The following is a 62,053-nucleotide window of genomic DNA, read 5'->3' as shown; positions in this document are numbered from 1 at the left end:
CACAAGAAGTATGTTCCTTCCAAATACAAGATATTGGTGAAAAAATAAAGGTTGTATAAGAACAAGTGTAAAAAATCTATTGTTAGCACCGGTGACATTCACATTGTGACCTTATCTTCCTTCCGAATTCAAAAAACGTCAGTCAATAAATAAAAGCTGTAAACGCATATGTGTTGGAATCGTTCTTAGGCACCCTTGATCACCAATGACCTATTACTAAATCCAAAGGAAGCATACCAAAATATGAAAGATGTCTGTTAAGAAATAAAGAATATATGACCAAATATGTAAAAATCAATTTTTAGCACTGGTGACACAACCCAAATGACCCCTAACTCCGTTCAAAGGTAGAAGACTTTGTCTTATTACTTTTATGTGTCGTCAAAATATAAAAGACATCTGTCGATAAAAAAAGAGAAAAAATATGTTTTTGGCATTGGCGATCTTGGCTATGATCATAACCCTAATGGCCCCTAACTAAACCCGAAAGAACAAAAACTCCATTACCATGTCAGAAATACATCAATTTAAAAATAAAGATTGTGTGAGGAAAAAAAACAACATTTTGTACACCAGTTACCTTGACCTTGACCGCAACGACCTCTTACTCCACAAAAAGTTTGAGGACCACTAAAAGTAATAAAGAGAATTTTAAGATAAATCCAACTTGCCTGAATAGGTTTATCATATCAAGCTACATTTTCAAAGGGACAAAAAAGTAAATAACTAAGAAAATGGAGGCACAGTTAACTTGGCAATATCATGCACTTTGTATCGATAAGAAAATGTGATATTTATGAATCCATTAGAACAGACAGAACAATATATATCCAACTTGCAGGTTTAGGTTAACCATATTCATTTTGAAAGATAACTTAGAAAAAAACATAGTTATGTAACTTGCCAAAATCATATACATTGTATTGCTTAGTAAATATGTAAATTATGGTGCCATTGGTACAGGTAGAACTAAAGGTAAATTCAACTTGCTGTTGTAGGTTAACTTGATATGGACAGACGGACGGACGGTTCAATTATTATATGCCCGGGAAATAATGAGAATGACATATTACGAGAAAAAGATATTTAAATCATAAACGTTTGAAAGTTTTAGGGAAATATTTAAATTATTGCATCAAAAAGCCTTTTGTATATTTCTGTCATTAAAATGAAAATAGCATTTTCATTTACTAGACTAAGTATTACATAAAATTAAAAAAAAACTTATGACTTTACAGATAATGATTAACAAATGACATTAAGATACTTATTATCTGTATCTCATTTAAAGTGTGCGGTTACAAGAAAGCCTAAAATACTCACTTATTAAACCCGTTATATCATACCTTTCTGTCGAACTTTAGTCTGAAGAGCCTTTATCTTTTCCAACATTTTCTCTGACATTACTGACGCTGTGCTTCCATCTATTATGAAGCAAACACAATGAATTTTATGGTTCAATGTCGGTGAGGCGACAAATCCAGTTGTGTCGGGAGAAATCGGGGTTGATGGGTTAAACTAAAATAAATACATATTCATTTGATAAATGTTTTAATTTAACAAAAATCAACAACAAATACTACAAACACCCTTGTATACTCGTATAAAAAGGTATCCTGAAAGTAAATACACGTGATCTTTTGCATAAATAAAATGTGTTCTTTGAGATCTAAAATGAAAGCAAAATGTAATTGTAATGTTATGTACACGATATTTATATGTTAAGACATCAAAGATGAATTTACCATTACCAAATTATTACACAACGAGTGCAGTTTTATAATCGTAGATTATCTGAACTTAAACTTATCAAACCTGGTATCCATTTGGAACATTTCCCTCCAGAAGGTAATTGAGCTCCGTACCATCCATACCTTGATTTTCTTCAATCCCTCTCGTGTCACACAGTCTAAATTTCATTGGCTTTGTCAGAGCGGACCCCCGCACACGATACATGCGGTACTGTAAATAAATAAATAGTAAGGATAATTAATGTTGTAATATAAAATTATTGCACACGCACATTACACCATATAATGAATAAATCTTTCTTTTTGCAAAACTTTATAATGAAGTAAAGATGGATTAGAACACAACAGATGCTTAAAACATGAAGAACAAAACGCTGAATGTGAAATTGTTAAAAGGGTAGTGTGGGTAAACAATGTGATATTTTGATTTTCAAAATACTAAGTGACTAAATCCATACACATTACCAAAATGCAAAAGAACTAAAATATGGCTTAGCTATTTTGCCACTGAGTAACCTTTTGAAAACTATATCAAATTAAGGTACCCAAAATAAGAAGTTGTTTCATAATTAAAGCATTTTGAGGCTTGATTTACCTTTAACCAACAACATAACCCACACATTACCTCTCTGTATGGCACTGTCAGTGTTCCTTTCCTTAACCCTTAACAAGAGCACTGTCGAGACGGTACGCCTGCAAATTGTTTTTATTAATCAAGAATAACCTTAAAATTAGAAAGCAGACTCATTCATTACACCTCTCCGGAACATGTTTATATTTAAGACCCATTATGTCCATGAAACGCTTATATCTTTATTTCCAAAACAATTATTGTTTTGGTCTTATGTTACAGTTTCAAAAGATTACTAATTGGCCAATTACCTGAACCACCTGTTTCCTTTTGTTACATTTTGGCAAATAGTAAAGTTGTAGTAATTTAGTATTTTGAATGGAAGTCAAAATGCTACTTTGTTTACATTTCGCTACTTTTATGACAAATAAATTCAAATTAAGCGCTACCTACTTCAGGGGAAAAGCATCTTACATCCTATGAAACGATTATTCAAACCTTATAAATTTCATATTTTCCTTTTTTTAGGAAATAAATATTGTTTCGTTTCTGAGGCATAACGTGCCTTTAATTACTTTTATAATGATTGTAAGTGACCCTCGGGGCAGGCATTTTATAACCATAAGTGCATGACAATTCCACGTAACCTTCGCTGAGTTTTATATTGATACATGTAAAGTTACTAAGTTTTTGCCAACAAGACGACTAAATATAGATAATAATAAAACACAGTGCAGTCTATATCACGTAATTCTTAGTATTATGTGTGGAGCCGAACCCCAATAAAAAAGACGGTCCCGGGTTTATTTTCTGCCATAACATTTTAAAAGTTCATTTTTTTTATTTATTTATTTTTTTTTTTTGGGGGGGGGGGGGGGTATTCTGATTTTTGCCCAAGGAATCACTTTTCTATGCATGGCATGCATTCTTCTATTCTTCACTAGAATTAGCGGGCTGTACACTTTATCCCATAGAAAAATTAATGAAGTATTTAAAAGGTTATTATGGCAGAAAATAAAATCTTGACCGGCTTTTGTATTTGTTTTCTGTCAGAACGTCACGTGATACATTTGTCGAACAAGTACAGTGTATATGCTTCGGGTGGTGAAAAAATTGTATACATGTATTTACTGACTTTTAAAAATTACCATGCTTGTTTTCTAAATGATAGAAATTAACACACAACAAACCGACACAAAATATTAGTTGCCAGTACTTCAAAAATACAGAATAATACCCACCAAAAATGATCAAAAATCGAAATGCTATTCTTTTTCAAATCTTCTTTATTACCTCCCTGTTCGTTAATTACACTGACAATTCAATTAATGTTTATATTTTGTATATTAAACGAGATAATTCTACTTTTATAAGGGTGAAAAGACTTTTAAGCCTTGTTTACTCTATAAGTGCAAATTGTACACCAGGGTAATGGTTTTGTAACTATTTAGGGTTTTTCAAGGCAATGATACATGTCAAATATCTAAGCTCTTACCATTGTAATTTTCAGATATTTTGAAAATAATTTCGGTTTACCTTCGATGTGATACTCTGTTCTGCACTACCGCAAACAGCCTGTCCAGTCACATGACCTCGAAATATTGAAGAAATTGTATTAAAGAAACTTGATTTCCCAGCACCAACCGGACCAAGGAAGAGAATGTTTGAAGTTTTCAGTTTAATTCCATGTGGTGGTGTCCAGGCATCAATTTCGTTCTCCAAAACTTCTAAATCCTAAAATATACATTAAAGCATATATCAAAAACAAATAAATTAATTAATACATAAAGAAGTACTAATTGCACACATTTACATCAACTATTTACCAAACACAGGCAAATGTTACTTTTATTTATTGTATTTGAATACGTCAAACAGTTTAAGCATATCTCGTCAAATGTTTGCTAAGAAATTCAGGAAAGAATATGAATGTTAAAAGAAATACATGAGCAAACCAACTTAGTTTTTCTTACCTGATGTTCCCAACCTCCAATCTCTCTCCAGGGTGGTAATAACGATGTATCTGCCCAATTAAAATCCGACATCAGTTTTTTTTTATCAAATAGACAATCAACTTAATAATATATATTTATATAAAAAGGTAACATAATACTTATTTACATAATTCGTAAGCATATCTTCTACTGCCATGTTTTCTTCAAATAATGTTATATATAGATACAAAACTTTAATAAATCATTTGGTTAAAATTGCCGTTATTGAAAACGATACATGTATTTATAAATCGAAAGAAAGACGTTTATTTTAAGTAGATTCTCTGGATGGTTTGACAAGGTATTTACCAGACACGCTGTAAACCTCTAAGTCTGTGACTGTTTTGATGTTGTTACAAAACTGCTCTATAGAACATGAACCCATGTCATAGGCACTGCCAAAATTAAATCCTCCGTTTAAAGTGAACTGATTGTTTTGAATGGGAAGGGTTGAATTAAAGGTGTTCACGTCATACCCTGCTCCAAATATCGGTCCATTGGTGTTAACGCAGTAAATGGCATTATCTGGCTTTTTCACTGGAAATTTCATCGGATTATTTTTGCCATTTTGATAAAGACGAAATAAAAAAGCATGATCATCTTTATAGTATTTCCCACTTGAAGTCCAACTTAGCTCGGTGTACCCTCCGTACACTGTACCTTGAGTGTTATAAATGACAGTTACTGTTGGGCCTTGATTGTCGCAAAGTCGATGGAAAACGGATGCATCTGCACCATCCCTAGTAAAGCTGTATAACAAACCAAACTGTTTTGGACCCGCTTGTATATAACGTTCTAGTTGCTTTTTGTCAGCAATTGAAAGTTTTCCTACCATTTTACCTGTTGATTACAAAAATAAATTTTGCTTAAACGGTTGATAATGAAGTAAACGTAAACAAAAATGGAAATCCTTCAGTCAACTGAAATAGCAAAATTGCTCCAAATATATAATACATCATTGAAAGCTATATAAGTAATTTAAACAGACACTGGTATAATAAAAGATACTCGGTCGCGGTTAACCTTTACATTTTTACCGTTGCCATGTAACGGAATGTGTTTTAATAATGTGCCTTAGCAGTTATAGAGAATAAATTTCTTAATATAATTGTACAAGTCTTTATTTGTGGTTGAAAACTCTTGGGAGTTAAGAAAATGGTCTCGAAATGTCCAAAGGGTTTGTGTTTTGTGTATAATATTATGTAATATTTGTGCTCGATGTACATGTACAAGAGAATAAGTATTTGGTTCTGTTCTATCTTTTCATGAAGCAGACGACCAATGTAACTTAAAACAAGGGGCCATGATACCCCTGAGTCGCTCACCAGAAACAACTGCTTTTCAGTGTTAGAAATTATCCATTGTCAATATTTTCTAATAGTAAATTTAAGTATAGAATATCTTTAAACAATAATTTGAAGAAATGCCATGATTTGGGGCATTTAAGCTTTAGCTTAAACGATGCCAATCAAATTAATATGACAAACTTGATAAAAGACTACCTTAGATTAGTAAGAATGCTAAAGACAAAGTTTGGTGATCATCCATCAATTATTTCAGTAGGAAATGATGTTAAAAGGTTTTTCTATTTTTAGCTTTAGTGGCCCCTAAAAGGAACCAATCAAATTAATATGAGCAAAACTTGATAAAAGACTACCTAAGAATGCTACAAACAAAGTTTGGTGATCATCCATCCATCAGTTCTGTAGAAGGAGACGTTTAAAGAGGTATTTCTATTTTTAGCTTTAGCAGCCCCTAAAAGGTGCCAATCAAATTAATATAAGCAAACTTGATAAAAGACTACCTGAGAATGCTACAGACAAAGTTTGGTGATCATCTACCAATTATTTCAGTAGGAAATGATGTTAAAAGGTTTTTCTATTTTTAGCTTTCGTAGCCCCTAAGAGGGTCCAATCAAATAAATCTGAGCAAACTTGATAAAAGACTACTTAAGAATGCTACAAACAAAATTTGGTGATAATCTATACATTAGTTCTGTAGAAGGAGACGTTTAAAGGTTTTCTATATTTAGCTAAAGCGGTCCCTAAAAGGTGCCAATCAAATTAATATGAGCAAACATAATAAAAGACTACCCAAGAATGCTACAGACAAAGTTTGGTGATCATCCATCAATTATTTCTGTAGGAAATGATGTTCAAAGGTGTTGTTTTCTATTTTTAGCTTAAGCGGAACCTAAAAGTGGCTAATCAAATTATTATGAGCAAACTTGATAAAAGACTAAAAGGAGATGTTTAAATGTATTTCTGTTTTTAGCTTTAGCACCCATATAAAGGGACCAATCAAACAAGATATGTTTGTAAAACACGTATGCCCCTTATGGGCAGCCAATTAGTCATGTGATCAGGTTATTATGCATGACTTCTGACCCAGTGAACAAAAGATTATTAAGGGTTATCTACTGGTCATGACGAGTCACAAGGTAATAATTATTGTGACCCCATAGGTTGTGTGCAGCTATTTAAGTTATTACAAAACTTAACAAATAAAATATGCATAAATTTTATGAATCATGTAGGCCTCATTAATAACAGCCAAGTTGTTATATTACATAAAACCTTCAAATGTGTATACCAAAAGCATTTTTAGTTTAACATAAAAATATCAACCAAGGCAACTTGACTTATTGAGTTATTGGTCAGAAACTATCTTAAAGTACAAGGTCAATTTGACACTGACCTCTTGACCCCAAAATCAACAGGGGTCATCTACTGGTCATGACCAATCATCATAATTTTAAGTATGAAGTTTCTAGGTCTAAGTGTTCTTTAGTTATTGATCGGAAACCGTTTTTACCTACAAGGTCAATGTGACCTTGACCTTTGGCACCTTGACCCCAAAATCAATAGGGGTCATCTACTGGTCTTGACCAATCACCATACCATGTCTGAAGTTCAAAGGCCTAAGCGTTCTTAAGTTATTGATTGGAAACCGTTTTTAACTACAAGATCAATGTGACCTTGACCTTTCGTCCCCTGACCCCAAAATCTATAGGGGTCATCTACTGGTCATGACCAATCACCATACCAAGTTTGAAGTTCCTAGGCCTAAGCGTTCTTTAGTTATTGATCGGAAACCGTTTTTACCTACAAGATCAATGTGACCTTGACCTTTCACCCCTTGACCCCAAAATCAACAGGGGTCATCTACTGTTCATGACCAATCACCATACAAAGTTTGAAGTTCTTAGGCCTTAGCGTTCTTTAGTTATTGATCGGTAACCGTTTTTACCTACAAGGTCAATGTGACCTTGACCTTTGACCGCTTGACCCCAAAATCAATAGGGGTCATCTACTGGTCATGGCCAATCACCATACCAAGTTTAAAGTTCCTAGGCCTAAGCGTTCTTTAGTTATTGATCGGAAACCGTTTTTACTTACAAGGTCAATGTGACCTTGACCTTTAATCTATTGACCCCAAAATCAAAAGGGGTCATCTACTGGTCATGACCAATCACCATACCAAGTTTGATGTTCCTCGGACTAAGCGTTCTTTAGTTATTGATCGGAAACCGTTTTTACTTACAAGGTCAATGTGACCTTGACCTTTGACCTTTTGACCCCAAAATCAGTTGGGGTCATCTACTGGTCATGACCAATCACCATACCAAGTTTTAAGTTCCTAGGCTTAAGGGTTCTTTAGTTATCACTCGGAAACCATTTTGTCTACGGACCGACGGACCGACAGACAGACAAATGCAAAGCAATATACCCCCTCTTCTTTGTAGTGGGGGCATAATTTATAGAGCACACTTGATCTTGATAAAATACTGCCTAAGAATGCTGCAGACAAAGTTTGGTGACTATCCATTAATAAGTTCTGTAGAAGCAGACGTTTAAAGGTATTTATATTTTTAACCTTAGCGGCCCGTAAAAGGGGCCAATCAAATTAATATGAGCAAACTTTATAAAATATTACCCAAAAATGCTACAGACAAAGTTTGGTGACTATCCATTAATAAGTACTGTAGAAGCAGACGTTTAAAGGTATTTATATTTTTAACCTTAGCGGCCCGTTAAAGGGGCCAATCAAATTAAAATGAGCAAACTTTATAAAATATTACCCAAAAATGCTACAGACAAAGTTTGGTGATAATCCATCCATTAGTTCTGCAGAAGAAGTTGTCTTTAGTTTTTTTCTCTATTTTTAGCCCTAGAGACCCCTTAAAGGGGCCAATCAAATTAATATGAGCAAAACTTGATGAAAGACTACCTAAGAATGCTACAGAGAAAGTTTGGTGATCATCCATCCATTAGTTCTGTGGAAATAGACGTTTAAAGCTATTTCTATTTTTAGCTTTAGCGGCCCCTACAAGGGGCCAATCAAATTAATATGAGCAAACTTGATAAAAGACTTTCTAAGAATGCTACAGACAAAGTTTGGTGATCGTCCATCCATTTGTTCTGTAGTAAAAAATGTTTAAAAGTTTACTATTTTTATCTCTGTTGACCCCTAAAAGGGGCAAATTGTAATGACATGAGCAAATTTAAGTGTGACTGTCACAAGGATGCTATAGACAAATTTGAAGCAAATCTGCCCAGCAGTCTCAGAGAAGAAGACAATTGTTAACGCATGACGACGGACGACGCACTGACGGACGACGGAGAATCCCCCTTTGATACTAATAGCCCACCCTGAATCTTTGGTTCTGGTGAGCTAAAAATCAAAGCGATTTTAAGAACAGCATATTATGTAAACCTCATAATTACGTGGTTTCGGATTTTTAGTCAGAAAATATGTAAGCAAAATGCCTTAAATTTATCGTGGGCTGATTTCCGCAACGAAACGAAAAGAACCTTTTTCTCATTGTGTCGCGTTGTCGCATCTGTGGGATGCATGGGTGATAGTACAATAAAGCGCCAAATATAACACGACAATACGCCAAAACGAATTATTATATGATCTGAATATAGCTGCAAATGTCTTCAATATCATTGGTTCAAACAGTACTCAGCAGACCTTTTTATAAAATTATATTCACTGGGTTTAGTATCATATTCACTGGCTGCATTTGATTTTCCCTGTCTAAAAATAGATTGAGACGCATATTCAATGACCATACATCGTAGACTGTTCATTAAGCCTTAAAAAATAATTGTTGCCTTTTGTTCTTTATGGCATGTTTCTCGATTAAAATAGCATTACTTAACTATAATACTTAAAGGCTATACCGCAATGATGAGTATAAACTTGAATTACTTTTGTATGCGCAGCGTTGCACACCTGACTCTGCGTCTTTTTTCCCGCGCTTCAACGAATCAGAAAAAAAGTTTTTGTATTTTTTTTTATTATATGCCTATTGGTATAATAAAACAATTATTGACTAGTGAGCCATTGAATATGACGTGATATTCACCGGCAGAAAGGCAAATTGACATCGGCTATCACCTCGTTCAATTTGTCATCTGCCGATGAATATCGCATCATATTCAATGGCACAGTAGTCAGTAATTGTAAAATAATGTTTAAAATAATGTTTATAGGAAAATTATCCGCGCTCTAATTTATTTTTCATTTCGCGTTGTTGCGGTTAAATACCGCTTACATGAAATAACCAGAAAAAAATTAATGCTCATTTACGTTGTCGCCCAACAACCGCGAGAAAACGAAATAACGATATTGCATACATCAGGTACCAAATAAATTATGAAAAGTGACAATATTCTGGAGAAACTGATGACACCATCTTATAATTTATGTACTTTATAAATAAATATTTTCAGAAAAGTTAGCATGATTACTATCAGGCATATTAATATATCTTACATTTTTTTTCACGCTGACAACTTCAAGTGTAATTACACTGCTTTAATCACACGGTATAATTTCAATTTTAGGTAGGCAAATTACATTTACTAAACTTCTGGTGATATAGAAAATTGAAATAAGCTGATAAAATGGGATTCCAGTCGTTTTTACGAGGTAACGCCGATGTACATGAATAGTGCTTCGCGGTAACGCCGGAAATGCGATTTTTTTCATATATGGTACTGAACTGTTACACAGGTTTAACGCCATTAATCGGCGAGTATCAGCACTTTTCAAATATATTTTTGTGGGAAACCTTTTTTTATACAGAATTTATTTTAGTTTGATTGCGTAGAAAAAAGACACAGTCTCGAAGAACAGAGCTATGTAATATAAGTCTTTGTTGAAGTGAGTACGAAGCAAAGCGTGAAAAATTTCATACTCAAAGAAACAAAGGGGTAGCGTAGCAACGTGGTAGCAATTTCTCAATACCTATTGAGATGGTAGATATGAAAATGGGTTTTGTTATATTGTATAATTTTTCATTGTTCTCACTCTTCATTAAATATTTGACCTTTTAATATGAGACCTTTTACCTGGTAAATTTATGAAATGGTTTTGCTCAGCTGTGAACTTGGAACAGTTCATTCAAAGTCTTAGAGATTGGTATTACATATTTTAATGTATTTGTACAAATGAGCTACCTGAGTAAGCAAATGGTCACTCTGTATGGATGTTACCTGGCTCTGTACTGGTGGCCCTTTTAGGGTCATTAGTCCTGTTAGTTTTGTAAACGTCTACAGTAATGCCTAGCATAAACCCTTACGGTAGATTCATATGTTTTTCCATACAAGTTAACATATAATTAAGAAACCATAAGAGTAGGGTAAATCTTTACCCCAATAGTTATAACTTATTTAACTTTAACAGAGTACAATTAGGTTATGCTTTCACAAATCTGTCCAAATAATAAAACTTAATATATACATTATTTTGAAGAATCAATAGCAGTGAGGGGCAAGTGAATTGAAGTCGGCGATCTTAACCGTTCGGTCAACGCGTCGGAGTATCTAAGGATTGCTAAACATGAAGGAGCAAACTCCAGTGGCCATCAATAAATTCCTTGTGCAAAAACTAAACTCTCAGTGCTTAGAAATGATTGATTCAGGGAAGGGCTTCGAGAGTTTCTCTATATAAGGTTAAAGATTTCAACTCAATCGAACTAAAACATGGAGGGGGGACTGTTACACGAAAGATGGAGTTCTTATGATAACTTGACAGGAGTTCTTGATATAACTGTAATGGAGTTCGTCGGAAAACGTTTGTATATACTACAGAAACACTCATCAAAAATGGTAATGTTCATCTTTAAGAAGTGAGTTTTAGGTGCTTAATTAAACTTGCCTTACATCTTGTATAATGTGTCAAAAACTAATTCATAGACATTTTCATCGTCTCTTTCTTAGAATCTGGTAGTTTTGAGTAAAATTTCCACATTATTTGCTAATTCGCAAGTATTGACCTGTTTATTTCTGGTTCTGGTTATTTGCTGTTCAACAATTAATTTTGGAAGGATTATATTTTTATGCATTTATTATTCAAGTGAAATGACTCATTTCTTAACAATTTAAAAAACACCGACAATAGTTACATGTAGTGGTACAATGTCTTTAATTTGAGAATTCAAACCACATTTTTGTTATATTATATGGACGTGAAATAGTATAATCGAATCATCCTGAAAAAAAATTGCCCGTGCACCCCTTTGACCTCTTGTGCGTTAGTTTGTGCGTACATTAAGAAATTTCCCAGCTACGCCCCTGACAGCGTATTGTTAAACATAATTCTGACCTAGATATCTGTTCACTTATCCACATGTGTTAATTTATTTATCTTTAATAGAGAGTTATTAAAAAGAACTCTTAAATGGGAGTTGAAATTGAATTAAAATTTGTAGAATGCATTAATAAAACATACCTTTTGTGCAGTTTTTCAAACTCGTCTAAAGGTCTGTAATTAATTATTGTGAAAACGAAAGTAGTTTTCCGAAAATTATGTGGTACCCGTATTTTTCGAATACTGTGAAAATCACTGGTATACGTGATAGAACGACACTAAATTGAGTTGTGAAATAAATTTAAGTACATGTACTTGTAATTGAAACAGGCAAGATAAGGATGATTTATTGAAACTAGAAACTTTTGCGAATAAAAGAAATAAAAGATATATGAACTAAAGGAAAAAATGTAAACGTATATTTCGGCGAAATGGAAGAGATCGTATCACTAAATTATCTTAATAATAATTATTGCAACAAAAAAATGAAAAAATTCAAAAGAACAAATACGAAAATTAAAAAGAACATATACGGATGACTCGCTGTTAAAACATTTCAATAATATTTACTGTATTGACAGCGACCAGCACTCATTTTCACAGTTAGTGAAAACCAACTCAATTATTCCAAATTAAACGTGGGATTTCATTTTTTTTTTTTTTTTTTTTTTTTTTTTGGACACACCGACACAGTATAGGTCATTTGGCGACGTTCCACGACTGGTGGAGGAAGACCACAGGTGCCCTCCTGTGAATTATTTCAGACACGAACGGGCACCTGAGTAGAACCACCGACGTTCCGTACGCTAGCTGGATAGCTTCCTCACATGAAAGAATCTAAAGGTCGGTCGGTCAGTTGAGTTTAATTTTCAAATTAAGACAGTACTTAACTTTACTCGATTTAATTCATTGGCTAGAAAATTATTTAATGGCTAGAAACTGGTACCTCCTCTCTTAATTACGTTACTTTTTTGGCTGCGTTCCTTAAGGTAATTGGGCCTCCTTTATTTTTAATTTACGTTGACGATATTTCACTGTTCTGAATGGAGTTGTTATTTCCTTTTACTATAACCAGACTTTTTGCAGATGACAGGTCTTAACCTTTTACCACACGAGGATATTGTGAAAAATGGCCGTTTTCATTGAAAAGCCTCCTGTAACAAGTTCAAACTGCTATAAAACTACGTAAAATGCTTCAATACTGATGACACTTGGCACAAATGTTGACTGTACTATATTCTCTGCAACATCATGCTCAATCCTAAATTTCATGTTACCATGGCAACGGGGAGACGTCTCAAAATTGCGAAAAAATCTTTATTTTGCTTTCTTTTTCATCAAAACTGATTTCAAAGTGCTGCAACTTCTCAATGCATTAAGACAGAGTAAAGGGCTTATCAGCGTTGGTTACACGTTACCTTTAGAGCGACCTGAGGTCATTTTTTGCCTGTCACATGTCCATAATTTTCTTTGCGATGAGAGGGACTGCCGCCCCCTTCAAACCCCAAAACAGAAGGGGGCACATCCCCCTTCTGGCAACCCCCTGATGTATCATTTTGATGGGGGCGGCGCCGAAAAAGTGATCACTTTCTTAACAACATTTCTCAAACGAAATACAGTGTTTTAGGGCATAAATATGGCATTTTTTCACTGTTTTGGGCCTCAAAAAGGGGGGACAAAAAGGCGTAAAACACACGTCTATATGAGGGAAAAGGTTAAGCTGTGCCTACAAATGATATCAGTATCATTAACACAGTGATGATCTCACCATAATAAATATATATGGTCGAAACAATGGTTATTTAATTTTAATCCTTCTACATGGGAGGTTATGTTCACCTGTAGGAGACCGCCTACAATAATATTTTGATAATTTCCACTTAAATTGTGTAAAACACTATAAACACCTAGGCGTGGCATTGAGTTAGGACGGGACATGCCTCCTATTTTTACAACTCTACTATAGTTTCTTCGGCATTCAAAATTTACGGTTTCATGAAAATGTTAAAATTTCAAGTGTAAAGGAGTGCGCTCAATAATATTTCACATCTACATCCGCGTTTAGAATACGCTTCACATTTATAGAATAACTACCTACTCAGTAGTAGAAGAAATATTTTATAAAAAATTCACATAGCAATTTTACCTCCCCTGGCCACCATTTTGAGGGTCATTTGCTTAAGATCAGATAAAAATCTCTCACAATTCTATCATCTTCATGAAAACTGATAAAATTATTTAACATATTGGTGCTATAATAATAATTTGCTACATACATTAAAAAGGAATGTGAAAATTCGCGTTAATCGGCTGTTTAAATTGATTTGGCTGCCACTTTAGGCAAGGGAAGTAAATACGTAAAAAAATAGGAATTATCTATATGAAGCCGCTAGAATTGTTACGTTTTAACAAAATCAGTGTCAATGCAAGCATTATTTAAACAAATATAGTGGGTAACTTTGGCGGTAAAGACTCATTGCAGAGTAAAGACTACTTGTCTATTAAAGCAATGTATAGTCTTTCTTTTGGATGGCCTTTATGCAGAGGTTTGAAATAGTTCGTGTTTGTCTTTGTTCACGAGGATTTATATGTTTTGTTATTATTTATTTACCTGTTGAGGTAAATGTGTGTTTTCTTTTGTCTGCTAAGAAAAAATAGCATGCTTGGTCATTAAAATGTACAGCTTTAATGTGTTGGGTATTGAAAAGGAGAAAACTTCAGTTGGCTAATAAATATTTGCCGTGGAAGAAGGGGTGAAGCGGCTGAAGAAGTGTAAAGAAGTTACAGGTTAATTGAGTATCGCAATGGCTTTTGCATCTGCACATACTTTCACATGAAGCTGTCCGTATTAACTACAAAAATTGGGAAGTATAATTAGGAAAGAGACTAAATAACATATTAGATGAACCTTTCTATCAAAATGGACGCTATTTTCAGTAGACTGGTTTGAAGAGTTTTGTACTTTACGCTGTTCAAATTTTACCATATCCTTATAAATACGTACGTCATAATATTAGCGAAGTAAAACTGCCCTTCTCATTTTTGAAACAATTTGATAACAAATTTCGAAATTACCATAAATTAAAACCATTCAAATTTCCTAGGTATGTGCCTGGTGAACTAGTAGAACCGGAAATCTCACATCTGATTTTAAGCGATGCGTCGATGGTGCTTAAGATGTGCTTTAAGTAGGCGTGCTTCCCATACAAGATCAGTATTGGTAAGATGTAAAGCACAAGATAAAAGGATAAAAAAAAACGCATTGGTAAGACCTATAGCGCCTGGTCAGGATAAAAAGGATAAAAAATGACAAAGAAACTCTTATACATAAATTTGTAATTTAATCAATTAATCTATTTCTAAAAATTTGGAAAAAAGAAAGATTTTAATGCATAATGTTTATACAAATGTATATGTTTCATTGTATTTTAAATATCAACGCGACTTTGTCATAGAGGTTCATTACATGGTTTTTTTTTCAAAATGGTTGATAACACTTATATTAGAAAATTTTGATCTATAACATTCAAAATATCACGATTCTACTATTATAAAAGTTTTACATCTGCTTCATTAATTGATATGACGTAATAGTTACGACTGTAAAACGTGTACATGCTATAAGTCAAGAGAATTTTTTTCGAGAGCACTTCAATGAAATGCGGTCTATAATACTCTGTGCGTGGTCCATAGAATTCAAACAAAATGAACCTAGTATGAAAATATTCTAAGACATTCCATTACATACAAATAGTCATTTTCCTGAACATAAACCCAAAATAGAAAGCAATAAAAATAGAATTTATCGTTAATAAATATAGATCCTGCGTTCTTATCATAATCATTTATCACAAGTCAGTATACATAATTTAATATTTCAAAACAAAACACCGTCTGTACAAGTGTCGCGACTGTTACACTTCATGCATAGGCACTCGGTTACGGGATAAAAAAAAACACTCTTTTTGAGAGGTGTGTAGAACTCAAATTTTAATTGAATATAATTTAATAGTCGCCGACGTTTCCACGGTCTACCTTGATGTTTTCTTTTACTAACATCGGAAAAAAATGACAATTTTAGAAAAGGGACATCTACGTTAAAGAATCGTTACATTCAATTAAATTTGAGTTCTACAAACCACTCAAAATGTTGTTTTTTTATCCCGAAACAAAGTGCCTATGACTTCATGTTATAGATCATTCCGTCGAATCAGAGCCTTTCGTTTCCCTTTCGTCGTCCAGCATATCAAGAAGGTTAAACATAAAATCTTCAGATGCCCGGAGAATCTGTCGCAGTGAATGAAGTGCTAGTAAACTTACATCATCCCTCACGTTGATTTCCTTTTCATAATTTTTGACTGGTAACACATGACTCCTCGGTACGCCAAAGATATTAGAAACCGTATCAACAAGCTCTTGTATTGCAACGCTCTGAAATACTGTTGACACATCTTCCTCTACATTAGAACAGACTTTGTCGATTTTAGTAATAAGGACTACTTGTGACAGGCCTAGAAATGCAATAACAAAATTATTGTTGTTTTTTAATAAATTCCAATACATGCAATAAATAATCCGAAGAATTTTATCAAAATATTTTTTTACAACCGTGATGAATTCCGTGAAAAGCAATAATGTACTCTTTAAAAAGTGATTATGCGCGGCACAGGGTTTTAAAAATTATATCTTATGAACAGTGAAAGAACAAGAAAATCGAGGATCAATTGCAGGGCATGGGAGATATGCAATTTTTAAACACAGGCTTATGATTAGATAGAGAACATGTTATATGTCTTCATTATTCTGCAATCAAATACCCAGTGCTTCTAACAATTAGCAATACATATAGCAGATCATGCCTCGGTATAATGAATTATTTATGCATTCTGTAGACCGGGAAATTATGTAATAAATAATATTGTTATAATGATTCAGAACATGCGACATGTTCATCACCTAAATGAAATAATGTTGAATGTGAAAAAAATTGTGACAATAAGGTAGAGAAATGTAAACAAAGTGGTATTTTGACTTCCATACGAAACACTAATTCACTATAACTGTCCTAATTACCGAAAAAGGAAAATAAGCAAAAAACTAGAACAACGCCAGTCGGATGTGTCGCCTTGTGAACAATATAGTTTAGGAGAAAATGAAATTTGAAAATCAACAAAGGGCAATAACTCAAAAAATAAGAAATGCAGAGCAGCAGTTTCTGTGCACTGCACTTCTTATCAATAACATCTATCATCCTATTAAGTTTCAAGTCTAAAGCTTCTATAATTTATGAGAAATGGCCCGGACAAAAATAAAGTATGAAAATTAACAAAGGGCAATAACTCAAAAAATAAGAAATGCAGAGTACCAGTTCTTGGGCATTACACTTTTTCTTAATGAGATCTATCATCCTATGAAGTTTCATGTCCATAGCTTTTATACTTTAGGAGAAATGGCCCGGACAAAAATAAAGTATGAAAATTACCAAAGGGCAATAACTCAAAAAATAAGAAGTGCAGAGTACCGGTTCTTGTGCACTGCACTTTGGGTCATTATAAAAATCATGCATACCAAGTTTGAAGTCAATCCAACTTATAATAACTGACTTATGCTCCGGACAAGCTTTAGGGGACGCCGACGCCGACAACGACGCCGACGACGACATCGACGCCGACACCGCCGACAAAAGTAACCCCTATATGTCGCCTTTTTCAAGGCAATAACTCAAAAAGTAAGAAATGCAGAGCAGCAGTTTCTGTGCACTGCACTTCCTATCAATAACATCCATCATCCTATTAAGTTTCAATTCTAAAGCTTTTTATAATTTATGGGAAATGGCCTGTACAAAAATAAAGTATGAAAATTAACAAAGGGCAATAACTCAAAAAATAAGAAATGCAGAGTACCAGTTCTTGGGCACTGCACTTCTGCTTAATGAGATCTATCATCCTATGAAGGTTCATGTCCATAGCTTTTATACTTAAGGAGAAATGGCCCGGACAAAAATAAAGTATGAAAATTAACAAAGGGCAATAACTCAAAAAATAAGAAATGCAGAGTACCAGGTCTTGTGCACTGCACTTCTTCTTAATGAGATCTATCATCCTATGAAGTTTTAAGTCCATACCTTTTATACTTTAGGAGAAATGGCCCGGACAAAAATAAAGTATGAAAATTAACAAAGGGCACAAACTCAAAAAATAAGAAATGCAGAGTACCAGTTCTTGGGCACTGCACTTCTTCTTAATGAGATCTATCATCCTATGAAGTTTCAAGTCCATAGATTTTATACTTTAGGAGAAATGGCTCGGACAAAAATAAAGTACGAAAATTAACAAAGGGCAGTCACTCAAAAAGTGAGAAGTGCAAAGTACCGGTTCTTGTGCACTGCACTTTGGGTCATTATAAGAAGCATGCATACCAAGTTTGAAGTCAATCCAACTTATAATGACTGACTTATGCTCCGGACAAGCTTTAGGGGACGCCGACGCCGACACCGACAACGACGCCGACGACAACAACGACGCCGAATCCGCCGACAAAAGTAACCCCTATATGTCGCCTTTTTCAAGGCGACACAAAAATTGCTCAGAAATATGAACAATGAGTAACCTTTTGAAAAGTGTAGCAGGACTACAAAAATAAATAAGTTTTTGAAACATTAAAATGATATCATTTATGAGGCTGAATGGGCCTTAAATGTTTAGAATCTTACACAACTTGGTTTGTATAATAATATAAGGTTGGCAGAATACAGCATACATATCATTGAAAAATGTTCTTTAAATTTAACTTCCGACCGGCACATTCAAAACATCTACATACTAATGCATTCGTTTTGCCTTTATTAGCCTATCAGATTTGTTAAAATAGTCAAAATATTTAAGGAATTTGTTTTTGTAGATCGCAGAGACTTATATTATTTTAAATATACGATCTGCGTAGATAGTTTAATCACTCGTATTGAATTATCTATTTTTTTCTTCATAAGAATATCACAGATTTTACGAAATATCAAAATTGTGATCTAACTGCTTATCACTAAACACTTGATGGTTACTCATGAAATGAATCAGAACAAACAGTACATTTCGTGCATATCAGACTGGTGTTTCCATTAGTTTTAACCCATGCCGAACATTCCATCTGGCATGGGGGTGGGGGCAGATGAGTTGCGTGCTATACAACGGCATGCTTTGGATGACGAAATTGCACTGTCCTGAATGAAGTTGTAATTTCATACGTTGTTGTAAGAAAATAGTTTTGGGTGTTATGACATAATTTTCCATAGAAAATTGTTTTATTATGGTAAAAAAAGAATTTAAATTTATGATGGAATATGGTAGAATATGCAAGAAAAAATATCTGACATATGTTTGCGGTTCGGATCGGAATATCCATCCCTCGGGAACCCGCCCATGGGCGATAACTAGGCAACCCTCGTTACCGCCTTAAGTAGGCAAGCCTCGTTACGGCCCAATAGGCGGGTCCCTTGCGAAGGTTATTCTGATCTGAGCCTCAACATATGACAGATATCATTAATAATGAACTCGTTATATCATACCTTTTTGTCGAACTTTACTCTGGAGGGCCTTAATCTTTTCTAACATTTTCTCTGACATTACCGACACTGTGGTTCCATCCATTATAAAGCAAACACAATGAATTTTGTGGTTCAATGTCGGTGAGGCAACAAATCCAGTTGTGTCGGGAGAAATCGGAGTTGATGGATTAAACTGATAAAAGAATGCATACCAGTATGTGGATGTTTTGTAAAGTTTGAAATGTATATCACAAACAAACAGTTCTGTAAACACGTTATCCTAAAGTAAGTACAAATGATTTGATGCTGAAATATTTTCATAAAACAGTCTTTTTCATGTAAAATAAAGGCAGACATATAAGCCGCGTCACGACAAAATCAACGTTATGCGTTTGCGACCAGCATGGATCCAGACCAGCCTGCGCATACGCGCAGTCTGATCAGGATCCGTGCTGTTCGCTATCAGTTTCTCTACTTGTAATAGGGTTTGTAAGCGAACAGCATGGATCCTGATCAGACTGCGCGGATGCGCAGGCTGGTCTCGATCCATGCTGGTCGCAAACACATTATGTTGGTTTTGTCGTGACACGGCTCATATATAGTTGTTATAAAGAAGCATCGAGTAGGAATTTACAAGAGTAAAATCACATACAGAACAATGACACTTTTATACTTGTATGTATTTGAATTAGAGATTTTCAAACCTGGTATCCGTTTGGAACATTTCCCGCCAAAAGGTAATTGAGCTCCGTGCCATCCATACCTTGATTTTCTTCAATCCCTCTTGTGTCACACAACCTAAATTTCAATGGCTCTGTCAGAGCGGACCCCCGCACACGATACATGCGGTACTGTAAATAGACAAAAAGGCTGTACATTATTGATATATAATCTCATTACCCGTAACGTTTTTGCAATGGCCAATGGGAGTTATTCGTACTGTTTCTGCAAGTTGTGCCACGTGACTAAAAAATTTGTGCTTTTACATAGGTAACGCATGTGTAACGGTGCTTTTTAACAGTATATTTTTTATATAATGTACTTGTGATTTATAGTCACGTGGTTTATTTTCTAAAAAAAAAGGGAAGGAAATAAAAATAAAAGGTCTTCATTTTTCTCTCGATTCAGTCTCTTATTTGTTGAAGTTTACCATGATGAGTCATCACCAGGGTGAGTATGACAGCCTGAAAATTAAATTACTCAATAGTTCTTTTTGCGTCTTAAATATCTTTTGGTCAAATTGTAAATAGTAAACATCCGTTATTGCTTGGGAATAAAGTTTTATGTGTCAAAATGGAACGAGCAGGCGATGAAACCTTGCAACAAATGATTATATAACGAATTTAATCAGTTAAACATGAAAGGTGTTGTAGGCAAAAGTGGGATTTCGTAAATGCACCTTTTTGGATGTATACCTTTGATGTAATACTCTGCTCCGCACTACCACACACAGCCTGTCCAGTCACATGACCTCAAAAGTTTGGGGAAATTTTTTTGAAAAAACTTAAATTTTCCGGGCCCAACCCGGCCCAAGGGAAGAGAACTTTTTTCTTTTTTCCCAACCCAAAGGCCCGTGGTGTGGGGCCCACGCATCGTTTTTCTTTTCTTCAATTTTTTAAAATTCTTTTACAAAAAATGAAATTTTAAAACCCATTAATTTTTATAAAAAGAATGCATTTATTTTTTTACTTTTACAGGGAGGAATAAAAAATTTATTTTTGATTGGAAAAAAACACATGCATGCTTTAAATAAAGAAAGAAGATATCTTAACAGTGTTTTTCATCTAACATCACCAAACGGAACAAAATAGTGGATGGTATATGGTTAATTTGCAACATGTCATTATGGTTCATCGTTTGCTTTTCTTGCTCGCTATTGATTCACATTTTGAATGACAAAGTCGTCAAGTATACCGACTTAACAGATATTGTAACTCAAATTTTCTTTTATATCATAAATATGATGCTCAAATGAAGATTGTTTTCAATATTGTAAGTTCCAAAAAGCTTTATTTGTTAAGATATTACCGAATTTTAATTTCATGTAAATAAAGGGAGGTAATTTGAAATTTATTTTTGATAAAGTCTATGTCAATTTGTTTCAATAAGAAATGAATGCATACATTTTAATGATTACTTATAATGTGTATACACATTTGCAGTAGTTTACTTTTTAAAATTTTTGGATGTTTGGAAATTTTTTTTAGAAAATAATTATTTTTAAATAAAAAAATTTACTTATGAGGGTTTTAAACCCTTAAATAAAAACATACAGGACCCTTTAAATTCCCCGGCCTGCTTAGCTCAAGGAAAAAGTACCCGACTAAATTCACTGGCTCGCCCTCGGGGAAGGTTAAAAATTATTTTTTTTAAATTTTTTGATTTTTGCCCTTTTGAATTTTTCCGGTTTCATTTTTTCTTGAGCCGTTTTAAAAATTTAATTAAAAATTTTTCTGGTTTTTTTAAACCCGGGGAACCCGAAGAGTTGGCCCGGTAAGATAAAAATGTTTTAAAAATTGGGGTTTGGAAAAAAAAAACCCAAAGAGCACGAAACAAAAAAAGCTGGGGTGTGTTTTTAAAGTTAAACCGGGTTTTCATTAAATTCTTCACAGGAAAAACCCTCCTTTTGTGGTCCCCTCGGTTTTCAAAACCCTGTCTTAATAATCCCCAAGATGTTTTCCCCCCTTTAAATAAAAATCTTTTTAAAGTAAAATATGATTACGTCATTCCCAATTTAATTTGTAAGAAAAACCCCCAGTCAAAAATAAAGGTTACGTTTTATTTGCGACCCCCCGGGGCGATTTAAAAAAATTTGACGTTTTATCAGCGTTGTCTGCAAAAAACCTTTTGAAGGAAAAATTTTGGGTTTTTTCGACTATAAAAAGCCAGTATCAATTGAAAAATCCCCAGACAGGTCTAAACAAACGTTTTTTGGGTCTCAAGATTGTGTTGTTTATTTTAGATCCCCGTCCCTGTCATGGTTTCCCCTAAAACGTTTTGTGCGAAACCCAAACCCTTATTAAGATCACTAGCAACCCTTGTTTGATCGCAGGGAGGTTTTTGTGCAAGCTCAAAAACCTCTCTACGACTGAAATTGGTCGTGGGATCTAAATAAGATAACCTGCGACTGTCAAAGATCACCGATGACCGTCATAAGACGTTTTAAAGATTGTCCGCGACCAAAGGTCTCTGGTGATCGTGAACTGGTCTTCACTGGTCGTAAGCTCTAATGTGACTGGGGCTTTACCTGTTTCTTCCAACCTCCTATCTGTCTCCAAGCTGGTAAGGGTACTGTATCTGTGTTCACAAAACATACATTCTTTGTTAATATACATGTATATATTTGCTACACGTAAATGGGTATTCATACCTATATACTTCGCATTAATTCCTGTTATTTAATAATATATATTTTATATTTGTGTTACTGACCACTTGACTGTATGAAATGCAAACACGGATTATAGATACGCCCTGTTGGATATTTCTTTAATGATTTAAACTATTATTATTGTTTTCGTCCGATAATACACTTATTATTTTGCTTGTGATTATTGTAAATAGTCGGGTTTTTATATTTAAATTTATTTATTTATTTATTCATTTATTGCTAAAAGAATCAAGCTCAAGTCTTTAATATCATTGCTATCTTTACAACTTTCTTGTGGAGGAAATGTGTGACAATCTGTTTTTTTATCTTTCTGACCTTAATTATGTTTATTTACACAATGTGAACTTGTGAAGTGATCAATGATTTATGACAAATACTGATATGGATTTTATTTTGAGACGTCCATAGCCATTTTGTATGTCTTCGACTTCGTACTTTTATCAAACAATAGCGAAAACAAAAATGAAAATGACGTAGAATATTTTTTTCCCTTTTCAAGTTTTTGGACATTTTTTTAATCATTACAAAATGCAGTATATATTTTATACAATATGTTTAAATGTACGTGATTAACAGAAAAGAAATTAAAAAAAATGGCACATCTTTTTAACTAAATGTGTTTCCCAGTTTCCAAAATGACTTCATATCATACACTACTAGTTTTTCTCCTTTTTTTTTTTCATTTTTTTTTTGCTAGGAGTGTTTTGAGGGGATACTTACCAGATACACTGTATACCTCCAAATCTGTGATAGTTAATAAATCGTTAGAAAACTGTCCGATTGAACATGCCCCCATGTCATAAGAATTATGGTATGTAAATCCGCCATTTAAAGTGAACTGACTGTCCTTCTTAGTCAGTGCTCCCTCGAACGTGATAATGTCTGCTCCAAATATTGGCCCATGTGTGTTTTTGCAGCGAATGGCATATTCGGGCTTTCTCACGGGGAACTTCGCCGGGTTACGGTCTCCATTGTGTTGTAATCGAAAAAGGAAGGCATGATCATCCCTTACATATACCCCACTTTCAGAGGCCCAACTATTCTCAGTGAAGCCCCCGTACACTGTACCTCGAGTGTTATAAATAACAGTCACTGTCGGGCCTTTCTTGTCACAAAGTTGATGAAATGTTGACGCATCTGCACCATCTGTAGTAAAGCTATACAACAAATTAAATTGCTTTTGGTCCGCCTGTATAAAGCATTCTAGTTGTTTCTTGTCAACAACTGACAGTTTCCCTGCCATTTTTTTCTGCAAAAAATATAAATCCCATTTTAACGAACACATTTTGTCAAACAAAAAATAAATAATTCTAACAGTTTACAAACAAGATGAGCCAAGATGAGCCTAGATCGCTCTCCTAACCCATCGAACTCAACCGAGCAATTACCTAGACAAGCATCCTGACTAAGTTTGATGACAAATGAGTCAAACATGTGACCACTAGAGTGTTAAAAAGGTTTGTCCATATTTGGGCGGTGTGACCTAGTTTTTGACAATAGGTGACCTATATTCGAACTTGACCTAGATATCACCAAAACAAACTTTTAGACCAATTTCCAGGATATTCGGATCAAAACAGTAGCCACTAGAGTGTAAACAAGATTTTTCTACTTATAGCTCCTGAGATTCAAATACTGATTAATGATAAATACAAGATTTGAATTAATGTAAGTTTAATATTGAAATTATTGCACGAGTTGAATGAAATGGTCCTGCATAGCAGACAGGATTATCTACTGTTTACATCGGTGCTAGAAAAACCTATCTTACACTCCATGTAAGACAAGTCGCGTGTGTGGCTTCGTTATATGTCGCAACGCCGCTAAATGTCGCACTTGTCGCTAAATGTCGCACCATTGCCGCTAAATGTCGCAACCGCTGCTTAATGTCGCAAAATTGACTACCATTAAATGTCGCAACTGTAACGTTAAATGTCGCACGATTTTCCCTTACCGTTAATGTCGCAACACTGCCGTTAGATTTTATGTTGCAAGATGTATATTCATGATAAAATTAGGCTTGCTAATTGTCCAATATTACATTTATCGCAGAGTAAATAGCTGTACGTATAATTAGTCAATTTGGAACGTAAAGGAATGTCTCCAATCTGCTGACTCAAAACGAAATATGCGTTTTAAATGTCCTTTTGGATTGAAATTAAACTGTAAAAGAGAGTAATTAAAGTATAGTATGCAAACACGCTACATGTAAGGTACATGTAATAATCATCTGTTAAGTATATTACTTTGCGTACTTGTGTCCATCTACTTTGAATCCCGCAAGAGATTAGGTTATACGAATTTACTTTAGTTCTATTTTGTTGGAATCTCTAAGCATATTAACCCTTTCCCTCATGAGCATATTGTGAAAAATGGCCGTTTTCACTGAAAAGCCTCCTGTTACAAGTTCAAACTGCTATGAAACTATGAAAAATGCTTCAATACTACTCAAACTTGGCACAAATGTTGACTGGACCATTGCCTTTGCAACGACATGCTCAGTCTTAAATTTCCTGTTACCATGGCAACGAGGGGACATCTCAAAATTGACAAATATCACTATTTTGCCTCGATTTTTTCCATCAAAATTTATTTCAAAGTGCTGCAACTTCTCAAGGGATTGAGACAGAGTCAAAGGCTTTTTAGCGTTGGTTACACGTAACCTTATGATCGCCCTGGGGTCATTTTTAGCCTCTCACAAGTCCAAAATTTTCTTGGCGATAAGGGGGAGTGCCGCCCCCCTTCAAACCCCCCCCCCAAACAGAAGGTGGCACATCCCACTTCTGGCCACCCCCTGATGTATCTTTTGGATGGGGGGCGGCGCCGAAAAAGTGCTCACTTTTTTAGCAACATTTCTCAAACGACAACATGTGTTTTGGGCCCAAATAGGACACTTTTCACTAAATCAGGCGTAAAAAGGGGGGGGTGTCGAAAGTGCGTTGTTTCGCGTATATATGAGGTAAAGGGTTAAAACACTGGAACTGGAACCAAAAAAAAGTGTAGAGTTTTTTTGCTAACGGTAAAAACGCCCTGCCCCTGACTGGGTTTGAACCCACGCGGCCAGCAATCTTTAGATTACTAGTCTGACGTGTTAATCACTCGGCATCTTACTTAATTATTTCTAACAGAAGTCTCATTAATAATCTTTTTACACACATTCAGTATGTTCGATGAGTTCAAGACCCAATAAAACAATTAATAATTAATTATGATTCGGTCTTCTATGGTACTTGTGCGCGCGCTTGTGTGTGTGCGTGTGTGCGTGCGTGTGTGTGTATCTAAAGTCACGTGGTATAATTACTTTAAAACCGTATTAAGTCCGAGGTTATTATAAATAATAGCCGAGGAGTTCCGATTGTTATTTTCCCGGCCATTAACTTCATGCATATAGCTTGTCCAATTCTAACTATGAGATGACTGGATATATTTAAAATTTCACCACAATATATTTGTAAAAAAATGAGCAAAGTTATGTTAATTGTTTGCTGTTACCTCTAGTATTTTTATTCAAATAAAAGGTCAGAATAGCGATCTACAGCTCGAATTCCCTATTCCTTTCATTATATGTTTACATCAATATTGACAAATAGGGATGATGAAAACATACTATTTATCGTCTAACTCTTTTACCACCTAATCAATCACTCATTCTAAATGCGTTAAGCATAATGGCGTAGTGCTCTATCAGTGTAGAGACCCTGGTTCGAATCCTGAAAAAGGCATTCATTTTTTTATGGTTTTTTTTTTACATCGAACTAGATTTTAGTTCCCCGTAATTTTCATTTACACATTGCTATTTCAGCACTGTTAAGAACACTTAGTTATACACACATTCGCATTCAACAAGTTAAGTATAACACAACACAGTCGTGATTGGGGTAATTAATGAGCAATGAAAGAATATATATACAGTATATACAAATGACCTTTTCTCAACCAAGACATTGATGTTGTGCCATGCATATCATAAGCACATAGTCTCACGATGGTGATTATTTGTGTCAAGTTATTTAAAACCTTCAATAAGTCAATAGTTATGGAAAACATATTACCTTGACCTGGGGGTAGCAACCAGAATTTTGAGCTCTGTAGATTATGTCAGGGTGGGGATCATTTTTGCCAAGTAATTTTAAAACCTTTGAATTGTCAATAAGTTATAGAGCGGACATGAAAAATAGATGCTTTTACATTGGATTTTCGAGTGTGACCCTGACCTTCAGGGTTGTGACTTGATAATTGTGCTCTGCCAATGGTGTCATAATGGGGATCATTTCTGCCAAGATATCTTAAAAACATTGTTATGTAGCGGACACGAAATGTAGACTTTCTAACATTTGATCTGTAAGTGTGACCTTGACCTTGGGAGAATCAATTGCACTTTTGCACATCGTCTCATAATGGTGATAACTTGAGCCAAGTTATTAAAAAACTTTTCAGGGGTTTAAAAGTTATGGAGCGACACAAAATGTAGCCTTTCAGTACTTGGCCTTTAAGTTTTACCTTGAATTTGGGGGTAGCAACCCAATTATTGCGCTCTGCATATCGACTCATTATGGTGATCACTTGTGCCAACTTTCAGCGGTTTAAAAGTTATGGAGCGGACACGAAATATAGACTTTTTAACACTTGACTTTTAAGTGTGACATTGACCTTGGAGGTAGCAACCAAATTATTGCGTTCTGCATATCGTATCATTATGGTGATCACTTGTGCAAAGTTATTTAAAAAACAAACTTTCAGCGGTTTAAAAGTTATGAAGCGGACACGAAATGTAGACTTTTTATTATGAGATGAAGACTTTTAAACATTTGACCTTTACGTGTGACCTTGACCTTGAGGGTAGCAACCCAAATATTGCGCTCTGCACATCGTCTCATTATGGTGATCACTTGTGCACAGTTATTTAAACAAGAGGGCCATGATGGCCCTGGATCGCTCCCCTGACCCATCAACCGCATCCAAGCAATGTCTTAGACAAGCATCCTGGCAAAGTTTGATGACAATTGAGTTAAAAAATGTGACCTTTAGTGTGTTAAAAAGGTTTTCCATATTTGGGCAATGCGACCTAATTTTTGACTGGAGACGACCCATATTCAAACTTGACCTAGAAATCATCAAAACAACCTTTCTGACAAATTTGAAGAATATTTGAATCAAAACTGCAGCCAGTAGAGTGTTAACAGCTTTATCTATTTTTAGCTCATGTGACCTAGTTTTTGACCGGAGATAACCCATCTTGGAACTTGACCTAGAAATCATCAAAACAACTTTCCAGAATATTTGGATCAAAACTACAGCCACTAGAGTGTTAACAAGCTTTTTTCTATTTTTAGCTCCTGTGACCTAGTTTTTGACCGCAGATGACCCATCTTCAAACTTGACCTAGAAATTATCGAAACAACCTTCCTGACAAATTTACAGAATATTTGGATTAAAACTGCAGCCAGTAGAGTGTTATCAAGCCTTTTCTATTTTTAGCTCCTGTGACCTAGTTTTTGACCGGAGATGACCCATCTTCGAACTTTACCTAGAAATCATCAAAACAACCTTCCTGACAAATTTCCAGAATATTTGGATCAAAACTGCAGCCATTTGAGTGTTAACAAGATTTTTCTATTTTTAGCTCCTGTGACCTAATTTTTGACCGGAGATGACCCATCTTCGAACTCGATCTGTATTTCATTGAGACAAACATTCTGACAAAGCTTGACAACGATCCAATCAAAACTGTGACTGCTAGACTGTTAACAACCCAATTGTTGACGACGCACAATGCACGACGCACGACGACGGACGCCGGACATAGCCCCATCACTATACCTCACCTTGACCACTTCGTGGTCAGGTGAGCTAAAAAATAAGCGGTTTAAAAGTTGTGGAGCGGACACGACAGTGCTATGGACGGACAGACGGACTGACAGACGGAGGCCATTCCTATAATCCCCTTTCCGCTACGGGGGGGGGGATAAAAATGTGGCGAATGGAATTGAGAGTTTCAAACAGAATAAAATTGATAATACTGTTTAATCTGTTTAATGACAATTAAAAATCAAATACATTCAATTTTGCTTAACCGTCATAAGTTTAAATGTAAATTGTGCAAAACATTATAAAAGAGAAAATAAAAAGTTACGTACGTGACACACTATCAAAATATTCTGAAAGTAAAAACCAGTATTACTCAAAAAATGTAGACCATTAGATGTAACCTAACCTAATATCTTCATAATCTGAACTCTTAAATTACGAAGCTACTCGGATTTACGTGTCTATCTTCTATATTGCAATAAAAATGCAAAACATAATAATTGAAGAACTTGAACAACCCATTTTATCATAATGGTAAGACCGATTAATGTAAACGTTATCGTGTTCGACTTAATCAATAGCTACAGATAAGACTACATTTACCTTGTTTAATAAAGGCTATTTATTTGATTTCGTGTTGAACAAAAATCTTAAAAGTGGAATAAAAAGAGAAATTATGGACATGTTATATTTCATTCGTGGTCACAGAAATAAGACATTCAGTTGTTCCAAAACCACCATTACTAGCTGGCGCAAACTGCTTCCTTAGGGGCAAATTATGTATCAGAAACGAATAAATACTTCTTTTTGGGCAAATAAAGATTTTATATCATTTCGGTAACTTTTTAAGAGCATGCTAGATGCCTATCACCTAAGAAAGAATCGCTGAATGTGAATTTTTTGGTCATAAAAGTAGCAAAATGTAAACAAAGTATTGTATCACAATTACTGGACTTATTGGCAAAAAGCAACATAAAAGATAGTTCAGATTATTGGCTAGACCTTATTATAAGACCTATAATGTAACCTATATCATGTTTTTCCCCATTTATCTGATATTTTGCATTTTTCATTTTCCATGGTACGTTAGGTCTTAACAGATCACTGCAAAAACGTGTAGCAAACAATTTGACATTACACATCGATTAAGATCTAATGCATTTAAACGATTTAATTAGTTATGATTTGAAAGAAATTGAACTTCCTATGAAAGATTAAGGAAAAATGAACATGCTAAAGCAAACTGAAATTAAATTTGTCACCTGGGAGATTTGTCCATTCAAATGTCACCACTGCCATGTAATCCAACTAGGAAGCAATGGCTGTGCGATATTCACCAAGGATATCCAAATGTGATACGGTTGCTCTTGAGTAGTAAAATCAGTTTAAACGGATGTTTTCTAGTTTTATTTTGATTAATGACACTCACGAGTACATTTTGTATAGGTTAAAGTTCATAAGTGTTTGAAATTATTTTTTGTCCAATGAGATGGCAGTTATTTTCAAATTTTGAAAACAACCAGTGCTACTAACCAGGTAAATCGACCGACGCTATTTCAGAGGCGGAGCTACAGGGATATTGGTTTTTTGTTTACATTCGTGCGATGCACAAGCGAACAGCTGTTACTGTCCTAGGATGATAACTTGAGCCTTTGTTAACATAATACCCACATTCATAATAGTCATGTATTCACGGAATACGCCCACGGAAGAGCCACGGATTAATTCCGACATCGTCCGTAGCTACCCGTACTGGTCAGTAGCTTTCCTTATTGTAACCGTAATCAATGGTAGTAGTCCTTGTATATCCGTAGCGATCCTTGACAATTTTTAAACATGCACAAAAATTTGCTACGGAAAAGTAGCGTATCCCTACTAGTCCGTATTAAACCGTACTGATACGCACTGGTCCGTACAAAAACCGTACTAGTCCGTACTGATTCGTAGGCCTCAACCTGTCAAGGATTTCCACGGTTTGGTACGGAGAAATACGTATTTGTACGGCTACCCAACGTATAAGCTACTGTTTTAATACGGATTAATACGGCATTGTCACGGAAAGCTACGATCGTAATACGTTGTACTACGGAGAGGCAGGGATTAGCACGGTCTTATACGGTTTATTGCATTGCAACACGAAACGGTACGGAATGGTACGGTCCACCACGGTATGAAGTACGGATACATTAAGTATTATGTGCTTTTTCAAGGGTATAAATAATACTTTCTTGTTAAAACAAACATTCAATAAATGATAATTGCAATTTTATATTAAAATAGCTCAGAATGCGGAGGCAGTGGTCGATCTGCTTGAGGTAAAAATATATTAATATCGTACTACAATCCATAACGACATATGTAATAGAATAGCAGTTAATGTTACATATTTTACAAACATTAATTAGTATCGTGAAATTGGAGTAAATATGTACATAAAACGAAGTGTCTCATAAGCCTCGGACGCTGGCCCTTGAGTGATAATAAGATTAATTAACAGGCTTTTTACATACATGTATTTAATTAAAACACAAACATTCACGATAATTATTGTTATTGTAAAATGAACAGCAAATTTCAAAATCAAAAGAGAAGCAGTATTGATCAAATTTTTTCTTAAATGATTACTAGCCCATATCTGATCAAGTAAGAGAAGACAGAGGAGATTGTGCACTAGAGATGGGCTTTTACGAAGACCCCTTCATGTTTAGTATGATGCTCTCTTGGCCGAACTTGTTGAGGATCCGGCGTTCTTCACGAACTTCACTTTAATCGGACCTAATATGTCTCGGGGGTCGGACGCGATGAGGCCGAATCCTCTCCGCCAAAATCATTAAAATCTGCAATTCGTTTTCTAGGTGTTCTTTCCTTGTGAGGCATTTTGAAATTGAGCATGCTAGAGGTTGTGGACGTTTATAATAGGTCCGTATAGATCCGTGGCAATACGTTCTTCTCCGTATCAATTCGTTCTTCTCCGTATCAGACCCGTGCTAATTCGTACTAACCCGTGTTTATACCGTACCAGACCGTAGTGTATCCGTCGTGCGTCCGTCCTGATTCATGCCGCTCCGTATAAAACCGTGTCCGTCCGTAACAATCCGTTTCTCAGTGGTAAATCCGTCGAAGTCCGTACTCATACCGTTGTGTGTCCGTACTGGAGCCGTAGCGGACTACGGAATTTCACATTTCCGTAGTAATCCGTGAACGATTAGACCGTAGCTCTTCCGTGACATTATCCGTGAATATGTGACCGGGGCATAACAAAGACCAATAACAATGCGAATCAAAGTGCTGCAGCACTGAATGCGACGGACATGCAACCGGAGAGACATATTAAGGCTTCTTTTAGAAAAAAAACAAAAAAAAAACAAAACAAAAACAACACAAAATATATAACAGAGAAAATTTGTTCCATACAAGTTCGAGATTTGTAGAGCAATATATTTTGTGTCCCAAATTGATATAATTCAGATTTTCTACTTTCAAGCACTTAAATACAGAATGAAATTTATGCCTAAAAACTCTGGTCAAACTTGTAAATCAGTGTCCTTATCGATTTATTCTAAGAAATGATATGTAAATAGAAAACAAACGAAATATTTCTAGAATAAATCCAGGCAAATAAACTTCAAACATAATACATTATACATTTGAGAATGCTATTTAGAATTGCTTCGTGTTATATCATAGTGGGCATACAGACAATAAAATATAAGTCATTTGTATTTTTATTTCTCTTGGATATGTCTCATTAAAAAAAATTGGTTAAAATCATCAGCAATTAATAGTGTATTTCTTAGATTTTTTTTATTTACAAGGTAAAGATGTAGAGGCCAGAGCACATCGTTTTTATTTTAATTTTAAATGTCACTTAAGCACTACAGTGTTTAGTTGTCCTTTTCAACTTCACACTAAATTCCATTTTCAACTTGTTTGCTTCTTACAATTGTATAGCATTTCTAAAAGTATTGCATTACAATCCGCTGGTTTATTAATTACATGTTTAATGTGTACTTCCTAATCGCCTGTCCAAAAATCAGAACAGGTGATGCAGAATCTATATTTAGAATAGCGAAGGTTAACTCATATCGTGACCTAGTTAAATATGTAAACAAACCACAAGAATCGGAAGTAGAACTGATATTATAACTTCCTTACCATGAAAGACTACATGGCGGTAAAGTGTTTTACATGCATTTTCAAAAATAGATATTTATACTAGCCACTGTACTGTATCTAATATATTAATAACTGCTGAATATTCAGCTAAACCCGCGGTATGAGTCACGAAAATAGTTCTTCTTTTATTAATGCGCGAGTTATCCTAGAGTCACGAAAAACTTTTGATTTGTTAATAATAATGTTTTGTATAATGTAGAAATATTTATTTCCTACTAATAATGTCTTGGAACTCAGAGGTTACACCTTTATTGTAGTATAATTTGCTGTCCTACTTTTTCGACACCGGTAAATCGTTTCAGCAGTAATTTGCATATTGCGCAATAATACTACGGGACTACAACGTTTTTATCAATAATATACGTTCATATTTTAACTTGGATAACTTAATTTGAAATTGAAAAGGCTAAATATGGAAGACATTAAGATATCCAGACAAAGTATGGGAGTTTTGAAGGATCAAATTCATGTACTATTTCTTGGGCTGTTAATTGGTTTAGGACACATTGCGCGAGTGTAGCCAACGAAATCCCATGTGTAGATGACTTAGCTCTGAACGCGCCTGAGGGCGCGTCCGTCGCAAAGATCAATGCCACAAGCTATAAGAATGAAAATCAAAGCACAGAAGGCGCTGAATTTGTTTGGATCTCAGAATGTCAGAAAGAAGAAGGTGTGAGATTATAAACCAATTTGTTTTTGTATAGTGCTACCAATGCTTTCCAGTGTTTTAACTTTTGTGACTCTAAAATTAGATGCGTTAACTGGGATTTGAACTCCAGACCTCCCGATTCCTAAGCGAGCGTGCAAACCCCTCGGCCACGCTGAAGTTATATGTTAACGGCCTGAAGAAAACCAAATTATTCTAAATTAGGGTTTGTAACTCTTATTATTTCGGCGCTAAACCTGTTGTTTAACATAGATGTAAATAATCATGAAGCTTACTATAAGCATGTATATCTATAAAAAATAAAACAATATTAGAAATATTCGACCATTTTGAACTATTTTGCTTGAAAATCAATGCGCCTGTCATTTGACAATCTTTGCGCAGTGGTCTTCCCTGAATTATCGGCGTTAGTGTACATATAAAGGGAAGTAACCGCTTCAAAAAAGCGGACTACTTTCGGCATTTAACAGCGTCAGGGTCTAAAATTTCGCTACCATTATTTGTTTGGTCTGACGACCCAAACAAATAATAAAATTACATGCTATCATATGTCTTGTTAGCGCAGTAGGTAGAGCAACCGTGTCAGTAATGTGTTTTACCCGTACAGGCAGAAGTTCGACTAATGGTAAGACACTTGTTTTTTTTTTACCTCTGAACAGTCAATTGTTCAGAAAACAAGTTTGACCGGTTTTTTATATACATACATGAATATGAGATCGAATATTTTATTACACTGCGTTCAAAAATACAAAAAGAAAATAGAATAGAAATAAAAAAAATAAATATATACTATAAAATATATATTATAAGAAGAAAACAAAAAAGGAAAACGAAATACAAATAAATAATAATGATAAAAAACAGAGCAAGAAGAAAATATAAAATGGCAGTACGTGGGGTTCGAACCTATGAGTACAAAACACTAAAAGTTACAATAATTTCGATCTACCGGCAGAGCTATAACGGTCATTCACCAACGATACTGTAAGAATAATGCTATATAGTATATGTAAGTGTTTACTTTTACGATATCGCATAATAATCTAGATAACCCCGTTTTTGGACTTTACCATGTACCGTTAAGACCAAATTATCATCCTAGGACAGACGCTCGTCTTATAATATCGTGGACATTTTTTCATAGAAATACATAGAATTAAAGAGAAAGTAGTCGTGAAAATAATTACCCTTTTCTCTCCAGAAACAAAAATTATATGTAATAGATGGTGAACAGTTTTTTTTTAATCCGAGTTTTCAATCTGAACGTTTTAACTGAAAACATTACTGGTTTCCTAGCATTTTGATTTCTATGCAATACAGCAGTTAAAATAGTACAGCGATTTATATGTTTTGAAGTTTTGCATGTTGTTTAAAGTGATATTATGCCCATCAAAGGGTATACAGTAAGTGAACGGGTGAAGATCAAAATAAGTTTTCATTTTGCCATAATTCCTTTCAATTTGATAATAAAGTTCGCATAAACAATAAATAACACACAGATCCAAATGAAATTTCTCTAAAGATCCATTAGAATTTACCTATAACGCTTAGTTTATAAAAAGAGTGGGGCAGTCTTTTTAAATTTTAGGCGTATTTATAATTTTATCCCAAACATTTTCCAATATAAACTGTTGGTCAAACACCATTTAATTTTTGACATTCAATCTTTTGAAATATAAAGTCAATTCAGCTCAACTTGACTATGAAAATATGAGCATAATGTCACTTTAAAGTTTCCTTAGAGAACTTGTGACATTTAAAAATAAACAACACCTGGGGAATTCTAGCTTGAATGCCCATGTGCAATAACTGAGACCCCATTTCAGGTAAATCAATACTTTGAACAATATATTTTCTGACGACATGGAAAAGGTTGGGAAGTTCAATTTTTTGATAAAATTAACATTACTTACTGGTACCGAATTATATTCACAATAAAAAGGGCCGAAAAGCTGCTATAAGATTTTGAATAAAAATGAGAAAAGGTGTTACATCCAGGCTTATATTCCAATTAATAATTAAAGTAAAAGAGCAACATTGAAAACAAGGTAATGCTGGACAGGTACCTAACTTTGTTCTAACAAATTACTCGTCCGTAGATTTTATTTGTTAAAGCAGTAAACACAATTCTTCGTCATGAATTCGAATTCCAATGTCCTTATAAACATCATAACTATAAACATTAAACATAATCCTTGACCTTCACGAATTAAGTGCCAGCTAAGTGAGATTCTACTGTGCATAAGAGATGTCGCCGATATTGACAGGCATGATTTTTGTGTTTCGGGGTGTCAATCAATATCGCGGGACGAAAGAGGGCGGAGACATGTTGAGAGAGTAAAAAATAATTTAAAACACTAAGCCGGTTAAAATTTATAAGTACGCATTAATTTTACAAAAATAAATTGGTCGCGTGGCTTTTTAAATAAAAATTCACTATTTCAATCGCTTTTACGCCATTAGGCATCCTTGTGTGAAACGTTGCGGTTTCCTTGCTATTGGCCAATCAGAAGGCTCGTTACAAAATACCGAACAGCTGATTTACAATGGCGTAGAAAGGAATCTAAAGACCGTGGAAAGGTTTGAAATTCGAATTTTGCGTGTATCAGATGCTACTGACGGTTGTGAGTGGTCCAACTTAATGTATTTAGTAATGTTATTTAGTAAATTCAAGTGATTTTGACCCGTACTCGGCTGGCAAACATGTATTAGTCTATGTTTACGTACCGAATCGTTGTGCCGCAATTTTGTCTACCAAGAATTTTTAGCACGAATGCGCTCGTTTCTTGATAGATATTTCATGAACGGGAATGGCTAGAGACTTGGGATTGGTCTCATTTGGAAGCTTAATACAAACGTGAAATAGTGATACAATTTTTTTAATTGTTTGGACAATTGTTTTCACAACGGCCCGAGAAATGAATCCCTTGCTCGTAGGCTGGAATCTGGAGCTCCGGCCTTCTCTTAACTTAGTATATTTTTTATGGGGTCATAATTTACATTTTTTTTTGGTTTTTGACACTTTTAAGATAAACACAGTTTTTTTGTTATCAATCAGGTCATATTTTTTCTTTCTAGGTCCGATACTCTTGCCTGTGAAAATAACTGAATAACACCACTTACCTTTTTGTCCAAATTTCCTGTCGTTATGGTTTCTAATAAAGCAGTCGAATATTATCGATTTTTTTAATCATTTTCTGAAATCAGTGATACTTATGTGGTTTAAATATCGTGTTGATGACTTAAATCTTAGGTCAGCGACGACTAATATTTCCTATAAATAATCCAAGTCACATTTCACCGGATAAGGTTGCTCGCCCATATGGTTCCACACAAGCACGCACGCACGACAACCCTCCATTGATTAAATAGAACAAAGAAACTTCAAAATACAGACCAATTGTCTAAAAATAGGTCATGTTCAGTTTCTTCTTTTTAGTGGCCGTTGTACACAGGTGTGACTGTGGTAAGCTTACTTTATTTATCAAAGTTTGCATATCGATAGATAAAAAACTGCCATAATCACAGGAACTGGCAATTTTTTTCTTATAAATATATAAGTCCTTCTGAAGAATCTTTTTTTAATTTTATATTTTTACTTTGGCATTTTTTGCAGAAAAAAAATGTCCAAATAAAAAAACTTAATATATACATTATTTTGAAGAATCAATAGCAGTGAGGGGCAAGTGAATTGAAGTCGGCGATCTTAACCGTTCGGTCAACGCGTCGGAGTATCTAAGGATTGCTTAACACGAAGTAGCAAACCCCAGTGGCCATCAATAAATTCCTTGTGCAAAAACACTTAACACTCAGTGCTTAAAAATGAAAGATTCAGGGAAGGGCTTCGAGAACATGGAGGGGGGACTGTTACACGAAGGATGGAGTTCTTATGTTAACTTGACAGGAGTTCTTGTGATAACTGTAACGGAGTTCGTCGGAAAACGTGTGTATATACTACAGTATACAAAAACACTCGTCACAAAATGTAATGTTCATCTTTAAAAAGTGAGTTTTATGTGCTTAATTAAACTTGCCTTTCATCTTGTAAAAATTATGTGCCAAACAACTAATTCATAGACCATTTTCATCGTCTCTTTCTTAGAATCTGGTAGTTTTGAGTAAAATTTCCACATTATTTGCTAATTCGCAAGTATTGACCTGTTTATTTCTGGTTCTGGTTATTTGCTCTTCAACAATTAATTTTGGAAGGACTATAGTTTATGCTTATAAATAAAAGTGAAATGACTCATTTCTTAACAGACAATAGTAATACATGTAGTGGTAAAATGTCTTTAATTTGAGAATTCAAACCACAGTTTTGTTATATTATATGGACGTGAAATAGTATAATCGAAAAATTGCCTGTGCATCCCATTGACCTCATGTGCGTTAGTTTGTTCGTACATTTAGAATTTTCGCAGCTACGCCCCTGCCAGCGTATTGTAAAAAAATAATCGTGACCTAGATATCTGTTCACTTATCGACATGTATTAATTTATATTTCTTTAAAAAAGAGTTAATTAAAAAGAACTCTTAAATAGAAATAGAATATGAATTCAGATTTGTAGAATGCATTAATAACACCTACCTTTTGTGCAATTTTTCAAACTCCTCTAAAGGTCTGTAATTAATTATTGTGAAAACGAAAGTAGTTTTCCGAAAATTGGTACCCGTGTTTTGCGAATACTGTGAATGTGATAGAACGACAGTAAATTGAGTTTTGCAATAAGTTTAATTATTGTGGGCGGTCTCTTACAGAAGTACACAACCTCGGAGTTAGAAGGTTAAAAAGTGAACGTACCATGTTTCGATTATATATTTAATATGTTGAGATCATGACTGTGTTAATCTTCAATCTTACTGATATTATTTGTAGGCACATCTTGCAAAAAATGTTTTGTTATACGTAAAGGGGGATCAGCAATATCATCAACGTAAATTAAAAACAAGGTTAGCTTTTAAAAAAGCTAGTAGCGACTCGCTTCGTAATTTTTTTCCAGGGGTGCGTTTTGAAAATGTAAAAATGATAGTTCTGTAAGCTGGAGAGTCTTCGGCGAACATCAAAATAAAAGTGAAATAAAGTTATGGAAGCCAGTTCTCTAAGTTTAACAAAGAGGAATATGAGTATATATGAAGATGCATGTAAACAGATAGAATGAAGTCCCTATGTCTATGCACATTTACTGTATGGCCTGTTGACCTTGACCAAAAATTCTTAGATAGGTAGAATTCATAAAGATGTCTCTTTATACGAAGTTAAGTTGTAATATGTTATTGGCGACGCCGGTGAGCGGCGTCGTCTATTATGGAATGCTTTTTATTTTGGCCTATGGAAGGAGCTGTTATTATTATAAGTTAATGTCATGTTGTGTTAATTAGTTTTATTTTGATTCGTAAAAATCAAGTAAACAAATATGTTGTTATATTTGTATTTAATAACATTATGTAAAAAGCATGTGCATTGTGATATTATTTTCACGAAATTGCAGGCTCAGTTTAACAGCTTGTCCCTTAGTTACTAAAACCCGGATTTCGAATATCGTTGTGGTCTACATTGATGCCGTATCCGTTCATTCATTCATTTATATATTTTCAAAATTTTCCTACAAAAAGAAGGTGCACCTGCAAATGAGTATTAGGATAGGTAATGAACTGTTGTAAACGAACATCCTATTGATTTTATCCATATTACGTTTATCTGTTGCACAGAATGTTTGTTTTTACAAAGTGTACCAGTATCCGGATGTTGAAAGCTATCCGATTTTCTGCAATTACTGCTGTCACATGTCCATCTATTTTTTTATGAGTACTTTACCATTAATATGCATGGCTTAATAAAACTGAGCCTGCAACATTTCATAATTTTGCTGTTTAGGGTGTTCTTTTGTGCTTCAGGTTTTCTATATTTTAAGGGGAAGTAACTCATGTTTACTAAATTATTTGTTCTTTTCTGTCTATCTTAGGTATTACTTACTATTGTTGTTGTATAAAATTTACCAGTTGTAAGGTCATCAAAAGCATGTTAATGTTAGGATTTCATATTTATTTAATAGAAACTGGGAATTATTAATGTTATGTGCATACATGTATATCTTAGTATATTGATATGATGAGACTTATCGTGTAAGTACCTAATCTCACACCCAACCTATTCTCAAACCTTTCATTCATGTGCTGCTATTTTTTTACTAGAAGTGACTATGATGTCCTGAACTTGTGTGCATAAAAGCTTAGTTTCTGACAGACATGTCTGCTGATGTCAAATGAAAACAGTGCATAGGAACAAATATTTACATAACATATTTTATTACTTAGTGTAATTTCATACAAATTGCTATTACCTTTGTAAGTCCCATAAATACACCATTAACTATTTGTGAAAATGAATATTATAGACAAAAATATCTTAAAGCAGGTTCCTGCATCGTGTAGGGTACTTCATTGTCATGTGATAGTCATATAACAATCACTTCATTGACTAAACTAAACAGAAGAATTTTAGAGATACTTGAAGGGGTTTGAGATTAGGTTCTTTATTTTAAGAGGCCATGTCAGTTTTAAAACAGAGGGTTGTGCTTTTCCAAGATGGAAATAGAGCTCTTTTAATTGTTGAATTTCAGTCAAATTTTACAGAAATGTTACATAAAGATGATAATGTAAATATGTAAACAATTTTTATAAAGATATATTTTTATTTACACTAAAAGACCTCTTGAATGCTTAGAGGTTTGAGAACTGGTTAGTCCACGATATAATATTTCTGAATTTAAAAAGTTACAGTTATGTCATTATTATTAAAGGGATGAGACTTTCATTTAAAGTTATAAATGATAATACATGTATTGATTGAAAATGTCCTTAAACTTGGATCAAGCAATATAATTAATAAAGTCTCAAAAAATCATATTCTGAATAGTTATTCTAATTTTTTTTCTAACATGTGCATAGTTTGAAAAGGACAGCTTCTGTCTTATCTATTTGTAATGGAGGGACACCGGTCTCAACCTCCAGGTCTCCTGAGTCAACCCGACAACAGACTTTTCATAGAGTAGATTGTTACTTGCCCTTGAATAAATTTGTGCACTAAATTTTATAGTGGATGATTTGTGCCATATGAAAACCAACATAGTACAAAAAGTAAGCGGGCGCCAGATGAAAACATGAAAATACAATCTACCACAAGTGGTTCGTTTGTTGCATTTTCATGTTTTCGCCCAGTGCCCTTGATGCAAAATACAAATCAGCCTTCATAAAATTTCTTATCATAGAAAAAAGGTTAGTTTTTTATCTGTACAAAAAATAGATATTGTACATGTTTTAGCACAGTTTTGTTTTCACTTTCAAATTGACCTGCTATAAATAATGCCACAACCAATAACTGTCTAAGCCCTTTTTAGTAAAAATAATTATACAATAATATATAAATTGTTATTTTAATTAAGACTATGAGTATGTAAGGTTTTTTTTTAATTAAGAATTAATTATCTGTTAATTTAAAAAATCTAAAAGTATCTGTCACGGTTTAGAACTGTTAACTATTTAGGGGAGAAAATTTGTAAGCGGCCAGATAGCTTAATCGCTACAGCTGCGGTACATTATTCTGTGGGTCACAGGTTCGAGTTCTGGTCAAGCTGAACGTTTTTTCCCATCCTGTGATTGCATATAAGCATGGGTTCAATTCACTATGCTCTGTAAACATAAGAAATTCAAGGACACAAATCAATATAGTGGGGAAATATGTTGTGTTTTAGAACTGTTTCATTATAAAAGAGAAAATGTGTAGCCGGCCGGATAGCTCAGTTGGTCTTCTGAAAGTCATGGGTCCGAGTCATGGTCAGGCAGTTTCAGTCAAGGTTTAGAAGTGGTTTTTCAACTGACACATGTTTGATTCATTTAACAGATTGCATTAAATTTGAAATGGACAAAGGCAGTATTGCATGATACTAAGAGATCTACAAAGGGCATTTGATACAGTTGATCACAATATACTGCACATGAAGAAGTTCCTTTTCTTCTTCTTCATGAAACTTTAAGCATCTGCCATATGTAATGACATTTTTACATGGTTTAAGTCTTATCTCTGATAGACAGCAGCTGGTGGATGTGGCTGGTACTCATTCTACTACTGCTCTGAGTACCTATGGTGTCCCCCTGATGTTCATTTTAGGTCCTCTTTTATGTCTAATATATGTCAATGACATGTCTGCAACCCTAAGCAATAAGCTTTTATTATATGCACAGGCACGAGTATCAGACCTGGGAATAAAAAGACTGTGTTCATATGAACCAAAAAAAAATGTAAATAATGACCCCCTTTAAAAATATACTATTAACTTAAAGTATATTTTTAAAGGGGGTCATTATTTACATTTTTTTTTTTTTTTTTTTGGTTTTTGACACTTTTAAGATGAACACAGGTTTTTTATCAATCTGGTCATATTTTTTCTTTCCAGGTCCGATACTCGTGGCTGTGATTATATGTTAATGACTCAGGTATCCTTGTATCTTGTAAAATAAATCTAAGGAAATTCTTTCTTATAGCATGAGTCTTATAAGATTGGTTAATTGACTATAAATTGTCTTTGCATCTTGGCAAGACAGAGTCTATTTTTTGGTTTAAGTTTCAACTTAAACTGGACCTAGCCTCCAGGTAACATGTAATGGTACTGCTATAAAGTACACATCTTTTGTTAAGTATTTAGGTGCAAACCTGGATCAAATTCTTTTGGCGTCGCCCTTTGATGCTTTGCATCAATGCTTTTCTTGTTTAGTATTGGAATGAGTGACAGACTCAAGTCCTAAAGTAAACACAAGTTGTCAGAAAAGCCGGGATCCTATTAAAAAAAAATATAGGGATCCCGGATTTTGACGAGTCTAAGATGTTTTTCAGATAAGCCGGGATCCTATTAAAACATATAGGGATCCTGGGAATTGACCAGTTCAAGAATATAGTTTTCAGAAAAGCCGGGATCGTATTAAAATATAAAAAGATCCCAGGAATTGGCCAGTTCAAGAATATAGTTTTCAGAAAAGCTGGGATCGCATTAAAACATAAAGGGATCCCGGGATTTGACCAATTCAAGAATGTAGTCTTTGATTTTTCCAATTAATTCGGCATATAATTATAAGTATTGGGATTTCCGCATTTTAAGTTTGTTAATAAATACCTCTAAATATATTTATATCCTAAGTTTGATTAATTTTACGTTCATTACATACAATAAAAAAACTTAACGTTAAATGTCCTTTCATTACGACAATAATCAACACACATATAGTTTATTAGTTTTTCCTCTATATCTTATACGATCCCGGATCCCGGCCAGTCCGAGCCTCCCGGACCCCGGCCAGTAAATATATATACTAAATACCGATAAAGGATAAAATGACCGGGAAAAAGGAAAAAGAAAAAAATGCACAGAACCAGATGTACACTTATGTTAATTAACCAAACGAAAACTTACTACAGAGGAACAGGTGAGATTGCTAAAACAAAAGTCAGTGTAAACATGATTTTTTGAAAAGAATTCATGAAAACAAACATTTTAATCATCATTATATCTTTGCGCTCAAAATAATACTTGCTGCTTTTTTAAAAATGGCGTGAAAATTGAAGGTTTTTTGACGCTATGTAAGATTAAATTTGATTGGCTAAATAGTTTTGGATCCTAGCCCTGATACTATTAGATAAATTCTGTAGAAAGCTGGAAGCCAAGCTTCGATTAAATTTTTGGATGGATTCGGAGTTTTAGGTTGTTTTTCAGTAAAATTCTAACGTAATACCGGCTCGCCGTGGCGAGCCGGCATAAAAAAGGCCCGATTACCTTGTGGAAGTAACCTAATTTAGAACGGGAGGTCTCAGTTTCTGTCCATTATATAATTTTCTAGCCAATGATAAATTAACTAAAATTCCGTACTGTCTTAATTTGAAAATTAAACTCTTATAACAAGCGGGCGCTTCAGAGATATCACAGAAAACAATACAAAAAATCTTAAGTTGGTTGCCTTTAGCTTTACAAACTTGATTTTATACATATCTATAACTTGACAAATTTACAAGTTTAAAAGTTTATTTAAAAGGGATATGTTCCATTATTTTGACAGTACAGCAAATAAGAGAAATAGGCCTGTAATTTTACGGTTTATATTAACTTTTTCATCTTTTTTTTTAAATGTGCAAATTTCCAACTCGACGGATATATATTCTTTGAAAAGAACTATTATCTATAATTATAGAGGGAAAGTGGTTAACATTGTGTTCTAGAAGTTTATTTTTACATTTTATGACTATTTCGTCAGATCCGGGTACATTTTTTACTAATATATTTTTGCCAAAGTATATTCATTTTTCGACAAGTTATCCTTGACAAGCAATTTACATGTATGCCAATAGTAACTTGGTTAAAATAATTTAAATCAGCTAGTGAAACTTCCGGGTTATAACTGCCTACTCAGCATGAGAAAAATATGTTATAATAAAATATTTTATAAAAAATACAATAGATGCTTTTCATATAGCAATTATTACCTCCCCTGGCCTCCATTTTGTGTGTGGGGGGCGCATTTCAAACATATCATGCATTTGCTTCAGATACGATAATAATCTCTCACAATTCTATCACCTTCGTGAAAACTGATAACATTGGTGCTATAATAATATCTTGCTGCATATGTTAAAATAAAGTTGACCGGCTGTTTAAATTGATTTTTTTCATATTTGTCAATTATATGATATAGAATAGGCCTATTGACAAAATGGCTGCCACTTTAGGCAAGGGAGAAAAAGACTTTAAAAATAAGGAATTATCTATATGAAGCCGCAAGAATTGATACGTTTTAATAAAATCAGTGTCAATTCAATCATTATTTAAACAAATATGGTGGGTAACTTTGGCAGACTATTTTATTATACATTGCTTTACATTTTTTTATTGTACGACATCAATTAGTAATGTTGAACGTAATCGTGTTTATTTTCCTATTCTACAAAAAAAAGAAAAATGCACTCTTAGACCGGATTTCATCTATGAATATCCATATACAGCTAAACGTAGTGAAGAAAAAAAATCAACATAAAACACTAGTAAAATGCATCTGTGGCATTTTAAATCACCTGACCAACACCCCCCTCATGTAAGGATACCTTTCAAATACAATTTTAATAACCAGCATGCTTCTAGATTCGTGCGAATTTTCGTGAAAATATTTAAAAGTAAGATATTATGAAGTGAATATATAAATAACAAGAGCTGTCGGTAGGACAGCACGCTCGACTATTCTAAGTGCTTGATAGTAAAAGAGCCTTGATAATGTTAAATTTTTTAAGTTCACAAAAGGGCTAATTTTCTTTTTATAAATTCATGTTATAGGCCTTAGAGAGAGTCTAATTATACAGTATTGGCTTGACTATTCTAAGGGTAATGTCACAAGGGTGTTTTATTGAGTATAATAATACTAATTACCTATGAATACATAAATTTGACAGAAAAGGTACAATGGCTTGTTATTAAGATGTTTTATCAAGTAAATCACTGCTTTATTATTATGAATGCATAAATTGTCCCCAAAAAGGCACAAACCCTTCAGTAGTTATTGAGATAACAGCTTACAAGCAAAACTTTACCATGAATTTCTAAGTTGAAAAAGGGGAGAAAAATCAGCCTAAATGCAAGATAGAATTATGGATCTTTGTCAGTGACCTACAATTATGACCCTAAATGCATATGTGAAGTTTTAAATAAATATCTTTAATAGTTATTGAGATATGTAAAATTATTGAGATATGTAAAACTTGCATACAAACATTAACCACGAGAGTAAGTAGAATAGGGGATATGAATCAGCCTTAATGCAAGATAGAGTTATGGAACTTGGTCAGTGACATACAATTATGACCCTCCAATTATGACCCTAAATGCATGTGTAAAGTTTCAAGTAAATATCTTTGAAGAACTTTAACCTTTAACCAAAATTTCTAAGTTTCAAAGGGGAAAATAATTCTGCAAATATTGCACGCAGAGTTTATTATGCAATTTTGCAAACTGATGTACATTGTTACTATAAAAAAGTATTTTAAATTTCAATTGAATATCTAAAGCAATAATTGAGAAATTTGACTTTACATAAAAACTTTAACCAACATTTCTAAGTTCCAAAGGGGCATAATTCTGTCAATATTGTAGGCTGAGTTATCCAACTTGTCAATCTGATGTACCTTGTTACTATAAATAAGTATTGTAAGTTTCAATTGAATATCTCAAGTAATAATTGAGATATTTGACTTTACAAAAAACTTTAAACAAAATTTCTAAGTTAAAAAGGGGCATAATTCTGTCAATTTTGTAGGCAGAGTTATCCAACTTGTCAATCTGATGTACCTTGTTACAATAAATAAGTATTGTAAGTTTCAATTGAATATCTCAAGTAATAATTGATATATTTGACTTGACAAAAAACTTTAACAAAAATTTCTAAGTTAAAAAGGGGCATAATTCTGTCAATATTGTAGGCAGAGTTATCCAACTTGTCAATCTAATGTACCTTGTTACTATAAATAAGTATTGTAAGTTTCAATTGAATATCTCAAGTAATAATTGATATATTTGACTTTACAAAAAACTTTAACCAAAATTTCTAAGTTAAAAAGGGGCATAATTCTGTCAATATTGTAGGCAGAGTTATCCAACTTGTCAATCTGATGTACCTTGTTACTATAAATAAGTATTGTAAGTTTCAATTGAATATCTCAAGTAATAATTGAGATATATGATTTTACAAAAAACTTTAACCAACGCAGACGCCGACGCCGACGCTGACGCCGACGCCGACGCCGGGGCGACTACAATAGCTCTCATATTCTTCGAATAGTCGAGCTAAAAAGGAAATTGCACATGGCAAACGGCATTTACACTCCACTACAATTAACAAAAGGAGGTCAAAATATGCAAAAATAGCCCTTACTGCGTTAGTCACTTTTAGTTAGTCTCAAACCTGTCTTTATTCAGACCGCCTCTGAATAAAGACCATCATGTTTTTAAAGACCACTCTTTGACAAACATTCACTGATGAAATTACAGCAGAGTACACTCACAATAAAGACTACTTGTGTATAAAAAGCCATGTATGGTCTTATTCAAAGGCTCGAAATGTTTCGTGTTTGTTTTTTGTTCATGAGGATTTATATGTTTAGTTATTAAAAATATATATTTATCTGTTGAGGTCAATGTATGTTTTCTTTTGTCTGCTAAGAAACAATTGCATGCTTGGTCATCAAAATGTACAGTTTTAATGCGTAGGGTATTGAAAATGAGATGAAAGTTGGCATGCAGCGACGTAGTAAAAATATTTGCTCTAGAAGAGCAGAAGCGGCTTACGGTGTAGAGGAGATACAGGTTATTTGAGTATCACAATGGCTTTGTATTTGCACATACTTTCACATGAAGCTGTCCGTAGTAACAACAAAAATTGGGAGGTATAATTTAATCCAATTTGTAAGGAAAGAGACTAAATAACATATTAGATGAACCATTCTATTTCTATGGACGTTATTTTCAGTAGACTGGTTTGAAGAGTTTTTTTTACTTTACGCTGTTCAAATTTTACTATTTCCTAATAAACACGTACGTCATAAAAGTAGCGATTCTCATTTTTGAAACAATTTGATAACAAAATTCGAAATTACCATTTATTTAATTAAAACCATTCAAATTTCCTAGGTATATGCCTGGTGTATGCGTATACTAGTAGAACCGGAAATCTTATCTCTGATTTTAAGCGAAACACCAATGGTGCTTTGATTGTGCTTTTAGTAGACGTGCTTCTCATAAAAGATCCGCATTTGTAAGATCTATAGCGCCTGGTCAGGATAAAAAGGATACAAAATGACAAAGAAACTCTTATACATAAATTTGTTATTTGTTAAATTTATCAAGTCATCTATTTACGATAAAATATGGAAAAAGAATGATTTTGATAGACGATTTTTATATATGTTTCATTTTGCAATATTATCATTATTGTATTTTAAATATCAACACAACTTTTTCATACAGGTTCATCACAAAGTCATGCTGTTTTCAAAATGGTTCAAAACACTTAAAACTAGAAAAAAATTATCTAGAACATTCAAAATATCACGATTCTACTATAAAAGTTTTACATCTGATTGATTCATTCATTTATATGACGTAATAGTTATGACTTGCTGTAAGTCAAGAGAGCACTTCAATGAAATGCGGACTGTAATGCTCTGTGCGTGGTCCAAAGAACTCAATTAAAATGAACCTAGGATAAAAATATTCTAAGACATTTCATACATACAAATAGTCATTTTCCTAGTAACATAAACCCACAATAGAAAGCAATGAAAAATAGAATGTATCACCAATAAATGTAGATCCTGCGTTCTTATCATAATCATGGATCACAAGTCAGTACATAATTTAATATTTCAAAACAAAACACCGTCAGTACAAGTCTCGCGACTGTTACACTTCATGCAAAGGCACTCGGTTTCGGGATAAAAAAAAACCTTTTTGAGAGGTTTGTAGAACTCAAATTTAATTGAATGTAATTTGATAGTCGTCGACGTTTCCATGTCTACCGTGTTGTTTTAATAACATCGGGAAAATGACAGTTATAGAAATGAGACATGTTAAAAAATCGTTAATTCAATCAAATTTGAGTTCTACAAACCTCTCAAAAAGGTTTTTTTATCCCGCAACCAAGTGTCTATGACTTCATGTTTAAGATCATTCCGTCGAATCAGAGCCTTTCGTTTCCCTTTCGTCGTCCAGCATATCAAGAAGGTTGAACATGAAATCTTCAGATGCCCGGAGAATCTGTCGCAGTGAATGAAGTGCTAGTAAACTTACATCATCCCTCACGTTGATTTCCTTTTCATAGTTTTTGACTGGTAACACATGACTCCTGGGAATACCAAGGATGTTAGAAACCGTATCAACAAGCTCCTGTATTGTATCGCTCTGAAACACCCTGGACACATCTTCCTCTACATTTGAGCAGACTTTGTCGATTTTAGTAATAAGGACTACTTGTGACAGGCCTAGAAATACAATAACAAAATCATTGTTATTAAATTAATTTCATTACATGTAATAAATAATCCGAAGAATTTTATCAAAACATTCTATACAACCGTGATGAATTCTATGAAAAGCAATAATGTATTCTTTAAAAAGTGATAATTAATGCGCCGCACAGGGTTTTAAAAATTATTTCTTTTGAACACTTAAAGAACAAGAAAATCGAGGACCAATTGCAGGGCATGGGAGAAATGCAATTTTTAAACACAGGCTTATGATAAGATAGAGAACATGTTCTATGTCTTCATTATTCTGCAATCGAATACCCGGTGCTTTTAACAATTAAAGGCTCATCATGCCGCGGTTTTATGAATTATCTATGCATTCTGCAGACAGGGAAATTATGTATTTATTAATAATATTGTAATAATTGATTTAGAACATTCAAGATGCTCATCGTTTTAATAAAATAATGTTTTAACCCATGCCGAGCATTTAATCTGGGGGTGCCAGATGAGTTGCGTGCGGCATCCTTCGGATGACAAAATTTCACTGTTCTGAATGAAGTTGTAATCTCATACGTTTTTGTAAGAAAATAGTTACGGGTGTAATGACATAAATCTCCATAAAAAATTGTTTTATTAAGGTAAAAAAGAATTTAAAATATGATGGAATATGGTAGAATATGCAAGAAACAAGAGCTGTCCGTAAGACAGCGCGCTCGACTTTTTTATTGCTTGCCAATAAAAAAAGTTTTTGCAGTAAAAGGCAATACAAGAATCTCTGTATTTTTAAAGTGAACTAGTTGTTTGATACCCTTGAATATTACAGCAATGTTTATATGACATAATTTATGGTAAAGTGAACAAGTGGATAGGAATGAATTTTTTTAGATTTTTTAAGTTTTTTAGTGCTTGCCTATAATACAAAACATTGACAGTTAAGGGCCATAATTCAAATAAAATCTTTGACAGAATTACCTTCTCCTGGACATGTTTGGGGAATCATGATTGTAAACAAGTATTCCAACTTTCAAATTAATATCTCAAACAGTTTCAGTCAAAAAGTGGACTGGTACTAAAAACTTAACCAAGATTCTAAGTCGATAAAAGGCCTTAATTTTTAAAACAAATCCTTGACAGAGTTACCTTCTCTTGCGTACAGATGGGGGGTAATGATGTGAAATAGCATTAAAAGTTTCAAAGCAATATCTCAAAGGGTTAAGGCAATAAGTGGATTTTACCCATATTCAATGTATTTTCTAAGTCAAAAAGGGGCATAATTCTGTCAAAAACCTTGACAGAGTTATGTCCTCTTGTCTGTTGATGAAGGTCGTGATGGTAAACAAGTATGGTCAGTTTCAAAGCAATACCTCCAATGGTTTTGAAATAAAGTGAGGTGGTACAAAAAACTTAACCAAGCTCAATACACTTTCTAAGTCAAAAAAGGGCCATAATTCTGTCAAAAACCTTGACAGAGTTATGTACTCTTGTCTGTAGATGGAGGTTATGATGGTGAACAAGTATGGTAAGTTTCAAAGCCATACTTGTAATACTTCTGAAATAAAGTGGGGTGGTACGAAAAACTTAACCAAGGTGTGACGCCGACGCCGACGCCGACGCCGACGCCGACGCCGGGGCGAGTAGGATAGCTCCCCTTTTCATAGAAAAGTCGAGCTAAAAATAGCTGTTCGGATGGGAATATCCATCCCTCGGGAACTCGCCCATGGGCGATAACTAGGCAACCCTCGTTACCGCCCAATGGGCGGGTCCCTTGCGAAGGTTATTCTGATCTGAGCCTCAACATATGACAGATATCATTAATAATGAACTCGTTATATCATACCTTTTTGTCGAACTTTACTCTGGAGGGCCTTAATCTTTTCTAACATTTTCTCTGACATTACCGACACTGTGGTTCCATCCATTATAAAGCAAACACAATGAATTTTGTGGTTCAATGTCGGTGAGGCAACAAATCCAGTTGTGTCGGGAGAAATCGGAGTTGATGGATTAAACTGATAAAAGAATGCATACCAGTATGTGGATGTTTTGTAAAGTTTGAAATGTATATCACAAACAAACAGTTCTGTAAACACGTTATCCTAAAGTAAGTACAAATGATTTGATGCTGAAATATTTTCATAAAACAGTCTTTTTCATGTAAAATAAAGGCAGACATATAAGCCGCGTCACGACAAAATCAACGTTATGCGTTTGCGACCAGCATGGATCCAGACCAGCCTGCGCATACGCGCAGTCTGATCAGGATCCGTGCTGTTCGCTATCAGTTTCTCTACTTGTAATAGGGTTTGTAAGCGAACAGCATGGATCCTGATCAGACTGCGCGGATGCGCAGGCTGGTCTCGATCCATGCTGGTCGCAAACACATTATGTTGGTTTTGTCGTGACACGGCTCATATATAGTTGTTATAAAGAAGCATCGAGTAGGAATTTACAAGAGTAAAATCACATACAGAACAATGACACTTTTATACTTGTATGTATTTGAATTAGAGATTTTCAAACCTGGTATCCGTTTGGAACATTTCCCGCCAAAAGGTAATTGAGCTCCGTGCCATCCATACCTTGATTTTCTTCAATCCCTCTTGTGTCACACAACCTAAATTTCAATGGCTCTGTCAGAGCGGACCCCCCGCACACGATACATGCGGTACTGTAAATAGACAAAAAGGCTGTCCATTATTGATATATAACTTTATTCGCTTAACTTTTTTACAATGTTAATTTCCCAAAAGGCCGATGGGAGTTATTCGTACTGTTTCTGCAAGTGTGTCACGTGAGTAAGAAATTTGTACTCTTACATAGGTAACGCATGTATAACAGTATGTTTTAACAGTACATAATATTATACTTGTAATTTATAGTCACGTGGTTTATTTTCTAAAAAAAAAAGGGAAGGAAATAAAAATAAAAGGTGTTCATTTTTCTCTCGATTCAGCTTCTTATTTGTTGAAGTTTACCATGATGGGGCATCACCAGGGTGAGTATGACAGCCTAAAAATTAAATTACTATAGAGTGCTTTTTGCGTCTTAGTTAAATATCGTTTGGTTGAATTGTAAATAGTAAACATCCGTTATTGCTTGGGAGTAAAATCTTGTGTGTCAAAAATGGAACAAGCAGGCGATGGAATTAGCAGCAAATGATTATATACTGAATTTTATCAGTTAAACATGAAAGGTGTTGTAGGCAAATGTGGGATATCGTAAATGCACCTTTTTGGATGTATACCTTTGATGTAATACTCTGTTCCGCACTAACCGCAAACAGCCCTGTCCAGTCACATGACCTCGAAAGATTGAGGAAATTGTATTGAAGAAACTTGATTTCCAGCACCAACCGGACCAAGGAAGAGAATGTTTTGCTGTTTTCAATCCAATCCCGTGGGGTGGGGACCACGCATCGATTTCATTCTTTAAATGTTCTAAATTCTGTATGAAAAAATGTAATTGAAAACAGAAATTAGAAGTAAATGCATTTATTTATTACATTTACATGGAAGAATAGAAAATTTATGTTTGATTGGATAAAACACTGCATGCTTTTAAATAAAGAAAGAAGATATCTTAGCAGTGTTTTTCATCTAACATCACCAAACGGAACAAAATAGTGGATGGTGTATGGTTAATTTGCATCATGTCATTGTGGTTCATCGTTTGCTTTTCTTGCTCTCCTATTGATTCACATTTTGTATGACAAAGTCGTCAAGTATACCGACTTAACAGATCTTGTAACTCAAATTTTTTTTTATATCATAAATATGATGCTCAAATGAAGATTGTTTTCAATATTGTAAGTTCCAAAAAGCTTTATTTGTTAAAATAGAACCGAATTTACATTTCATGTAAATAAAGGGAGGTAATTTGAAATTTATTTTTGATAAAGTCTATGTCAATTGGTTTTCAATAAGAAATGAATGCATATACATTTTAATGATTACTTATAATGCGTAATACACGTTTGCTTGTAGTATACACATTTAACATATTCTTGGATGTTTGGAATAATCATATACATATATAAAATATTACTTAAGTGATGTTACAACCTTAATAACAACATACATGATCTTTAAATCCCCGCCTGCTTAGCTCAACAGGAAGAACATCCTCGGGCAAGGCTTAATTATTTTTCTAGTTAATATTTTGATCTTTGTAATTGAATCTCTCGGTCATTCGTTTCTTGACGCTGATTTGTCACGACAAAATCAACATAATGGGTTTGCGACCGGCATGGATCCAGACCAGCCTGCGCATCCGTGACGCGGCTCAATTGGTAATTTTTGGTTTGTTATCCTGGAAAGCCGAATAGTTGGACTGGCGAATATCAAAATGTGTTAAAATCGGCATGAAAAAACAACAACCAAGAACACAAACAAATAAAGACTGGCGTGTGTATTTAAGTTACACACGGAACATTAAATCTCTTCATACGAGAAACCAGTCAGTTTGTAGGTCTTCTCGGACGCCCAACCCTTTCTTAGAAAATACCCAAGATGTCTCCTTCCGTTAATACAAAATCTATGAAGTCATAATATGATTACGTCACTGCCAATTTAATTTGCGCGCTAGATTTGTAAAGCTTACCTGTTTCTTCCAACCGCCAATCTGTCTCCAAGTTGGCAAGGGGACTGCATCTGTGTTCACAAAACATACATTCTTTGTTAATATATATATATATTGTACACTAAATTTATTTATTTATTTATTTATAGCTAAAAAGTATCAAGCTCAAGTTTGAAAATACTCAGTCTTTAATATTATTGGCTATTTTTACAAATATCTTGTGGAGGAACTTGTGACAGTTTTTTTTTTTTTTATCTTTCTGACCTTTAATTATGTTTATCTACACAATGTCTAATATTTTAAGAACCTTGAAACTGTGTCAAGAACTTGTGAAGTGATCAATGGATGTATCATATGTATGACAAATACTTAATCAGATATGGATTTTCTTTTGAGACGTCCATAGTCATTTTGTATGTCTTTTACTTCGTACTTTTTATCAAACAATAGCGAAAACAAAAAATGAAAAATACGTAGAATATGTTACCCTTTTCATGTTTTTGGACATTTTTTAATAATTTCAAAATGCATTATAGATTTTATATATGTTTAAATGCACGTGGCGCGATTAAACAGAAGAGAAAATAAAAATAACAAATGGCACATCTTTTTAACTTAAATGTGTTTCCAGTTTCCAAAATGACTTCATACACTACTAGTTTTTCTCCTGTTTTTTTTTTTTTTTATTTTTTTATATTTTTTTTTTGGTAGGAGGGTTTTGAGGGGGATACTTACCAGATACACTGTATACCTCCAAATCTGTGATAGTTAAAGAATCGTTAGAAAAACTGTCCGATTGACATGCCCTCATGTCATAAGAATTATGGTATGTAAATTCGCCATTCAACGTAAACTGACTGTCTTCCTCCTGTGTCAGTGCTCCCTCGAACGTGATAATGTCTGCTCCAAATATTGGCCCGTGTGTGTTTTTTGCAAGAATGGCATATTCGGCTTTCTCACGGGGAACTTCGCCGGGGTTACTGTCTCCATTGTGTTGTAATCGGAAAAGGAAGGCATGATCATCCCTTACATATACCCCCACTTTCAGAGGTCGCAACTATTCTCAGTAAAGCCCCCGTACACTGTAAACCTTGAGTGTTGTAAATAACAGTCACTGTCGGGCCTTTCTTGTCACAAAGTTGATGAAATGTTGACGCATCGGCACCATCTCTAGTAAAGCTATACAACAAATCAAATTGCTTTTGGTCCGCCTGTATAAAGCATTCTAGTTGTTTCTTGTCAACAACTGAAAGTTTCCCTGCCATTTTCCTTCTGCAAAAATATATATATATCCCATTTCCAACAAACAAATTGTGTGTCAAACAAACAACAAATAATAATTCTCCACCAATTTTTACAAGTAGTTGATAAAGGGGCAAAGTTGAAGCATATGATTATGAACATTCATTGAGAAGTTGTCTCCCCTCTTACTGAAAATAATGCTAATTCCGATGAAAATGTAAAAAGCCCGCTCTATGTCAATATAATAACATAAACGCAATTAAAAGACTTATATTACACGACAAAAATGGTTAAATCAAATATGCATATTCGACAGATTAAACAAAAATTCACATTCAGAAAAGAGATTACGTGTCTTGTAGACTGCTTTTAAAGTTGATTGGTCTACAATGGGCACAATTTCAATAAAAGATTCAAATACTTAATAAATGATGAACATATTTTATGAATAAAAATAATTTTTTTTTTTTAAGAAAATAAGTGTGTCTATAGTTGTTAAAGATTAAGTAGGAATATTTATATGACAAATATATTTTTTTCTAGTAAAACACTTCATTGTCTGCCATATATATACATGAGCCGCGCCATGACAAAAACCAACAAGGTGCGTTGGCGACCATAATGGATCCAGACCAGACTGCGCATCCGCGCATTCTTGATAAGGATCCATGTTGTTCGCTGCCAGTTTTTTTAACTTGTAATAGGGTTTGTATGCTACCAGCATGGATCCCGCAGATCCGCGGATGCGTAGGCTGGTCTTGATCCATGCTGTCGCAAACGCACTATGTTTGGTTTTTTTGTGACGCGGCTCAAGTGTGTAATATCCGATTATGTAATCTAACGCATATCAACAACATCTACGTACTATAATTGAAATTCTTTCGTTGTAATGTTGTATGTTGTCACGTATGATTTCTTAATACTATTAAGATAAGTATTTATAGTACATATTTACAAAAGGTCCATAATGGACTAATTCCCTTTAATAGGATAGCTTGGTGATCGTAATTTACCTTAGCCATGCCTTGCGATGCTAAATATTGTGTCTTTACATGAAAAATGGCTTATGAATCCAAGGACTAGCTAACAAGAAAGCAAAACAAGAATATAAAGAATACTCGTTACATATATACTTGGAATAAGAACTTATTCCGGCTGTATATCATGTGAAGTACGTAGTGCAATAGTATAAACACGGCTCACTTTATAATCATTATTATAATTTCTTTATTTTATTAAAACTCCATCTTCAAAATTTATAAAAATTTTAAGGGTTTATAAAAAAACCCCAAAAACAATTTAAAGGGAAAAAAGATGGTTCAAACCCAAATTTGAAAAATTTAAAAGTATCAATATTTCTGAAGTACATGGGTCAGCGTACCGGTCTCGGCGTCGTGGAATAGTTGATACCTTTTTTTAAAAAATAGATATTAGGTTTAATGTATTTTCTTTTTCTGTAAAAAAATCGTCTCCGGAACATCTCGTAAACATACCAAATATCCAGGTCATTACGGCATGTACTGGTAACAGTCTATCATTATACATGCACATACTGTATACTGTATAACTGGTACATGTACACAGTGTCCTTGACATCGAGCCTCAGTGTACAGTACGTACAGGAAAACGAAAAATGGGCTCTTGACATAACGATTTTCACTTTTCGGAAAATGTTGAGAATGAAAAATTATCGAAAGAAGATTTCCTAGCACGAAAACCAAACTTTACATGTAGGAAGTTGTCCCTTACATAAATAGAAAGAGTGCTGACAAATACAGTAGTTGTGTATCAATTAATTATAATAAGTATGTTTATAAAAAATCATTGATAAGATTAGTTTCACCACATTATTTTAAATATTTCAACTACGAAAGTCCAATTAAGAACATCGAACACAATAGTAAGAATACATAGAACGGATACGGTATTTTGGTCTAACCTACGCTTAGAAAGTAAACATGTAAACAACGATGTTTATTCAGTATTTCGAGTGAAAGTGCACCTAAAGTAAGATAACTTATACATATGACTATATATATGCTTTTTATTACGGATTCGGATTTGTTTATAATTGTACATCAGTGAGTATTTTGAAATTGATTATGATTGTCAACCATATTTGCAATCATAATTTAAACAAAACAAACTGGCTTTTAAATACATGTATCTGTTGTTTGTGTGTTTACAACTGGAATTACTTTCAATCCGTATTAAGCCCGAGGGTATTGTAGATAATAGCCGTGGACTTCATGCCACATACTTTAATTAATCGGGTATTAACTTCATGCACAGATCCCGACTTGTCCAATTCTAACTATCAGATTAGTGGATACCAAAAACATATTTGTTAACAAAGGAGCACAATCATGTTAATTGTGTGTTGTTACATCTAGTATTGTTATTCAAATAAAAGGTCGAAATAGGGATCTATCAAATGATTAGTCTGTGTTTACAATAAGACCTCTACAAGTATTTTCGTGTTGAAAAAAATATTAAAAGGAGAATAAAAAGAGAAATTGTGGACATGTTTTATTTTATTCGTGGTCACAGAAATTAGATCTTCAGTAGTTCCAAAACCACCATTACGAGACGTCGCAAAAAGCTTCCTTAGGGGCACATTATGTCTCAGAAACGAATAAATATTTCTTTCAATATAAAGGGCAAATAAAGATTTTTTTTCAAAAATGTATATTAACATTTTTAGGTAACACTTTAGAGCAGGCTAGATGCCTATCACCTGAATGTGAAATTATTGGTAATGAAAGTAGCAAAATGTAAACAAAGTAGTATTTTGACTTCCATACAAAACAATATATCACAATAACTGTACTTATCGCCAAAAAAGCAACAAAAGAAATAAAAGAGAGTTCAGATTATAAGCCAATGATTAACTTTTTGGAAAATATAACCTGACATCAAAAATTAAAAAGCTGTTTGATGAATAAAAATGAAAGAATTTCTGAGGCAAAATGGGCCTTTAAATAATCAATACTTCAAATTTGTGTTGGTACGTTTTGTTTACCCTGGTCTGTTTTGTTTACTTTATCTTTACGAATTGTAAACTGTAGTAAATTCTTGAAATTTTCAGAACTTGAAATTTTGTTACGACTCGTCTTGCTTTCATGTTATATGCAAGGCAATTTCATACTCGTATAAAAAGAAATGTATATACTTTACTCATGTATGGAAAAAGCAACCAACCAATTTCACTTAGTCTGGATTAAATGTTAAATGTCTAAGCCGTGCAAAAGGCGGGATCGTAATTTTAAAAATTGTTGACCAGTGGGGTCTTTAAACGTATAAATATTTCATTAATTTATCTATAATAAAGGTTAGGGTATTCAGCAACAAGAGCTGTCCGTAAGACAGCGCGCTCGACTTTTTTAGTGCTTGCCTATAATACAAAACATTGACAGTTAAGGGCCATAATTCAAATAAAATCTTTGACAGAATTACCTTCTCCTGGACATGTTTGGGAATCATGATTGTAAACAAGTATTCCAACTTTCAAATTAATATCTCAAACAGTTCAGTCAAAAAGTGGACTGGTACTAAAAACTTAACCAAGATTCTAAGTCGATAAAAGGCCTTAATTTTTAAAACAAATCCTTGACAGAGTTACCTTCTCTTGCGTACAGATGGGGGTAATGATGTGAAATAGCATTAAAAGTTTCAAAGCAATATCTCAAAGGGTTAAGGCAATAAGTGGATTTTACCCATATTCAATGTATTTTCTAAGTCAAAAAGGGGCATAATTCTGTCAAAAACCTTGACAGAGTTATGTCCTCTTGTCTGTTGATGAAGGTCGTGATGGTTAACAAGTATGGTCAGTTTCAAAGCAATACCTCCAATGGTTTTGAAATAAAGTGAGGTGGTACAAAAAACTTAACCAAGCTCAATACACTTTCTAAGTCAAAAAAGGGCCATAATTCTGTCAAAAACCTTGACAGAGTTATGTACTCTTGTCTGTAGATGGAGGTTATGATGGTGAACAAGTATGGTAAGTTTCAAAGCCATACTTGTAATACTTCTGAAATAAAGTGGGGTGGTACGAAAAACTTAACCAAGGTGTGACGCCGACGCCGACGCCGGGGCGAGTAGGATAGCTCCCCTTTTCATAGAAAAGTCGAGCTAAAAATGCTTTCTAAAAGTAAACTGCGTAACACCACTTACCTTGTTGTCCAAATGTCCCGTACGTTATGGTCACTAATATTAAAGCAGTCGAATTTTATCGATTTTTTTATCATTTTCTGAAATCGGTGATACACATGCGGTTTAAGTCTCGTGTAGATGACTAGTATATTAGGTCAGCGACGACTAATACTTCCTATAAATCCCTTTCACTGGATAGCATTTAACAATATAGACATATATAAATTTAAGGTATTCATATTTGAATAAAATCAGAACCCTAATTTGGGCGAAATTTGATATATGCTCATATATATCTGCTACCCAAAATATTGTTTGAGATTAAAGAGAATACTTAAAAAATGCTTGTATGATTAAAATACCTTAAAAAGAATGGCGCTTACACGAAGTCATTGCAAAACGAAAAAAACAACATTTTTTAAAGCAAAATACTATTTTGTTTCGGAGCATTTTATTATGTTAACGTTCAATATTTATGTGTGTAAAATACATTGAACAGAGGCATTCTATGTTACAAGTCTATCGAGAATCGACCATTAGACTACAGAAACTATAAAAATTTACTGTAACAGTTGATAAATCTGATAAAAATAGTTTGTCAAGACATTGCTTCCAATCATTTAATGGAAATCTGACGAAGACCCAAATTTTGATAAATCCACTTACTATCTATCCTTTTTCAAACGAACAAGGCAATGATCAGATAACATTGATTGTTTTTTACACCTTCCATGAACAAGTTATAATGTTCTTGTAACATTTTCAATATGATATTTTAAAAAAAGTTGAATAATAATAATAATAATAATAATAATAATAATTTTTTATTATAGAGACATGTGTTTTCGTACATGAAAATTACATATATACAATGTAAATAAAGAACACCCGGCCTTATAGGCCTATAGGTCACCTTAACAACAGTGTAAAATGCACGTGAATATATAGACCTTTTTACAATACGATTTTCCCTAGCAACGAATGTTGCATTTCGCGCATGCGCATTCTGCGTAGGGCAATACGCAATAACGATGTCTACAGTCTATCATACTTTAAGGCTTTAATAGATGCGATTTCATGTTATGCCACCCAAGAAACATTAATTTTGGGATAACTTAGTATAGGTTAGAGTGCATATTGGGTGTTCTTCGTAAATAAGAAAGCTCAAAAGGAGCGGAGCTTGCGAAGCGACTGTAGCTTTCTTATTTACGAAGAACATCCAATATGCACTCTAACCGGCTTAGTGCTCCGCCCATTTTTTCCGCCCAACACACTGCGTGACGTCACACGATAGCCTAAATGTGTATAACCATATTTGGAAGAGGTAGCGGTACACATTTTCGGGTCACGTGTTTTGCATAGCTTATTCCCGCATTCTGTCTAGGTAAATCAGACAATATCACGGTGCATATCCATATCGGTACCCTCTTTGCGAAATATTCTCAAACGGTACCCTCTTTGAACATACACAGGTCATTCTCTGCTAAAAACAAACCAGCGATGGATAACAATGCAGTAAAAACTCATTGTAATAAGGAAAGGAGGTATGACACGTAGAAAAGATGTATACCACGGAACACTAGAATGTTTTATTTATGTGCTGATTTGTCTTGTGCCCGATTTTAATGTACTGCAACTTCACAATAAGCTACAAAAAGTCGACATGTCTTGCCTCGCCCGTCACCTATTATACTATGTGGACCTGTGACGAAGTTTGTAGAGCACTCTCTTTTCTTTTAGACAACATTTATGTCAGGTTTGGTAATACCCTATTTAAACAGATCATAGGAATTCCTATGGGTACTAATTGTGCACCCCTGGTCGCCGATTTGTTTTTGTACTGCTATGAAAGAGACTTTATGTTGAGTCTCTCTGAAGAGAAACAACAAGATGTTTATAGTCGCATTTTACAGATACCTTGATGATATTTTTATTTAGATAATCCTTATTTTGATCAAATGGTGTCTGACATTTATCCGCATGAACTACAACTTAATAAAACGAACTCTTGAAATTTTAGTACATCATTTTTGGATCTTCATATTACTATCAACAACAATTCTATTCACACGAAAATTTATGATAAAAGAGATGACTTTGACTTTTGTATAGTTAATTATCCACATTTGGATGGAGACGTACCCCATGCAACATCCTACGGGGTTTATGTTTCTCAGTTAATTAGATTCGCTAGAGCTTGTAACAACGTAAAGGATTTCAACGAGCGGAATATTTTTTATTACCAGCAAGCTTCTAAAACAGGCTACCGCTATCATAAATTACGGAAATATTTTACTAAATTTACAATCGTAACTTTGATTTAATTTTCTAAATTCCTAATAATGATTTAAGAAAACTCTTCTGCAACAAGGGATTAGCCAGCTGGTTTTATGGCGATGTGGTTTACAAACTTCGTAAGATTTTGGTCATGGTAATTTTTGCTGTTTTTACTAAAATTATTAAACGTTTTATTAAAAGAGGTTATGACCCTACTATTTTAAGACATACTGCATGTTTAGTGTTCAACCCTTTTACAGTTGGACACTACGCTTTCCTCTTTTGATTGCATCTGACGGACCAAGTGGGAGACTCTATGATGGATAGTTCGTAAAGCCCTTTGGGACTGAATTGTCTTAATGTTCGTCTTCTGCCTTGCTTCGTCGGGCCCTTGTAGGTGATTTTCTTGTTGCTCTGTCTTCCTTTAGGACATTGAGTACTTTTGTTATGGTCATTGGGTTTACTTTTATATGTTTCTACATGATTATTTTAGTGTTTTACTTATTTAACCTTTTGTAACCATGACAACACTGTTAGAATTTCACTTGGCGGGATTCATTTTATTTACACTGTCTCGTTTATAGGAACATGGTGGGGGCTAAGAGCGAGGTTTGGTGCACCATTAACCGGTTTTAAACTCCCCAGCAGTCATTATTATGCTGCTGACCGTTCCAAGGCGGCGCCCCACTGTGTTCCTCAGATGTATGTCTATGTTGTTTCATACTGTTTTGGTGACACTTTTGCTTGTGTCCCTTGTTGTTTTTCTCGTCTACGGTAAGTATCTTCCCCATTGCCTCTAGTTTTTTTTCTTTGATTAACCCCCCCCCCCCTTCCCCCGGTCTCCATGTCCCCTTCCCCTTTGTGGGCCTATTATTATTTTCTTTGAATTCCTAATCAGTTACAAATTATTTATCATTTAATGATTAACGTGTCGTTGCCCTGTCCTTTTTATGTTTGGGGTCCGCCTGGGCTCCTGCCATTGGTTCTTTGTTGCTGGGTCGTATGGGGGTTGCGTTCATTAAACACCACCTTTCCTTGTTGATCTTGTTTTTCATATTTTGACATATTTTTCGGACTGAAATGAACCTGTAGCTTGATTATATATGCATCATACAATATTAATTATGTTCATATACATATCATCTTTCGGGAAAAATGGCAGTATATTGTCAAAAATAAATGTAAAATTAATAAAAACACCCTACAATCGGTGTCGCATCGGCACGGGCGTTATAGTTACATAAAATAAGAA

General features: G+C 34.1%; 4 protein-coding genes across 6 annotated transcripts; all 4 read right to left on the bottom strand.

Annotated features, from left to right (window-relative positions):
* Window positions 1–1,346: 1,346 nt before the first annotated feature.
* On the bottom strand, window positions 1,347–5,156 carry LOC132736866 (interferon-induced protein 44-like; the record flags this gene model as incomplete). Its single annotated transcript, XM_060724088.1, has 5 exons — window positions 4,626–5,156; window positions 4,296–4,345; window positions 3,859–4,056; window positions 1,816–1,962; window positions 1,347–1,518 (listed from the first exon to the last, which is right to left on the bottom strand). Coding segments are annotated over exons 1-5 (1,093 nt in total), but the record flags the coding sequence as incomplete, so codon positions are not given.
* A 10,178-nt stretch (window positions 5,157–15,334) lies between these two features.
* LOC132736867 (interferon-induced protein 44-like) lies at window positions 15,335–53,196 on the bottom strand. The gene is made up of 6 exons (XM_060724089.1): window positions 53,152–53,196; window positions 51,855–51,996; window positions 20,874–20,929; window positions 20,163–20,309; window positions 19,480–19,651; window positions 15,335–16,429 (listed from the first exon to the last, which is right to left on the bottom strand). Exons 4-6 carry the CDS (start codon window positions 20,301–20,303, stop codon window positions 16,116–16,118), a joined length of 627 nt encoding a protein of 208 aa, XP_060580072.1. The 5' UTR covers window positions 20,304–20,309; window positions 20,874–20,929; window positions 51,855–51,996; window positions 53,152–53,196; the 3' UTR covers window positions 15,335–16,115.
* Window positions 22,648–38,175, bottom strand: LOC132736865 (uncharacterized). 3 transcript variants are annotated; one of them, XM_060724086.1, is made up of 3 exons: window positions 38,089–38,175; window positions 23,570–24,098; window positions 22,648–22,755 (listed from the first exon to the last, which is right to left on the bottom strand). In XM_060724086.1, exons 2-3 carry the CDS (start codon window positions 24,090–24,092, stop codon window positions 22,685–22,687), a joined length of 594 nt encoding a protein of 197 aa, XP_060580069.1. In that variant the 5' UTR covers window positions 24,093–24,098; window positions 38,089–38,175; the 3' UTR covers window positions 22,648–22,684. The 3 variants fall into 3 exon arrangements, with proteins under 3 accessions (XP_060580069.1, XP_060580068.1, XP_060580070.1); XM_060724085.1 differs by lacking the exon at window positions 38,089–38,175 and adding an exon at window positions 29,920–30,143; XM_060724087.1 differs by lacking the exon at window positions 38,089–38,175 and adding an exon at window positions 28,987–29,107.
* On the bottom strand, window positions 47,354–51,194 carry LOC132736864 (interferon-induced protein 44-like). The gene is made up of 3 exons (XM_060724084.1): window positions 51,073–51,194; window positions 50,390–50,561; window positions 47,354–48,564 (listed from the first exon to the last, which is right to left on the bottom strand). The coding sequence occupies exons 1-3, from the start codon at window positions 51,127–51,129 to the stop codon at window positions 48,251–48,253; spliced, it is 543 nt and encodes a 180-aa protein (XP_060580067.1). The 5' UTR covers window positions 51,130–51,194; the 3' UTR covers window positions 47,354–48,250.
* Window positions 53,197–62,053: the final 8,857 nt, after the last annotated feature.

The sequence above is a fragment of the Ruditapes philippinarum genome, unplaced genomic scaffold (assembly GCF_026571515.1).
Source record: "Ruditapes philippinarum isolate M1 unplaced genomic scaffold, ASM2657151v2 ctg7394_1_1_1_1, whole genome shotgun sequence".
Taxonomy (NCBI): domain Eukaryota; kingdom Metazoa; phylum Mollusca; class Bivalvia; order Venerida; family Veneridae; genus Ruditapes; species Ruditapes philippinarum.
Note: the sequence above shows the minus strand (reverse complement) of the source record. Positions and strands in the feature narration are given on the sequence as shown.

Excerpts from the sequence above, each read along its gene's own strand:
- LOC132736867 (XM_060724089.1), bottom strand. The coding sequence starts at position 20,303 with ATGTATCGTGTGCGGGGGTCCGCTCTGACAGAGCCATTGAAATTTAGG. Across the intron at positions 19,652-20,162 it reads ATGTTCCAAACGGATACCAG|TTTAATCCATCAACTCCGAT; the intron begins GTTTGAAAATCT and ends TTCTTTTATCAG. Across the intron at positions 16,430-19,479 it reads GAGTAAAGTTCGACAAAAAG|GCCTGTCACAAGTAGTCCTT; the intron begins GTATGATATAAC and ends TTGCATTTCTAG.
- LOC132736865 (XM_060724086.1), bottom strand. The coding sequence starts at position 24,092 with ATGGCAGGGAAACTGTCAGTTGTTGACAAGAAACAACTAGAATGCTTT. Across the intron at positions 22,756-23,569 it reads GGAGGTATACAGTGTATCTG|ATACAGTACCCTTACCAGCT; the intron begins GTAAGTATCCCC and ends TTGTGAACACAG.
- LOC132736864 (XM_060724084.1), bottom strand. The coding sequence starts at position 51,129 with ATGGATGGCACGGAGCTCAATTACCTTTTGGCGGGAAATGTTCCAAAC. Across the intron at positions 50,562-51,072 it reads ATGTTCCAAACGGATACCAG|TTTAATCCATCAACTCCGAT; the intron begins GTTTGAAAATCT and ends TTCTTTTATCAG. Across the intron at positions 48,565-50,389 it reads GAGTAAAGTTCGACAAAAAG|GCCTGTCACAAGTAGTCCTT; the intron begins GTATGATATAAC and ends TTGTATTTCTAG.